This window comes from Arvicanthis niloticus, chromosome 24 (assembly GCF_011762505.2).
Source record: "Arvicanthis niloticus isolate mArvNil1 chromosome 24, mArvNil1.pat.X, whole genome shotgun sequence".
Lineage (NCBI taxonomy): Eukaryota > Metazoa > Chordata > Mammalia > Rodentia > Muridae > Arvicanthis > Arvicanthis niloticus.
The window spans coordinates 155,404-227,492 of NC_133432.1; the positions used below are offsets into that span (position 1 = coordinate 155,404).

At 40.5% G+C, this 72,089-nt stretch overlaps 2 long non-coding RNA genes and 1 pseudogene across 3 annotated transcripts; 1 reads left to right on the forward strand and 2 right to left on the reverse strand.

Moving 5' to 3' along the window:
* Positions 1-1,968: 1,968 nt before the first annotated feature.
* LOC143437514 (uncharacterized) lies at positions 1,969-22,084 on the reverse strand. The gene is made up of 3 exons (XR_013106945.1): positions 22,028-22,084; positions 9,132-11,115; positions 1,969-4,108 (listed from the first exon to the last, which is right to left on the reverse strand). It is a non-coding gene; the product is annotated as an uncharacterized LOC143437514 (long non-coding RNA).
* Positions 22,085-23,518: 1,434 nt separating this feature from the next.
* LOC143437515 (uncharacterized) lies at positions 23,519-37,347 on the forward strand. Its single transcript, XR_013106946.1, has 3 exons — positions 23,519-23,910; positions 24,930-25,039; positions 37,223-37,347. It is a non-coding gene; the product is annotated as an uncharacterized LOC143437515 (long non-coding RNA).
* Positions 37,348-38,568: 1,221 nt separating this feature from the next.
* On the reverse strand, positions 38,569-53,826 carry LOC143437513 (uncharacterized; annotated as a pseudogene). Its single transcript, XR_013106944.1, has 5 exons — positions 53,489-53,826; positions 51,031-51,144; positions 46,871-46,997; positions 46,610-46,670; positions 38,569-45,478 (listed from the first exon to the last, which is right to left on the reverse strand). The product of XR_013106944.1 is annotated as an uncharacterized LOC143437513 (transcript).
* Between the last annotated feature and the right edge of the window lie 18,263 nt (positions 53,827-72,089).

Below are 72,089 nucleotides of genomic sequence, written 5' to 3' on the forward strand. Positions count from 1 at the left end.
AGATTATTGGTCCTAAATATTAAATAACCTCAATGTATATTTTTTAACTTGTCTCTAAAGTCCAGCAAAAGTTCCAATCTCTTAGAATATAGGAGATATTTCAATACTAATGTATCACCACATGGAAGAAAATATGTGTGGAAGGATCAAGTATAACTCAATTTCTTTCAGCTCTAACTCTGCAGCCTTGTATAATGATACAGTGAGTACTGTAGCTGTCAAGAAGGGTCACACTGTAGGTCTGCAAGTGTGGATCTGCAGGTACTTGTCTTTCTCTCATAAAGGGTAAGCTCTCTCTTATCAGTGATAAATGCCAAGACACAAAACTAATATTCAGAGAGTTGGCCAATACAAAGTCGTGTCTGGCCCTAAAGAAGAAGCTGGACTTCGGAGAAGAAGCAAACAAGTGCAGGGATTCTGTACATATTGTGGCATTTGCCTCAAATGTTAGGGAAGTTCTAGTATCATGAGCCATTTCCTTCATTATGAATTATTATATACCTTTTGGGTATCATGATCAAGGCCACTTTAGAAGACAATTTGTCATGGGTTACAGTTCCAGTGGGACAATAGTCCCTATGGCACTGACACATGGCTGAGAATATAATTAATGTGCTGAGGGAATCATGTCTTCAATGGCAAACACAAATCAGAGAGAGGCACTGGATGTAAACCATGCCAATGACCTCTTCAAGCATGCATTAAGTGTTATCCTTCCTTCAACAAGGCTGAGCAACATCACAAAACATTGCTATCAATTAGTGACTAAGAGCAGGGAGATAAAAAACATTTGAACATTAGAAGAATTGATCATAAAGCCTCAATTTAGAGAAGTTATATTTAAGATTAAATGCTGTACATATTAGGTCTTACTTGTTTGTAATCTTATTCCACCTTCTTAGCATCATCATTGAAAAGTACAGGCATAGTAATATCAAAATTATTAATAAGATACTTTTAAAAGTATAAACTTGTCCTTCAGACCACTTGTCAAAACCAAGAATACTATATTTGAGTTCAGTGCTGTTTTTCTCATGAAGGTGTAAATCAAAAGCTATAAATTTTAAATTAAGAAAACAATTACAAAAATTTGACATAATCAAATATTTTTCTCACTCAAAATCTATTCATGAGGACTAATTTGCTTGAATATATTCTACAAGATATTTGTTCTCAAAAGAGATTCATCTTCATTTCCAAAAATCCCAAACTCTTTCCTTAGGTTTCTATTCCCAGTGCAGTAAATCTGAACTTGTCTTCTCACTGTGTCAGTCACTAGAGTTCAGCCAATGTTCTGTATGGGACTCATGTAGGAATTTGTGAATGGTTGGGTGCTAAGGTGAATTCTTCAGTTGTATATTTCTCTGTAATCATTATTTTCTGTACACATAGTACTTTCTTAATTAAAATACATATAAGGATTTCCTTTGTAACATCCAAGAGGATGCATTAAAGGGAATGATGCACTACCTGTTTGTGAACAACAAAGTTTAAGGCTTGATATTCTTAGAGCTGAAACTGTGGCCCAAACTGACAAGTTTTATTTACTTCTACACTGTTGGACCCTGGTACTGGAGGGTGTCCCGGCGGTCTCCTGGCTGGTGGCAGGGTGTGAGCGGGGAGGGGAGATTGCCTGCCCCTGCCACTGCTTCTGGCGTCCATCGTTGCTGGCCAATCTTCTCCAGGTTTTGCCCCTGTTACTCCACGCTGAACTGGTCCAGGCTCGGGCCAGGCCGATAAGGAGCCGACTAGCTGACAGAAGGGCAGCTGGGCATTCCACGCAGGCTCCAGGGCGAGCCGGCGGATTGTCAAGCGGTACAGCTCTTTGTTTAGCCAGGAATGTCAGCTAGGTAGTGGAAGAGCCCAGCGGGCTCTGAAGCATTACAGCTCTTAAGCCGGGAAGCGCCGGCCAGGTAGCAGAGAAGGGCTGTGGCGGGTCAACAATGGAAGGAAGTTCTCAGACACCTGGATGGTTCTTGTGTGTGTTTTACTTCTCAATTAAGCTCAATATATATAGTTTGGGGTGGGTGAAGGTTTTAGCAGCAGGTAACCTCATTGGCTTAGTCTGAGGTTTTGGGGATGCCTCATATGCATGTGAGGAGAGCCTGGAGCACCATTCCTACGTGACCCGATAGTCGTAGACCTCTCAACCTCTCTGCGGGAGGGGCTGTGAAGCCGTAAAGGGCAGAAGCTGAGAGAGCCAGGGGGCCAGGAACAGAGCCAAACGGTCTACCGTCCCTCCAAGTGTCTCCGGGGTTTGAAGCTTGTTCAACCAGACACCTGGTTGTCTCTCAGCTCAGTGCCCTACAATTCCCTCTCTTTTCTTTTATAAAGGAGAGGTGTCATTGGAATAAATGTCTCCTATGTCAGAAACAGTTTGATATTGAACTAAGACCTGATTGGTGGTTACCTTTGCAATGTTACTCATCTGTTGTTTTAGAAACTGAATGAGGCAGGGTGCCAAGAGAAGCAAGGCTCCAATGGCTAGTATGGGGCCAAGGAGGGGAAGAATCCAAGCCATCAAGGGGTTTGAATACCAAGGGGTAGGGGTGTTGGGAGTATAGCGAGCCTGGAGGTTCCCCCGGAGCTCTTTGAGCATCTGTACATCTTGTTCTACCAGCCCAGATTCATTGACATAGAAGCAACATTCCTCCCCCAACAAAACAGAAGTCCCCCCCCCCCATTCAGCAGTCAACAAGTCCAGGGCCCTCCGGTTTTGGAGAGCAACTCCTGCTAAAGAGGTTATCTGGCGTTGAAGAGATTCAAGGCTGTCTGTTGTAGAGGCCATTGCCTGGTCAAGCTTGTCCTGGAAGTCGCTGGCCAGATGCTGTGTTTGGACAAGGGCTGCTTCAGCAGTTCCAGTAGCACCAAGTGAGACAGCAAGGCCTAGTCCAATGACAGAGGGATGAAGATCTCTCTCTTTTTTCGGTTTTCTCTCATCTGTAAGGCAAGCTCTTCAGGTTCGTAGAGATAAACCTGAGTAACAACAATCACGGGGGCACAGGAGCCTTGAAAATGAGGGTTGATACAGGCACCTGTAGTGCCCTTGCACCAGAGCAGGGCAGGAGGGTTGACACATACTGATTTGGTATTGGTGATGTCATGAGCACATGTAAGATGGGATTTCGAGGAGGGTCCTATAAGGCAAAGAGGCGGGGGTAGGTCAAAGAGAGGAATGTCCTGTGTTTTCCACATGGGCAGGGGTCGTAAAATGAAAGGTTAATGGGAACGGCTGTTAATAATGGTCAGGAGAGAGAGGCACAGAAAAAGCATTGGGAGGAATTGGGATGGGTTGTCAGGGGAAGGAGGTCTGCTGCATATTGGATGTATTGTAGCCAGGAAAGGGTAGCTTGTAGTTCCTCCTGAGACTGGTTTTCCTGTTGGATAATATTTGCATGAGTAAAGGCTGATTTGGGGGCAGGGACAAGTTCACAGGAGACATGTAAGTCAGCTACCGGGTGTCTGGCATAGCCATTGGGGTAAAGTTTACCCACGACTCTGATTCGCCAACATTCATTCCATGGATCGGTGATGGAAAGCTGAAAATGAGTTTTAAGGTTGGTGAGCATGGTGCCACCGCGACTGGTGGACTCCATCCTGCAGCTCCAATATCTGCAACCTCCATATGTGGAGACCTCCTGAAGACATTCACCTGTGTTTCGGTAAGGAAAGCAGAGAAAAGGGCTGGGGATAGTGGAGATATAGGGGGATCTCAATCTTGATTCGACATCCTTCATGTGGGAAGTCCTGGGTTCCTATAACTTTATTGTGTCCATTATAGGTTTCCCTAGCATAGAATCTCCAATGGTAGGTGTTGGGAAGGCTAGGGGAAGGCTGGGCGGTAGCAGAGTTAGCATGAAGGATGGTGAAAACTGCCAAGAGAATGGAAGAGAGGTGGGCTTGTGGAGGGCACATGTCCTGGGCAGCTGTTATCAGGTCATGGATGTCCTTCCAGGAGATCCTGCTCCTCCTCTGGGCATGGTGACTCCTTTGCCTTCTCCTCTTCATCCTCGGTCCTTGATCTGTCAGTGAGAAGCAAGCCATCTTCTTGGTTGGTGGGTTGGTGTCGGACATTTCTGGCAGGGACCCAGATAGGCTTGGGCTGGTCCTGTAGAAAAACACAAGCAAAACCCCTCCCGGTCGTGAGGAGGGGGTCTGGTCCCTTCCAAATTCCATCCAAAGGATCTCACCATCGTACTAGGATAGGGGGAGCTAATTTTGGTGTGTGCCAATGGAGGGAAATAGGAGGGTGTTTGGAGGTTTTGTAGATGTTGAATATGTTTAGGGTAGTCAGGGCCATCATTAATTGTACATTAGGGGGATAAGTAGAGGTTTGTTGTTTTTGGAGTTGGGCCTTCAGGGTCTGGTGTGTCCTTTCTATTATTCCTTGACCCTGAGGGTTGTGGGGAATTCCCGTATGATGGGTAATTTCCCAGCGTGTGCAGAAGGTTTTAAATTGAGAGCTAATGAAGGCAGGGCCGTTATCAGTTTTTATCTGTTGAGGAATATCCATGATGGCAAAGGTAGAGAGCATATGGTAGATCAGCCTTTTTGAGTTTTCACCTGTCTGGGCTGTAGCCCATACGAAATGTGAGTAAGTATCTATGGTGACAAAAACATATTTTTGTCTACCGAATTGGGGAACATGGGTAACATCTATTTGCCATAAGGCATTAGATTTTAGGCCTCGGGGATTGGTGCCTTTGCAAAGCTGGGGTGGTAATGAGGGATGCACAAGAGGCACATGTTTTTATTATCCTTTGAAGCTGAGCAAGGGGGATGTGGGGGAAGCGAGCATGAAGCCCCTTTAGATTTGTGTGTGTGCCTGAGTGAAATTGGTCAGCTCGCTCAGTGGAGGCTATGAATGTTCCGGTTGAGGCAGTTTGCTCAGTGAGTGTATTCCCCTCAGATATAGGACCTGGTAGGGGACTGTGGGATTGGATGTGTTGGATATAGATGGGGGAGGCTCTCTCCTGTAGGAGGGCCGAAACCTTTATGAGTAGAGGGGAGAGTGGGTTGTCATCTAATTTGATAAATGATCTTGACAACCAAGGAAGCAAATTGACAGCATATACGCTGTCTGAAAAGAGGTTAAGGGAGCCTTTGACTTCTTTTAAAGCTAGGTAAATGGCATATAGTTCTTTATATTGGGGGGAGTGGTGGGGGAGCTCTTTGAATTGGAGGATAGGGGGTTCATCTTCAGGGAAGTAGTATATTACTGCTGCAGCTCCCCTCTTTCCCCCATCAGTAAAAATTGAGGGGGCTCCTGCTATGGGCTCTCTGGAGAATAGTTTGGGGGGTAGCCATCACAACAGAGGGAGGGCAGAGGCCCATTTTTCATCAGGATAATGGTTGTGAATTTGTCCTGGGAAGCCTATTAAGCTGATAGCGAAGTGGGTATGATTTTTGATCAGCCACTGAACATCGGAGAGGGAGAAGGGCGTGACAAGAACGTCAGGTTCTTTTCCTAGGATCTGTAGGGCCCTATCTCTGCCATTTTAAATCATATTGGCAAGTGCATTCACTTCATTTAGAATTCAGGGTGCACCACCCATTGGAGTATGGAGCCATTCTAGCACCCCCTGTGGTTGGTAAAGGGCTTCTACAAGGGTTGGGGAAGGATTAAAGATAAGGAGATGTACAGGTATTGTTGGGTCATACCTAGCAAGAGCCATATCACTTAGGGCTGAATTGACGGATTTTAGGGCTTGGACTGCTTCTGGGGACAGTGTTCTTGGGGAGGAGGGATTTTTATCTCCTTTCAGGAGGTTAAAGAGAGGTTGAATGGTGCTTGTAGGGAGGTGAAGCCAGGGTCGAAGCCAATTGAGGTTGCCCAAAAAGCTCTGCAGCAAGGCAAGAATTAATTTTTGAGGAAAGGAGAGGGTGGGCTTGAGGGGACGTATCGAAGTAAGGGAGAGCTCTGTTCCTAGAAATGCAATGGGGGGAATAAGTTGGATTTTGTGAGGGGCTATTTTGAATCCTAGGGCAGATAGGGAAGGTATTAGCTGGTCCTTAAGTTGGGAGGGGGAGGTAGAAGCATCTCCCCAGACCAAGATGTCATCCATGTAATGATAGATGTTGAGTCCTTTGTCTAAATAGGGTTTTAGTGCAGTGGCTACAGCCTCCTGACAAATGGTAGGATTGTTAGCCATTCCTTGGGGGAGAATGGTCCATTCATATTGTGAGGCTGGGCCAGAGTTGTTAATGGGGGGCACTGAGAATGCAAAGCGTTCACAGTCCCGGGGGTGGAGAGGGACGGGAAAAAAGCAATCTTTTATGTCTATTGCTAGTAGAGGAACTTTGGCAGGAATGGCTGAGATGTGGGGTAGCCCTCTTTGCGGGGAGCCCCAGATTAGAATGGTTTTGTTAATTGCCCTCAAATCTTGTAATAGTCTCCACCCCCTGAGCGCTTTTTTATAGCAAATACAGGGGTGTTCCATGGACTGTGGGAGGGGCGGATGTGTTGTAGAGACAGCTGCTCCTCTACAAGTTCTCTGAGGGCCCTAAGTTTCTCCCTTGATAGAGGCCACTGTGGGACCCAGACAGCTTCATCAGAAAGCCAGTCAAGGCAGGGAGTACTAAATTTAACAGTGGCCCCTAGAATTGGAGGTGATTTGGAGGGGGGTTATTTGGGTCTCCTTGGGTATTATTTTCTTCATAAGTAATATCCTCTATCTTAATGTGGTCTCTTTCTGGCTTCGTGGTGAGGACCACATCTAAGGCTTGTAAGATATCTCTTCCCAAGAGATTGGTGGCTACTTGAGCTACCAGGGGGCGTATAAGGCCGGTAGCCCCATCTGGGTCTTCCCATTTATAGGTCTCTTTGGTGATGAATGCGTGAGAGGTACCCCCTATGCCTAAGAGCTTGGGCCCAGGGGTCAACTGCCAGTTCTGTGGGACCTCTTGCTGTCTCAGAATTGTCCGGTCCGCTCCGGTGTCAATAAGACACTTGAATGGTTTATCATCTATTTTAATGGTTAACTTTGGGTGGGAGTCTTCTGAGATGCTGGACACCCATAAGGCTTCTACAGGAGTAGTTTTCCCTCTTACTTTCGGGGCTGAGGGTTGCCCCATTTGAAGTTTAAAGTCTCTAGTCAGTTACCATCTTTATCATATCGAGCAGTACAGAACCTCCTCCAGTGGAAACCCTTTCTGCAGCGGGGACAGGGAACCTTAGGAGGATTGGAATCTGTTATAGAAGGGGAGTTTAGTGGGCATTTGTCCTCCCAATGTCCTGCCTTTCCACATTTGAAGCAGATTCCTTCTGTTTTTACTGCTGCCACAAATGCCTGAGCTATGGATGTGACCTGGTGCGATGCAGTTCCTATTTCTCTGGTTGCCACAATCCACCTATCGTGATGTTCTTCCCGGAGACCCTGGCAAGCTACCCTAGACTCAGAAGTCATGCCTTCCCAAACAATGGTTTTAAGAAGAAGGTCTCTAGCTGTGGGGTTGGAGATTTTTCTTTCTAAGCTCATTTTAGTTCTGAGAATAAAATCAGATAGAAATTCTCCAGGCTTCTGATGAAGGGAGAGCAGGGAGTGGGCGGGGTCTTGCGACCCTGAAGGTGGAGTGAGCCTATTCCAGGCTTGAATGGCATAGAGGCAGACCTGGTCATAGTAGCCTGCTGGCTGACTTGCCTGTTGTGCCCCAGTAGAGAAATCTTCCTGGCCAAAGAGTTCTTTAAAACCCCATGGAGTGTCATCTTCCCTTCCCTGGTTTTGCCTGACTTGCTGAAGACACTCATCATGATAGTAGGCCTCCCATTCTAGAAACATTGGACCAGGAAGAGCAGAACGGCAAATATCTCTCCAGTCTTGGGGGGTGTTTAAGTTGGCAATATGGCTCTGCAGGAAGGATTTTGTCCACAGTGCATGAATGCCATCTTCCTTCACTGCTTGCCTGAGTTCTTTTAGGTCTGAGGCCTGGAGTGGATACCAGTTAAGTGTCTTAGCTCAGGTGGGGTTGATATTAACTGGAAATGCTCGAGTAGTTTGAGTTTTGAGTTCTGCATCAGATTCCTGAGTAGCATGGGAGGCGGGGTTAGTTTTTATGTGAGAGTCCCTGAGATTGCAAAGTTGTTGAGTGGTTGATGGTTGTTTGCAAGGGACTATGGAATTTGGCAGGGCTTTATCTGCAGATTCTGGAGGTCTCTCACTTTTGTGGCTAGGAGAAGGGGGAGGGGATTTATCTCTCTTTGTTTGGGAAGTAAGTGGGGAGGCAGGGGAAAGCTCCTTTGGTATTTTAATGGAGCCTTGCCTTTGGATGGGGGAGGGAGGAGTAGAAGGAGCAGATGGATTTTTTGGTATTTCCTCCAAGGCATAAGGGGGAAGGGGTGGGTAGATTGATTTTATTTCTCTTATTAATTGGGTAAGGGCTGTGAGGTCTGAAAAGGAGTGATTTTGGGGGCCTTGATCTTTGGGTTCATTTGACTGAGGGGCCCCAGGAGCTGTGTTGTTGTTCTCAGTCTGTCCAATTCTACATGGTCCTATACATTGCCGAATTGCGGCTAAGATCGGCAAAAACTCACGAGGGGGTTTTTTATCTCTGTTTTTGATAAGGGAAGCTACTTTGCTCCATGAGTCTGGACTGTAAATATTATCCTCTGCCATGCATGGTGCTATCTGAAGGACTTCCTCCCAAAACAAGGAGGCTTGCCTTTTGCCTATTCTTATCCCATGGGTCTTTAGTAGGGAGTATATTTGCCTGGCCTGAGGTGAACATTTACGTGAGGTGGAGTTTCCCATGATAGAAAAAGAGAAGAAACGCCTTGTCCAATGGGAACGTTCCCTTGGCCTATTGGCTTTGGGGGATTCCACAATGGTCCAAGAGCGCCAAGCCTTCCCGCAGATTTAAGAACGGGCAGCCACCCTTATGGCTTTTAAATAGCTGCTGTGTTACCAGTTTTCTTTTTGTTTTAAAGAGAATCTAGATAGAGTCTTTGCCAACGCCCGTTGCGGGCTGTTGGGATTTAAGCAGAGGCCAGGGAAGCCTTGAACCAACACCAGAGAGTGACTCTGGCCAGGAGGTAGCAAAAGCTCCCTTGGCTTACTTAAATCCATGCGATGGCTTCCGACTGAAACACAGGAGGAAAAAAACAGATTGCTTGTTTCAAGAGTTGGGTGGCTTACCTTTCCCATGGTATCAGTGCCTGCTTGGCTGTGTGGCTTCCAAGGCTCCACGTTTGAGGCACCAGATGTTGGACCCTGGTACTGGAGGGTGTCCCGGCAGTCTCCCGGCTGGTGGCAGGGTGTGAGCGGGGAGGGGAGATTGCCTGCCCCTGCCACTGCTTCTGGCGTCCATCGTTGCTGGCCAATCTTCTCCAGGTTTTGCCCCTGTTACTCCACGCTGAACTGGTCCAGGCTCGGGCCAGGCCGATAAGGAGCCGACTAGCTGACAGAAGGGCAGCTGGGCATTCCACGCAGGCTCCAGGGCGAGCCGGCGGATTGTCAAGCGGTACAGCTCTTTGTTTAGCCAGGAATGTCAGCTAGGTAGTGGAAGAGCCCAGCGGGCTCTGAAGCATTACAGCTCTTAAGCCGGGAAGCGCCGGCCAGGTAGCAGAGAAGGGCTGTGGCGGGTCAACAATGGAAGGAAGTTCTCGGACACCTGGATGGTTCTTGTGTGTGTTTTACTTCTCAATTAAGCTCAATATATACAGTTTGGGGTGGGTGGAGGTTTTAGCAGCAGGTAACCTCATTGGCTTAGTCTGAGGTTTTGGGGATGCCTCATATGCATGTGAGGAGAGCCCGGGGCACCATTCCTACGTGACCCGATGGTCATAGACCTCTCAACCTCTCTGAGGGAGGGGCTGTGAAGTGGTAAAGGGTGGAAGCTGAGAGAGCCAGGGGGCCAGGAACAGAGCCAAATGGTCTACCGTCCCTCAAAGGGTCTCCGGGGTTTGAAGCTCGTTCAACCAGACGCCTGGTTGTCTCTCAGCTCAGTGCCCTACACTACACATGAAGAGTGTTTTAAAGAAATAACTGTATTATAAGTCCTGAATGATGGCCCATACCTACAATTTCAGTACTTTACAGGCTGAGAGTATTTACCAAGAGTTAGAAGCCAGAATGGGTCACTTAGTTATTGTCGGATATCATGACTACAATGGGAAATATTATCTCAGAAAATAAAAAAGAAAGTATATCTAACTACTTTGAATTTTGTTTTTTCTGAATAAAGTTGTTGTAGAATCTAGACCATATAGGTTGTATAAATCTCTGAATACATGACAATGATATGAGATTAAATCTATTCTCCAGGGAAAATATTGCCTAGCCAGGATTGTGAGATGGTAGAAAAAAACACAGGTTTTAGAGCTTAACAGGACAATGTTAACCTCTTGCTCTTAGTAAAGAGAAACATGTAAGACAGTACAAATATCTTTCCTCACTCTCAGTTCAGATTAGCTTTATGCTGTGGACACATTGCCATGAGAATGCAATAAACACTGCTTCAGTCGGCAATGGCCAAAGACCACCTTCAAATGGAGAAGGGTTGTTGCTGACCCTATCTCCCACATAAACAAACTCCTGTAAACCCTCTATTCCACTCTCCCCATTTCTATGAGAATGTTACCCCTACTCACCCACACCTATCTCCCTGCCCTGGCATTCCCCTACACTGGGGCAACAAGCCTTTACAGGAACAAGGGCTTCTTCTCCCACTGGTGCCCAACAACAAGGCCATACTCTGTTCCATATGTGGCTGGAGCCATGGGTCCCTCCATGTATATTCTTTGGTTGGTGGTTTAGTCCCTGGGAGCTCTAGGGGGTCTGCTTAATCGATACTGTTGTTCTTCCTATGGTGTTGCAAATCCCCTTATCTCTTTCAGTCCTTTCTCTGACTCCTTCATCAGTGCCCCTTGTGCTTAGTCCAATGGCTGGCTGTGAGCATCTGCCTCTGTATTTGTCAGGCTCTGTAGACCAAACTGGCCTTGAACTCAGAAATCTGCCTGCCTCTACCTCCCAAGTGCTGAGATTAAAGGTGTGTGCCACCACTGCCTGGCTAACATTTCTTTTCAAACATGATATATTTTGTTCATGTTTTTCCTCTCTGTCAATTTCTTCTGGATCTTCTCTACATTCCCAACTACTCACCTTTATGTTCTTTCTTTCTCTTTAAACACACATGTAAATAAAACCAAGAAACACACACACAGAGAGAGAGAGAGAGAGAGAGAGAGAGAGAGAGAGAGAGAGAGAAGTTAAACAAACAAAACACCAATAAGACAAGGATGCCCAACCAAATCAAAATGAGACCAAAAAGTCTACAAAATACCTTTGAGTTAGATTTGTGTTGGGGATTTGTGAATAGGGATTGCCCTGAAGAGGACTTAATATAATCACCTGATTTTACTTCTTTGTTTCTCATTTTCTAGAATTCCAATCCAGAATTTGCTCTACTTCTCTACAGGACCTATCCAAGTAGTTACCTCATATTGTCAAGTGCTTTGGCCATTTCCAGAACTTATTTTGAGTTAACTGTAGCATGTGACTCTGTTGGGTTTTTTGTCCTTGAAACATCATAACCTTTTGTAGACTGTGTTTGTTTTCCTGTTTCTACTTCTATTAATTGTTCATCCTTATAAGTCTGCTTAGCTGGTTCTTCATCATACTGAAGGCATCTATATGGGGTGTTTCAAATTTAAGGTATCGTCTTTTTTTCTCTGTTATTCTTCTATTTTCTTTTTTGAATATTAATTTCTATTAACATCAACATGTCTTTAAGAATAATGTACTGGAGCTGATCCTGTGCCACAGTGCTCCATATGCAAATGCTGCCAGGAGAGAGCTGGTCAACCAGGAGTGCCAACACACCTGTGAGCACAAGTAAGATCACCACTTCTGCTCAAATTCCTGGCCCAAGAGGGACCTGCCCAGAGCCATCAGGACACAAAAACCAAGGAAAAATCAGGGACTGGATCCTTTCGGTTTCCACCTGCACCCCAGAGCTGACCCTGTGACATAGCTTTTCATACCCATATTGCTCATAGAAAGAAGTGGTCTCCCAGGAGTACTGACACACAGGCTTGCAGGAGGGACAAGCCACAGTCAGAGACAGCAAGACCAGGTAACACTAGAGATAACCAGATGGTGAAAGGAAAGAGCAAGAACATAAGCAACAGAAACCAAGGCTACTTGGCATCATCAGAACCCAGTTCTCCCACCACAGCAAGTCCTTGATACCCCAACACACTGGAAGAGCAAGACTCTGATTTACAATCACATCTCATTATGATGATAAAAGACCTTAAGAAGGACTTAAGTAACTCTGTTAAAGAAATACAGGAGAAAAAAAGAAATACAGGAGAACACAGGTAAACAGTTAGAAGCTCTTAAAGAGGAAACACAAAAATTCCATAAAGAATTACAGGAAAACAATAAAAAAAAGGTGAAAGAATTGAACAAAACCACCCAGGATCTAAAAATAGAAAGAGAAACAATACAGAAATCACAAAGAAAGACAAACCTGGAGATAGAAAACCTAGGAAAGAGATCAGGAGTCATAGCCACAAGCATCACCAACGGAATACAAGAGACAGAAGAGAGAATCTCAGGTGCAGAAAATACCATAGAAAACATTGACACAACAATCAAAGAAAATACAAAATGCAAAAAGCTCCTAACCCAAAACATCCAGGAAATCCAGGACACAGTGAAAAGCCCAAACCTAAGAATAATAGGTATAGAAGACAGTGAAGATTCCCAACTTAAAGGGCCAGTAAATATCCTCAACAAAATTATAGAAGAAAACTTCCCTGCCCCAAAGAAAGAGATGTCCACAAACTAGAAGCCTACACAATTCAAAATAGATTGGAACAGAAAAAAAATTCTCCTGTCATATAATAGCCAAAACACCAAATTCATAAAACAAAGAAAAAATATTAAAAGCAGTAAGGAAAAAAGGTCAAGTGACATATAAAGGCAGACCTATCAGAATTACACCAGACTTCTCCCCAGAGACTATAAAAGCTAGAATATCCTGGGCAGATATCATACAGACCCTAAGAGAACACAAATGCCAGCCCAGGCTACTATACCCAGCAAAACTCTCAATTACCATAGATGGAGAAACCAAGATATTCCATGACAGAGCCAAATTTACACAATATCTTTCCAAAGTCTAGCCCTACAAAGGATAAGAGAGGAAAACACCAACACTCAGAGGGAAACTACACCCCAGAAAAAGCAAGAAAGTAATCTTCCAACAAATCCAAAGATAGATAGCCACACAAATAATGCCACTGCTAATAACAAACGTAACAGGAAGCAACAATCTTCTCTACTTAATATCTCTTAACATCAATGGACTCAGTTCCCCAATAAAAAAACATAGACTAATGGACTGGATATGCAAAAAGCATATTGCTGCATATCCAGCATTTTGCTGCATACAGGAAACCCACCTCAGTGACAAAGACAGACACTACCTTAGAGTAAAAGGCTGGAAAACAATTTTTCAAGCAAATGGTCCTAAGAAACAAGCTGAAGTTGTTATTCTAATATTAAATAAAATCGACTTGCAACTTAAAGCTATCAAAAAGGATAAGGAAGGACATTTCATACTTGTCAAAGGAAAAGTCCACCAACATGAACTGTGAACTCTGAACATCTATGAACCCTATGCAAGAGCACCCACTTTCACAAAACAAACCTTACTAAAGCTCAAAGCACACATTGAATCTCACACAATAATAGTGGGAGTCTTTCAAAACCCCACTCTCAGCAATGGACAGATCATGGAAACAGAAACTAAAGTGAAACTAACAGAAGTTCTGAACCAAATGGACTTATACTGTTATCTACAGAACATTTCATCCAAAAGAATGTACCTTTTTCTCAGTACCTCATGGTACCATCTCCAAAATAGACCATATAATTGGTCACAAAACAGACCTCAACAGATACAAAAGATTGAAATAATCCCATACATCCTATCAGATCACCATGGATTAAGGCTGGCTTTCAATAATGAAAAAAACAATAGAAAGCCCACATTCACGTGGAATCTGAACAATAATCTAATCGATGATAATGTAGTCAAGGAAGAAATAAAGAAAGAAATTAAAGACTTTTTAGAATTTAATGAAAATGAAGACACATCATACCAAAACTTATGGGACATAATGAAAGCAGTGATAAGAGGAAAACTCTTAGCTCTTAGTGCCTACACAAAGAAACTGGAGAGAGCATACACTTAACAACTTGACAGCACACCTGAAAGCTCTAGAACAAAAAGAAGCAAACACACCCAAGGGGAGTAGATGGCAGAAAATAATCAAACTAAGGGCTGAAATCAACCAAGTAGAAACAAAAAGAACTATACAAAGAATCAATAAAACCAGGAGCTGGTTCTTTGAGAAAATCAACAAGAGAGATAAACCCTTAGCCAGAGTAATCAGAGGGCAGAGAGACAGTATTCAAATTAATACAATCAGAACTGAAAAAGGTAACATAACAACAGAAAATGAGGAAATAACAAAATCATCAGGTCTTACTAAAAAAGCCTATAGTCAACGAAATTGGAAAATCTGGATGCAATGGACAATTTTCTAGAAAGATACCAGGTACCAAATTGAAATCAGGAGCAGATAAACCATCTAAACAATCCCATAACCACTAAAAAAATAGCATCAGTCATTAAAACTCTTCCCAGTAAAAAAATGTTTGGAACCAGATGGTTTTAATGCAGAGTTCTATCAGAACTTCAAAGAAGGCTTATTACCATTTGTCTGTAAAGTGTTTCACAAAATAGAAACAGAAAGAACACTACCTAATTCATTCTATGAAGCCACAATTACACTTATACCTAAATCACACAAAGACCCAACTAAGAAAGAGAACTACAGACCAATCTCTCTTATGAATATCAATGCAAAAAATACTCAATAAAATTCTTGCAAACTGAATCCAAGAACACATCAAAAAATTATCCATCATGATCAAGTAGACTTTATCCCAGGAATGCAGGGATGCTTCACTATATGAAAATCCATCAATTTCACTATTTGCAGATGATGTGGTTGTATACTTAAGTGACTCCAAAACTTCCAACAGACAGCTCCTAAACCTGCTAAACAACTTTACCAAAGTGGCTGGATATAAAACTAACTCAAACAAATCAGTAGCCTTCCTCAATGCAAAAGATAAACAGGATGAGAAAGAAAATAGGGAAATGACATCCTTCACAATAGTCACAAATAATATAAAATACCTTTGTCTGAATCTAACCAAACAAGTAAAAATCTGTATGACAAGAACCTAAAGTCCCTGAAGAAAGAAATAGAAGCAGATATGAAAAGATGGAAAGATCTCCCATAGAAGGATTAATCTAGTAAAAATGGCCACCTTGTTGAGAGCAATCTACAAATTTAATGCATCCCCACCAAAATTTCCACTCAATTCTTTAGAGAGATAGAGCAATTCTCATATTCATTTGGAATAACAAAAAATCCCAGTATAGTGAAAACTATTCTCAACAATAAAAGAACTTCTGGGGGAATCACCATCCCTGACTTATAGATGTACTACAAAGCAATGGTGATAAAAAAAACTGCATGGTATTCATTTAGAAACAGGCAGGAGGATCAGTGGAATAGAATTGAAGGCCCAGAACTGAACTCCCAAAACTATGGTCACTTGATCTTTGACAAAGCAGCTAAAATCATCCAGTGGAAAAATGACAGCAGTGTCAACAAATGGTGCTGGTTCAACTGGAAGACAGCATGTAGAAGTATGCAAATTGATCCATACTTATCACCTTATATAAAGTTCAAGTCCAAGTGGATCAATGACATCCATATAAAACCAGATACACTGAATCTAATAGAAGAGAAAATTTTAAAAAACCTCAAATATATGGGCACAGGAGAAAAATTCCAGAACAGAACACCAATGCCTTATGATCAAGATCTGACAAATGGGACATCATAAAACTGCAAAGCTTTTGTAAAGCAAAGGAAAATGTCAAGAGGACAAAGAGACAACCGACAGATTGGGAAAAAAAATTTATTAATCCTACATTTGATAGAGAGCTAATATCCAAGTTATATAAATAGCTGAATAAATTAGACTCTAGACAATGAAATAACCCTACTAAAAATGGGGTATAGAGCTAAACAAAGAATCCTCAACTGAGGAAACTCGAATGGCTGAGAAACACATAAAGAAGTGTTCAACATCTTTAGTTAACTGGGAAATTCAAATCAAAACAACCCTGAGATTTCACCTCATATCAATCAGAATAGCTAAGATCAAAAACTCAGGTGATAGTAGATGCTGGCAAGGATGTGGAGAAAGAGGAACACTCTACCATTGTTGGTGGGATTGCAAACTGATGCAACCACTCTGGAAATCAGTCTGGCAGTTCCTCAGAAAACTGGACATAGCATTACCTGAGGACCCAGTTATACCACTCCTGGGCATATACCCAGAAGATGTTCCAACATATAATAATTTCATATTCTCTACTATGTTCACAGCAGCCTTATTTATAATTGCCAGAAGCTAGAAAGAACCCAGATGTCCTTCAACAGAGGAATGGATACAGAAAATGTGGTACATTTACACATGGAGTACTACTCTGTTATTAAATATAATAAGTTCATAAATTTTAGGCAAATTGATGGAACTGGAAAATAAAATTCTGAGTGAGGTAACCCAATCACAGAAGAACACACATGGTATGCACTCACTGATAAGTAGATAGTAGCCCAGAAGCTCACAATACCGAAGATAAAATACATAGATCACATGCAGCTCAAGAAGAAGAAGGAAGATGAAAGTGTGGGTGCTTTGGTCCTTCTTAGAAAAAATATCAAAATACTCAACCATAGCTACCAGGGTCTAAACCTCCAGCCTGAGAACACAAAGGGATGGACTCATGGCTCCACCTGTATAGGTAGTTGAGGAATCCCTGTCAGGCATTAGTGGAAGAATAGGGCCTTGGTCCCTGAAAGTTTTGGATTCTCCAGGGTTGGGGAATTCAAGAGCAAGGAGGCAGGAATGGGTGGATGGGTGCGGGCACACCCTCATAGTAGTAGTAGGAAGGGGTATGGATTAAGGTGTTTGGGGGGGGAAATGGGAGAGGGCATAACATTGAAAGGTAAATAAATAAAATATCAAATTAACAAAAACAGATAATGGGTTTGGCAATTTTAGTTGAGCGGTCAAGACTTTTTGTCAACAATTTATTATGGGGATTTTGTATAATTCTCAAAGATAAGGTATTGTTGAAGAGGCCTATTGAACTTTAAAAAGATTGGTGAGACATACTGTTGCTGAGACAAAGAATGAGGCTGACCTGTGAGCTTGCTAAGTGCCCTGACAAGGGTGACTGGGGAGCTGTATTGGACATATGTTTCTGATCCACATTTAGTTGACTATATCCCAGATGGGACAAGCTGCATTGCCTCAAGTTTTTAGACCTTGTGGGATAGAGAATAAAAAAGAGAAATTATAATGTCTCTTGTATTTTTCTTAAATGTGATCAGCTATTAGGACTCAATCATGTACTGTTCTAGAAATCAATCCAATATTGGAAATAACAGTCTACGTTTGGAAGGCTGGATCTGGACATTTGTCAGAGACATATTTGGAAGTTAGTTGCAGTTCACTATGATGTTATGATAACAAGAGATAAAGTTGGGACAGGATCTGGATTTCAAACAAGGGTTAGTGCATGTTTTAAGGCTCTTTTACTTGTCAAGCTATTGGTTTTGTCTGTTCTACAGTATTTACTGTAAGTTGCATTGACTGTATGATTTCTAGTTGTATTAGTGTGTTGAAACCTGACATGTCTGTTACAGGGGTCTATCAAACACTTTTGGTCTTACTGCCCTGAGTTTTAGAAAACCGTATTTCTCCAAGAAAAAGCTTGAAAGTGCTGGAAGAAGTGACTTAGGCTTTAAGCAGAAGCAAGAGTGTAGCAGGCTTGATTATTGCTGGTATAACAGCTTTAATGCCATTAATTGCTAGCACCACTGCTTCAACAATAGCATTGACACAAGGAATTAAGACAGCCATTTCTGTTAACCATCTAGCAAAAAATGTTACTAATGTATTGAGTATACAAAAGAATTTATATAGGAATCTGGAACAATGGTTAATGCTCTATAACTTATTCAAATTACCTGAAGGAGCTTCAGCATTCAAGAGTTAGGAGCCATTCCAAGTGTCATGACTAATATCATTGGAGTAGTGTTATTTCTAAAAATTGCAATGATTGTCATTATAATTAGAAAAAAGTTTAAAGACACCTGTAGGATATTTGGCATAATCCTAACACCTCTCTGGTTGTGTTAACTTTGCATAGTGATATTATGAATTTAAAGAATGCTGCTTTGTTGAGCTTTGATGCTGCAGATAATGCTCATGAAATTATCCATGGCCTGAGGTCAGTATTTCCATTTTGGTCCAACCTCAGGAATGGCATATATAGCTTGGTCAGGCTAGGCCTTCCTGTCCTGTGAATACTTTTATTCTTGCCCATCATGTTAAAGCTTGTTTCTAACTATATCAACAGGCTGGCAGCCAAAGTACGTGACTTGAAACTGATAATGGACCCCCAGACAGAGTTATTAATTTAACAGGCTTGCAAGCCAAGGATGGGTAAGATTCTGCACAGAGCCTTATCAACCTAAGACAGAACTGCTTTGCTTATGATAATGCCTATTCCACAATGGGTAAAGAAGGCTTTCTTGTCAGAATGACCTAAGACAGGCTCAGTCTGGTTTATGTAATAAAAAGGGGGCAATGTGTACAGTTTTGTGGACTGCCTGGCAAGAATCTGACATAGTCCAAGGATAAGGAAATGGACTGCAGGCAAGAATCTGACATTGGGCTGGAACAAAGAAGTAATTTCAGGCAGGAATCTAAATCTGGGGCTTGAACAAAGAAGTAATTATAGGCAGAAATCTAAATCTTTAGCTAGAATGAAAAATAGGCTTCAGTCATGAACATGACTTTGGGCTAGGACAGGAAAGTTGGCTCAGATTCATTGATAATGCTGAAAAGTCTTTAGAAATGATGATCACAGGAGTGATCACAGGACTCTGTTTATTGTCGTGCATGTTCTTTGATTATCTGAGTTTATTGTTTTCCTTGTTCCTGGACTATTTGCATCTATTGTATTGCTAGTTTCTCAACCTAGAACTGACATTAATACTTGCATGTAATTTAAACAGTATAACAGCAAAAAAGGAGGAGGAGGGATGAGATAAGGGGTTAATGGGTGGGAGACTGGGAAAGTGGGATGGTATCTGAAATGTAAATAAATATTGAATAAAAACAAAAAAAAATAAATAGCCCAATATATTTAAATTTAAGTAAATAAAATTAATGTTATTTTGAGGTTTCATCCCATTTCAAACAGAATAGCTATTGTTAAGAAAACAAAAAAATGTAAAAAAAAAAAAAAGAAAACAAAAAAATGTTTGTGAGAATAAATTCTGGGAAAGATATGGGGAAAGCAGAATCTTTCTTAACCCTCTTGAGATTGCAAACGGGTGCAGACACTCTGTAAATCTTTGTGGAATACCCATCACATGGCCCTGATACAATACTCCTTGGCATGTGACCAAAGGACTTGATATCCTACTCCACAAGTATTTTTCTGGTCATGTCTAGTACCTTAACATTCATAATGCTAAGAAATGAGAACAACTTAACTGTCCTTCAACCAATGAATAACTAACAAAAACATGTTACACATGTATAGTCGAATTCTACTTATCTGTGGAAAAAATCATGAGACTATCAGATAAATATGTGGAAATAAATATTATTATGAGTGAGGTAACTGAGTCCCAGAAAAATAGTTATGAAATATGAAATTTTCTTTTCTATTTATACTTTCTGGCTTTGAATCTGAAAATATGAGTTTATAACCTAGAGTAACTGCACAAACCATGAATGTAAAGAGGAACTAACTGGGGAAAGAACTTTATATATTGGAATAGTACACAGATGCTACAGAGGGAGAAATAGTATAAACTGAGGGGGGGCCTTAATTGGGAAGTTGTTCTCAGAGGGTAGTATGGAGTGACAGGAAGGATGGGTGGATAAATAATGCCAAGTATTTTTGACAATACATAGGGAATCATATTTTCTTATTTATCTAAAATCATGTATGATACACATGTATGTATGTATATTATATATTAACATGAATTTATGTTATGTCATTTTGAACGATAATGATCCCCTCAAGGGTCATGGCCTACTTAGAAAAATCTCAGTACCATGCACAAGGAACCTCCTCTTGAGTTATTAATCAGGGTAATCCAAGAGACCTCCAAAACAGGCCCTGAAAACTAGACCCTTGTAGTAAAGTAACATTAACTAAAAACCCAGAAATTGGGGGACTTAAGCTAGAACTAACATGGAAACCTCTTTACTAAGAAGTGAATTTTATAAAATGAGAAGATGCTACACAAACTGCCAAGGGAGAGGTGCAATCACTCAACATGTGGAGAAATGAAGTCTTTGAGCCACAAATATGACTTTACTGGTGATACATCCACAATGGTGCAATAAGGGGGACTTTTATCTTTGGGAAACTAAGTGCTGTTCAGTTGGACTTAAGGCCTTCTCAACAAGAGGGAAGCCATACTTGGTACTGTACACTTGGGATTGGAGAGGGCATAAATCAAAGAGGAGAACCCACAACTGGCAGTATCCTAAACTATCATAATTTGTAGCTGTTTTCTAAATATATATTTTCATATACACAAGTTTACATAGTTCTCAAACTTCATCAATGAAGATCATTTTTTTGCAATATATGGAGACTATCACAAAGTTCTGCAAAAAACAAAATGTATAGAATAATGAACTATATGACATTCAAACCCAACGTATACATCTGCAATTAATCTCTTCAACATAGGCTCAGAAAAATCACAAAAGTGGAGGCAGAAAATCTCTAGAGTCACATAATTACTGTTGATAGAATATATCCCTTAATCCTGGCAGTGAAAACATACAAATGAAATTTCAATGGTATAGTTACTGAAACAAACCAGCATAATGATACCTGTTGGGCCACAAATGAAGAGAGGGGGAAATATACTTGCTCTTATGTGGGGAGCTGACAGAAGGTGGCTATCATCCTTGCAGCCATCTTGAGACATATACCCTGACAAAAGACTTGATTACAATAGCCTACAACAGCTGAGCACTCTCTGATAACATCTTGCTTTAGATACCCAGGATTTTCCCTTGGATGTGTGAGACTTAAAGGTGTGATTTAGAGCCGAGATTTAAGGGCGTGACTTAAGTTGTGACTTAGAGATAGGAACTAAGGGCATGACTTAAGGGTGAGACTTAGAAGTGAAACATATAAAAGGTGAGAGGCAGGCAGAAAAAATTATTAGACACTAGGATTAGGTATTAGGCACTTGGCACTTGGAGAAAGAACTTGGAACTTGGAGGCACTAGGGACTACAAACTAGGGACTAGGAACTCAAGACTTGGGACTTGGACTAGGAAGAGAGACTGAAGAATAAACGGGATTGAATCACACTCTGTCTGGTCTTCATTCCTCGAGTCTGTCCTCAATTTCTCTCTTGCTGAATCCTGACCCACTGATCATAGCAGCTTGGGGCAGTGTTGTCTCTAATAATTTAGTCCCCAAGGCTTTTGGCAGTGTGGGTTCCAACCTGATAGAGCAGTCCCCGACATTTTTGGCACCTAACTTGGGGCAGCTCAGGCCTCAGCAGTCTTACTGCTCAGTGAGGAAAACAGAGCATGTCAATGGATGCTGAACAAGAAAGAATCATTTGCCACAGGAAGTGAAATTTCACATTGACTGTCCTATTCCAAGTGTTCTCAACTCAGTGTATATTCACAATAAAGCAGAATTAATGTATGTGTGTTCATAAAGGAAATCAATGAATATTAGGAGATAGGAAATATGAAAAGGAGAGGGAGGAGTTGGAAGGAGTGAGGGGAGGGGAGAGTAATCTAGTGCAGCTAAAGCACTATGAGTTTTTTTTTAAATCAACTACTTTTAAAAAAGAGTTGCATACCTAATCTTTGAGAGACTTGAGACCACAGGGAGGAGGGAGTCTTGTTGGAGGTGGAGTGCCCTCTTGGAGGCAAAGATGAGGCGAGGAATGAGATGAAGAACTTTGGAGGGGTCCAAGTGGAGAGTCAACAATGGGAATGTAAATAAATAAAATAATAAAAATTGAAACAAGAGGATATATAGATATTATAGAAAATTAGAAAAATTGTGTTAGGATCTAATATTAAAGGAAAATTAAACATTTTATACCCGTAATCGTGAAACTGAAATAAGATTTTTAAAATACACATAATATTTTTATGTTTTAATGTTTATTTGAGATATTGTACATATTCTTAAAGATGTAATATAAAGTTCTGGTCCTTATGAAAACTATTACAAACTGTGAGGGATGATAAAAAGTGCCAAGTTGTGAACTATTAGGGATCATTAAGAAACACAAATCAATACTCAGACACATAGTTATGTTAGATAATAGTTTTGTTAATTACAATAAAATGCTTAATAAAATGCAATAAAATAATCCAAGGTTATTCAAGTAGTAAATAGCGAAGAATAAACAATGTTTGGCAATTTAGATATACTATAGATAGTTGGTATGTAAAAACAGAGATCCACAGAATATGGCATTTAAAATTCTATTATTATTAAAAGATCTTTTGACTATGATATGGTTATGTGTCTGACAGTACTCCCATTTGACTACGAAGATGATGATGATGATCATCATCAATAACCTCGATATAGAATTGGTTCAATTGTGAGAAACTAGCCACAGGGGAAAAATACCTAAGTTTCAACTACAGACAAATCTATCCAGAAAGGACAAACAGACACAGGGTAGTTTCCTACCAAGCTTTGCCAAGACAGGACAGGAGCCTAGCATGGCTCTTCTCTGAGAGGCTCAACAAACAGCTGACAGAGACAGACAGAGATACTTACACCCAACTATAGGGGACCCCTATGGTTCCATTAGGAGATGGATGGAAGAAGCAGAAGAAGAGAGTACATCCACATGAAGACCAGCAGTCTCAATTAACCTGGACCACTGGGATCTGCCAAACACTGAGCCAACAACCAGGCACCATACAAGAGGTAGTCCAAGATCCCTGGCACATATATAGCAAAGCTCTTCCTGGTTTGGTTTCAGTGGGAGAAGATGTGCCTAGTCCTGTTAGAGACTTGAGGCCCCAGGGAGGGGGAAGGCAGAGCATTCTCTTGGAGAAAGGGGGAGATGGAATGGTAGGATAAACTGTGAGACTGGGGCCCAGGAGGGAGAACAATGGCTGGGTTGTAAACAAGTTAAATAATAATAATAATAATAATAATAATAATAATAATAATAATAATAATTTCATGGAAAATAATTGCATATGTCAACATTTTGGATCCAATACCTGTAATTTTACTGCACATTTGAAACCATTCTGAACATTAAATTATGTTTAAAATAATTTAAAATTAAATCCCATTTGTATGTCATACTACTTACAATTGAGTTTCTGGTTTGTGTCATAAACTCAGTCTCACAAATGTTGTACCAGGATCTTCCAATGAGTTCATAATTGCTTAATACAACCTTTGACTCTAGGTTATGATGTTTTATTCTTCCTATCAGTAGGTAGTTTCACAACGAACTGTGGGATGTTAATAATTTCTTTTGCCTGCATTATAAATTTCACCTCTCATCATTTGATATAAACTCCAGAGGTGGCCAAGCCTGGAGTATAACCCACAAAGAGTTCATTACAATGTCATCAGACTACTTTTGGTTTGAAGGAATGCCTTTTCCTTCCATGAGGTATAATGCAGAAACCATTGGCAAGATTCGTTATAGTTTTGTTTTGAGAGAAGACACAGTCAAACTCTCTTATCCTAAATCAGGTAAGGCTCCTCAGAGACAATGATGCTGAACTCTATGAAGAAGGCTTTGATCCTGAGTCAGACCATTTCAATTCAGAGGAAGCTCACTAACCTGACATGTGTAGTCAGAGGTGATAAACTAAGGCACCAGATCAATGACAGATCTTAAAGCAGACTCTGTCATTGGTTTGTCTTTGGGGAGAGTAGAGAGTGAAAGATGGAAAATTCAGAGAATAAATAGAAATATCAAGAGATAAAGGCACGGATATGAGAATACTGGAGGAGAGGACAGTGTCAGGTAGTGTAAAAAAATCTGAAAATTTTAAAAAAATCACATAGTTATTATGAATGTTTGGGAGAGAAGTGTTTGCTGAGTGACAGAAATAGAAAATATTGGATAAGTATAAGGTTTCTGACATTTAAAGCACATGAGAAAACAATCTTACTTGAAAACATCACAATAAGGTTGTGGCCATTCACCTACATGGATGTATTTTATCTGAACTGTATAAGATCTAGGCTGGAAAATTGTGGCCTAAAGACGAGTTCTAAAATAATGTCACAAAGAGCATTACCACACAATACAAATTACCATTTATTAAAGGTGATTGTTGATTTTCATTTCTTTTTTTTCTTGAAATTCTACTGACATACATCATTTCCTTTTCCTCTTACTTGCTCTAAGTCCAATCATATACTCCTTCTTTCTGTCTTTCAAATTGCCTTTTACAGTGATGATTCTATCACACTATAAGATAAAGTTCTTTACAACTGTTGATTCAGTCTTTTTTACAGCATTTATCACCTTAGTCATTTTGCTAGTTCATTTTGGTATATCAAATAAAATTATAAAAGAAAATTCTGAGTACAGATTTCTTGCACTTATGGATATATTTTGTCCAAATAAAAATATGCATGTTTTTAGAAACTTCACTGATATTTGGTTGGCATTACTTGTAAATTGTGCTAACTAAAAATTGAAGAATGATTGTATTGACCTTCATTTGTATATTTATTCTTAGTATTATCTATGTCTTCAGAGATCCCAGAGATGTTCTTGTGTCTGGTTATCATTTTTGGGGTAAGACAAACCTTGTGAAGAATCCAGAGTCACTGGAAACTTATTTTGAATGGTTCCTTAAAGGAAATGGTGAGTGTCCTGTAAAATATTGGAGCTGAGTGAGGTTCAGACAGATGTTTCTAAAGACAAAGTGAACTATATAGCATAGGCTGCCCTTGAAATCTCTGTATAGCTAGTGATGACATTGAAGGTCTTTGTCTCCTGGACTTACTTCCTGAGTTCTAGGACTACACACATCTATTTCCATGCTCTGTTCATCTGATTCTGGGGCTCAATCCCTCAATTTTCTCTGACTTTAGTTTAATGTTGGCTACTAGTTTGCTCTATATTGCTTTTAATATGTTTGTATATGGGCAGAGATTTTAAACTTTATTTTTATTTTAACTTTTATGGAATTTATTAGTTATATATAATAAATAATTTTTGTGATATACATGTATGCAGGTATTTTGGTCTCAATAATGACAGCCTAACCTCTCTTGTCTTGTTCCTAATCTTCCTAACCATTTTCTCTTCCCAAATATATCTCCTTTCTACCTTCATGCCGATTTTCTTCATGTGTGACCCAATGAGTTTCATTGGGATTGCTTACCTGAGCACAGTGCATGAGTCATTTGCAGGAATATGGATATATACTAGTAGCTAACCTTCTGGAAAATGACTTCTTTCTCCAAAACCAATCACTAACATCCTGCAGATATTAGAAGGAAGACTCTCATCTTATGTAACGATGAACAAGCAAAATGTGTGTGCACTAAAACCTAGCCTATGTGCCACCCAGGCTTCCTGAAATGGTGAGCCAACATGCCAAAGGCATTTGGCACTCAGCCAGGCACCATCTTGAGTTCTGTTCCCCACATCTCCCCCTTTTTATATTGATTTGATGAGAAATCTCATCGACCTCAGACAAGAAAGAGGATAGGGTACTCGTTACCAATTTCTAACGGGGGGTGGGGGGGGTTAGAGGCCTGATCCCCATCAAGATGACAAATATGGGATATTGTAATGATTTTCTGACCTGTCGTTGTGCAGTAGGTCTACTAATCATACCCGTCCTGATGCCTTTTCATGGGGGAAGGATTTTGGCATCAACCTCCATGCAATCAGGCATATCTCTCAGGGAATTTACCTTGATATAATTCAAAGACATCCCTTGTAGTGTCACCTGACACCCTGTGATTACTGGTACACAGAGCCCTCCTCAAAACTGTTGGGCAATGGTCCTTCTCATCAAACCATATATCCATATCAATCTTTTCTAATCATATTTAGCCATACTTGTGGCGACTGTCCCAGCTCCACTGCTGCAAATGCCTGTACCATCAGGGCTTGATCATGGGCATGTCTAACTCTCATGTGACACAGACACCAGAATGCTAGGCAACTGATAAGTAGAAGACACAGAGCCAAGGCTCCCAAGTCTGCCCATTCCCTCAGATGAAAAACTGTCCATAGAATCCAATCAGCCATGCCACATGCAAAGGACATATCCACTCGAGTAGAATTGATGGTAACAATAGACTGTCACAACTTTCGAAGAAGATCATCCATCGCCCTGGACCAATTTCCTGTAAGATACTGAGAAAGATTTTTTTTTGACAATTATGCTGCATAGCTAACATTCTCAAACTTGACCATGGTCACCACAACCCAGAATACCAAAGATTTTGGGATACTGATAAAATTCCTCAACAAAAATCCTGTCCTTCAATTAGGAGCATCATCATGAAGAACAATCAGCAGACACACCACTCCCATCATCTTCTTTATCTAAAGGTTCTTGTACTCTTCTGGTCAGACACTCAGGGACCCAAATCAGTTGTTGATCATCCTGAGGAAATACACACAGAGCCTCTCACCCACACCAATATTGGGTCTCATCCATACCATTTTCTAGTTATAATGTCCTTCCACATTACGTGACCTTTATAAGGTACCTTTTATGCAACATGGTGATCAGCTGCTGCGTGCCCTTGCTTATCCAAATTCAAAAAATTAAAAGTAAATAAAGCAATGGTCAGTCTCTCTCGGGGGGGGGGGAGCACCCATGGGCTATCCTCCCTTTTTGTTTATCTAGACATTCTTTTAAAGTATGATGGGCTCGTTCTATGATGTCTTGTCCTTGAGGATTGTAGGGTAATCCATGTGTTATATGGATCCACATCATTTGACAAGAACTGGAAAAAGAATTAGAAGTATATGTGGGACCATTATCTGTTTTTAAGCATCACGGCTGGCTCCATGCAGCCCAAGCTTCAAAGCAGTGAGCTATGACATGGTGCGTCTTTTCTCCAGTATAGACAGAGGCATAAATAATGCCTGATGTAGTATCAATGGAAACATGAATATCACAGTATCCTTCTCATGTAGGAGAATAGAAAAGAAACAATCTTTTATATCTAACACAATTACAGGCCAATTCTTGGGTAAAGTAGAAGGTAACAGAAGGCCTCTTTGTACTGGACCCATGATCACCATTTGTTTATTAATTTCTCTTAGATCATGAAGCAATCTCCATTTTCCTGATTTTTTCTTAATAACAAAAATTGGAGTATTCCAGGGGGATGTAGACAGTTGTAAATGTCCCAATTCTAATTGCTCCTGGACTAAAGAATGCACTGTTTGTAATTTTTCTGAGGGAAGAGGCCACTGGGAAACCCACACCAGTTCCTCAGACTTCCATGATATGGGAATTGTTTCCACAGTGGCCCCTATAAAAAAGCCCATTCTCGCTTTATCATTCTTTGGAACAGCAGACACAGGTAGAATCTTGTCCTGCAATTTTTTTCTCAAGTCCTTTCCCAGGGGTATACCCCATATCAGACATCATCTTATGTGTTTGTGGACTGTAATCTTTTTCATTTGTGAGAATATAGCCCATTTCCTTCATAAGGTCTCTGCCCCAAAGGGAGATAGGAACCTCCAGAACATAAGGCTGAAAGGTCCCTTCATGACCTTCACTATCCCTCCACTTTAGAAGACAAGAGCTAATTTCTGGTTCCTGGGCATATCCTAATCCTCTAAGTAATTGTACTGATTTTTGTCTATACAATTTTGGCCTTTTGGCCAATCTTTCATGTTGATAATGCTGTGATCAGCACCCATATCCAATAGCCCAGAAATATTTTTCCTTCTACTACTAAAGACAATAACGGTCTAATATCAAGGTCCAAGGAGCAAAATACAACTGAGGTCCCTGTAGACTCAAAACCTCTATCTCCTCACTGAGTATCTTTTGTAGAAAACTGACCATGACAACTGGGAAGGCACAAAAGCTGAGCTAATCAATCTCCTGGGGAAATTGTAGAGATACCTTGGGGAGAGGACACCATAACTTTAACTATCCCAGTATAATCAGAGTCAATAACCCCAGGATGAACCATAAGTCCTTGCATAGTAACCGAGCTTCTCCCTAATAGCAGCCCCACTGTATCAACAAGTAAAGGTTCTTTAAAACCAGTCTCTATTAGCTGTGGACCCATTTAAGGTGTTAATATGAGTCTGGTGGTGGAACAGAGGTTGAGTCCTGCACTCCCCCTTGTAGCCCTCCGAGGTGGTCCCACTGCATTGGTGGTCTCAGACTGGGCCACTCTGCTACTGCCCCATATATTTGAGGGCCCTGAGGGTGGGGGCCCTGCATCCTGTTTTTTTGGACGCACTTCTCTTCGTCTAGAATTTAAAGGCTTTCCATTTTTGTTCCTCACTGATCTGCACTCATTAGCCCAATGATTTCCCTTTTTACACTTCAGGCATTGTTCCGAGCCCCTCCGTGTCCCCTTGGCCCACGGAAGACACACGTGAGGCGGTGTTTGGGTGGTTACTACAACGAGGTTTTATTCTTGTATAAGCAGAAGCGGAAAGACGGAAAGCCCGGAAAAGGCACTGCTTATATACACCCTAGAGTGACGTGTTCACTTCTGATTGGCTGTTCATTCATTACCTATAATACGCCCCAGGATGGGCAGTGATGTTGGCGCACTTTTTGCCTTTTGCACCTGTGCAGTCAGTTGTTTGCTAGTGGGAGGACAGGATGCCTGCGCCATCTTGTAATGGCAAATGTTGTCATGCTCACGCGGCTCCCAACAGGGCATAAACCTGGAGTTTGGCTTCTTTGATCCTGATTACCCTGCAGCTGTAGGCATTGACACTTCAGGTGTCCTGGTTGCCCACACTTAAAACATGCATTATTATTTACTGCACCTGTACCACGAGTCATTTGTATCACCGAAGTGGCTAGTCCTGCATTAGATAAAGGTCCTCCTATTTCCCTACAAATTTTCATCCACACTTCAAGGCCTTTGTTCTTATATAAATTTATGGCTTGTCTATATTCTTTTGTACACTGTTCAAAAATCAATTGTTTTAAAAGTGGCATAGCTGTATAGTGATCTCCAAAAATCTTTCCTCCTGCTTTCACCATTCTAGCCACAAAGTCTGCAAAAGGTTCTGTTAACCCCTGAGTGATCTTAGTGAGATTGTCTGAAACCTCTCCCCTATTTGGAAGCGACTTCCATGCCCGTGTTCCCATTTTATTGATCTGTTTGTTCATAGACTTGTAAAGAATATATAGTTTGACGGTTGGCCCATCTACCCTGTTCTAAAAGCATATCCTGTTCCCATTGTTGTTGTCTGGCTGCCTGATTTTGAGCCACATATTCAGTTGAATATTCTATGAAATAGGCTTTCCAATCTAAATATTGGCCAGGTGTTAAACAGGCCCGCACAAGATTCTGCCAATCACTGGGGGTCATGGCATATCTATGCAGAGATTCCAGCTGAGCCACAACATAGGCTGCACTGGTTCCATATGCCTGCACCCCTTCGGCCAGCCTTTAAATAATCTTCCAGTCTAGGGGCTCATGGTAACAATTCCCTTGGGCATCTTGAAATACTGGAAAACAGTATACTCCTGAATTACTTTTGGCTCTCAATTCTCTCCATGCCTCTGGATTGAAACTTTGTCTAGATGACAACGGGGCATATGGAGGCGGCCGAGGTAGTTCCAGAGCACTAGGCTGGACTTTTAGTTTTGATTTACTCAAGCTCTCGGCCAGGCTTTCTAATTCATCCTCTGAACTTTCCTCACTCTCCAAATCATACCCCACTTCTGATTTTTGGGATAGCTGCTCTAAAGCCTCACTACCCTTTGCTTTTAACAATCCTTGGAGTGCCTGACTGAGTGAAATTGAGGAAGTGAAATTCCCCATGGTGCTTAGTGCAACTTGTCCTGATCCTCGTGAACTTTATTGTCTCTTCTGAGAACCTTTTCTGCTTAATTTGTCCCCAAACTGGGAACTTTATAGTAATTTGTCCCAATTACCTGAGAACTTACCAGCCAGCTGCCCTGACTGTGATGGGTTCTGAAGTCTCACCATACAGGCCACCACTTGTCGCCTCCTGAACCGACTAGCAGACAGAAGACAACAGACATGGGATCTCCTTCCCAACACGGTTTATTCAGGAACCTTGAAGTACCGTAAAAGCCCCCCCCCCCCCCGAGCTCTAGCTCCCAGCCCTTAAATCTCTGTGTCCTCCCCAATCAGAACCTGTCACAAAGTCATTCTCGATTGGTGCTGAGCACATATGTCACATGGCCCGATCTTAGGTAACGATGAACAAGAAAAATGCATGCGCAGTAGAACCTAGCCTACATGCCACCCAGGCTTCCTGAAATGGTGAGCCAACATGACAAAGGCGTTTGGCACTCAGCCAGGTGCCATCTTGAGTTCTGTTCCCCACAACAAATTTGAATAATAATTCCTAATTTTCAGATGTCACTGGTTGGAGAGATGTCCCATTGCTTACGAGCACTGACTGCTCTTTCAGAGGTTCTGAATTCAATCCCCAGCAACCACATGGTGACTCACTACCATCTGTTATGGCATCTGATATCCTCTTCTGGTGTGTCTGAAGACAGTTAGAGTGTACTCACATAAAAATAAAATAAATACATCTAAAAAAGTCACTGAGGAAAGATATTATGTACTAAAGTGATTAATGCTTCACCTGTTCTTTTAAAAAGATGATTTTATGTATATTGGTGTTCTACATGCTTGTATGTGTATATGAAGTTTGAGATGCCCTGAAACTGGAGATAGAGACATTTCTGAGTTGCCATGTGGGTGCTGATAATTGAACCTGGGTTGTTTGAGCCACTGCTCTTAACCACTGAGCCAACTCTCCCCCACCCTCGGCTGTTAATTCTTAAGTCACCTTGCTCTTATTTGGTTATAGAGATGTCTAAGATGTCTAAAACTTGCCAATATAGTTTAATTTGAACAACTTCAAAGTAATCTTTTGGAAGAACACTTTTGTGTTTTGTCTTCTGGAAGTTAGGCCTGTACAAGAAGAAGATCTGTGGAAATATTAGAAAGATGGAAACCAGGGTGTTCTGCTCATTAAGTTGGTTGGAAACAGAATGTTCAAACTTAAATAAGACAAATGTTCTCACCTTGGCAATTTGGTTTCAAAGAGAGATGATGTTACAGAGTATACAGGTTAAATACAACATGACTTCACCAAACACTCTGCAGAGTGAAATAATGCAGACATCAGTAGTGCACCTCAGCAATCCCAGTGCTCAAGGCTGAGGTCAGATGACTGCAACCTGAAGGCTAGTGTGGAACTCACAGAGAGATCTTGCATTGGGGGAAAAAGAGAAAAAACAAGGCAGGCATAGTAGTGAATGCCTTTAATTTTAACACTCAGGAGGCAGATGTGGTGGACAAACAGATCTCTGTGTGTTCCAGGACAATCTGGTCTACACAGTGAGATCAGGACAGCCAGAACTACATAGTGAGATCCTGTCTGCTAAACAAAAACCAAGAAACCCAACAGAACAAAGAAAACACATGGACATCTGTTGTACTAGAAAGCATATGCTTGGCCAAGTGTGGTAGCATATGTCTGTAATTGCACTATGCAAGATGTGGATGTGGGAAGATTAGGAGGTCAAAGATAGTCTTGGTTTCATAATAAGTACAAGGCCAGCCAGGACTATATTCACTTCTGTCTCAAAAACCCAAAGTTTATCTGGAGAGAGTGCAGCAGTTAAGAACACTTACTGCTCCTCCTAAGAACCTAATGTCAATCCAGAGCGCCCACCCATGTCTAGTAGCTCAAAGCTGCATTTAACTCGAGGGGATCTTGAGCTCTTTTCTGTCCTCTCTGAGCACACTATTATGTGATATAGACATACATACATACATACATACATATAGACACACAATTTGTAAAAACATAATTGTAAACAAGTTAAAAACAAAATAATTTCATATACTAAATTACTATATCAAATGACTAATTATGTCCAAAGTCTAATTTGCTCATTCATTCATGATTTATTGCAGTACTTGTGACTGAACCCAAAATTATATACATGCTAGACAAACAGAATACACTGAGCTAGGTCTGTCACTTACTTAAATATTATGACATATCACAGTATCCTAGATTTTCATCATTCTGGTGACATAGCTCCCCAAACTCATGACTCTAGGTTTCTGTACTGGCATCAGGTGACACCCAAGGAATCACTAACTTTTCATTATACCATTGAGTCTCTTTTCTTTGTTGGGTTGGATGTCTTGATCCCTAAGTCCAATATATGCTTCTTTCTTACTTTCACACATCTTAATAAAATACATCCTCTGTGGATTCATACAAAAAGGTTTATAATAGAAGTAGAAATTTTAAGTTGGTTAAAACAAAACAAAACAACAAACCAGGGTCATGGAAACAGTCTTTAAAAGTCCACACTCCTTTAATCCCAGCACTTGGGAGGCAGAGGCAGATGGATTTCTGAGTTCAAGGTCAGCCTGGTCTACAGAGTGAGTTCCAAGACAGCCAGGGCTACACAGAGAAACCCTGTCTCGAAAAACCAAAAAAAAAAAAAAGTCCACACTCATCTTCTTAGTGGCCTTACTTTACTTTTAAGTACCTCCTCCCTTAAAAACATATGTTATGTGTATACTTTCTATGAGGGTAAGACTCTGCAAACACATGAAAGTTTGAAGACAAAGTTTAGGAGTCATTTCTCTCTTTCTGAGAACAAGTCATAAAGCCTTGGTGGTCCCTTTAGCTGTTGACCTATCTTGCTGTCTCCAAGAATACTGAGTTTCAAAAATTATCTTTTTGCTGCTATTCACATATGACTGGTAGTTTGGCTGAGTAAAGAATTCTCTAAACAATTGTTTTATCTTTTATTTATCTTTTTGTTTTTTATCTATCTTTTTTTCTGAGACAAGGTCTCTCTATGTAGTCTTGGCTGGCTTGTTACACAATGTTCAGACCAGGCTGGCCTCGAACCTGCCTGTGCCATCACGCTCCTTTACCACTGCTTCAGGAAGAGATAAAAGCAAATCTGTGTCAATTCATCATTCTACATTCATGTTTTTATGAAGTAATCTATAGGGCTAAATGTGTGTTAACTTCCTATGAATAAAAAGACTTTCAGTGAGTCCTTTCTTATAAAAGCATATTCTAGAATACCAGGCCTATTAAGATTTATTTACCCAAAGGAAGTTTGTTTATATGGCTCAACTAGTAGGTCACCAGTATGAGAAAAATATTCACCTGCATTTTTTCTGGTTATGACTTTAAAAATTATATATAAGAAAACTGATGAGACCAAAGATGTTTCTGGTACTACAAAGAGAAGAAAAATTCAGGCTAGCCTAAATAAAAACAGAAATAATTTCCAAGACCAAATTTATTCCAGAGAGAAAAAGGAAACAGTTCAACTTCTTGGGTATCCACTCTGGAAATCCCTGCAATCAATATTCCCAGGCTATTGGGTGCTAAATAATCTATCATCATCAGCTGAGCTACACATGCAGACCTCTAGGACTAGAAGGCTCCACTTTTAAATTTCTGGACTTTACAATTTAGATACTGACACACTTCTACCTTAATGGTATTTTGCAGATCATGAATAGACCAAGATTGTAGGACAGGTTAATTCAATGCAGAAATCACACAGATGCTTTTAAGTCAATGACAAAAAAGTAGCAGTTATCCCCCCAAATGGTTTTACCAAGGTCTACATAGAGAGAAAATCAGCACAGAGATAATCAGTTAAACAGAAGCAACTCAACCTTGCTGTAAGCATTCATCTGAAAGTAGCCCAAATTGCAAGAGCAAGACAACATTCTACTAGCCAGGCTAAGAAGGCCAGGAAAGACAGTAGGTACCTGTACTGAACCCCCATGGCAGTCTGTGGCCAAGTGAGATGTCAGGTATGAGGTATTGGTCTGCCGGCTGGGCTGGATTTTCCACTCTCCTCTGCACTCTGATGATGTAGTCTGCTTAGGCATTAGGAAGTATGACAGCAAGATATGAAAGGCAAGGTAAAGCAACAGAAAGCAACAACAAAATCCAGTACATTAGTGTTCTTGCAGGGTTTCAGTATGGAAGTTGACATTAACAACTGCTGCAAAGCACTTAGAAACAGTACTGTGATGACATTCATTTCCACTAATGAACCAACATACCAGTTGAAAGAAAACCTGTACTGACCAAGAGTAGAGAGGGAACCAACCAAAAGCTGGGAGTCACCTTTCAGCTTCCACATTAATGTGATTTCAACAGCCACTAAGCAGATCAAATTCCAAAAGTTAAAAGATCTTGAGCAAACAGTCATAATTTAATCGATTAAATAACTGAGCAGATAAAAGTCTTCCCATGAGGAACCAAGACAGTGTCACTTCCTTAAATAGGTAGGTAGCTTACTACTCTCAAGTTTAATGTCCATGAGACTTGCTTTTTCTTCTTTCAACATCCCTCTCATTCCTCCATTTTTTTGAGACCAGGGTCTGTCTTATTCTGGTAACCCTGATTGGTATGAAATTCATAACAATTCTTCAAGTTTTGAGATTATAGGCATGAAACACCATATCTGACTAACAAGAGATTTACTGAGATGAACAGTGGCTGGAATATGCTTTCATATCTAAATAAATGGGCAAAAGTAGTTTTAATTTTAAAAGATATTTTACTTACTAAAAGTGTTTGTAGATTTGTTTTATATGTATGAGAGTTTTGCCTACATGTATTTATGTGTACCATGTGCCTATGAAGATTAGAAGAAGGTGTTAGATATGCTGGAACAGGAATTACAAATGGTTGTGAGTCACCATGTGGATCCTGAAAACTGAATCTAGGTCTTTTGGAAAAGTAGCCAGTGATGTTCACCACTGAAGCCACCTCTTTAGCCCCAAAAATATCTTTTTATAGGAGACTCACATGCTAGGAACAAGTAAGGACACAAAGACAAACATAAAGCCTCTGATTCCTTGAGCCAATAGTATTTAATTTGGAATTAGAAACAATTTGCTAATTAACTTTCATTTTTAGAAAGCAAAAGGCAGATATTTATTCCGCAAAAATATGTTCCCCCCCAAATTAAAACTCTTCATACTGTTTATATTTTTGCTGCCATTCAGGCTATCCTCATGTCTTCTTTATCTGTTTGTTGTTTAAGGTCTCATAGTAGTCTGCCCTCACTTATGTGTGACTTTTTGTTCTGTAGTCTGTATTAGGTACCTTCTGCCCTGAGCCAGATGACTGAGGAGGTACTGCCATCAGGTCTCACAGCTGTACAATAGTCCTAAAGCTTTAAAAGATGAAAAATGAGCAGTTTGAGATGAAGTAATGAGGGATTAGTAATTTAAGTTTTGATTGCTGCTAATATCAGTAACAGCAGGGGTTGGAATAGAGTATTGCTCCTCTACATGAACACTAGGTAAGGAACTTATCTCAGAAATGCTGGTGACTATAAATGTGTATTCTACAGCTTAAGGCTCCATACTATTTCCCTCTAAGGATTTCATTGATAAGAACTGTGTAAAGTTCATTAGTAAGTGACCTAACAGATATTTCCTATAAAGCTACAATTTACTTGTCATTATTAACAGACTGTGATGTCACATAGATAATGGCAGTACTGTAAAAGATTCTTGTCAAATTTGCTGTTAATTCCTTTGGAGGATAAGGAGGCTCAATGAGGAGGTAGCTGTAGTGATTTGCTTGCTATGTAATTTCTATAAGTGGGGTTTGGGTTTCATACTAACAGGACCACAAGAGAGTTGAAACTATGATAAATATTCCTTCCCTGGGGGATTTTGTAAGTTGCTTAGGTTGATCTTGAACTGGCATACCATCATCCCACCAGTGACCTGTGTGGCTGGGATTAGAGGATGCACTACTTTGATGTTTCCCTTCCAATAATTTCTGTTGATAGATATTCACATGGTAAGTTTTTCAAAATAAGCCGAGTGGTGGTGGCACACGCCTTTAATCCCAGAATTTGGGAGGCAGAGGCAGGCGGATTTCTGAGTTCGAGGCCAGCCTGGTCTACATAATCCTGGTTTAGATACCTTGGGTGTGTGAGATTAAGGGTGTGTGAGATTAAAGGTGTGTGAGATTAAAGGTGTGTGATTTGTGACCTAGAGATCAGACTTAGAGACAAGACCTAAGGGCATGATTATAGGTGTGACCAAAAGGCATGGCTTAGAAGTGAGACATATAAAAGGCAGAGGCAGATGGAGACAATCAGACATTAGGGAGACACAGAAGAGAGAAAGAGACACTTCAGAGAGTACAACTTGGAGTAGGAATTAGGCATTAGGTAGCAGGCACTTGGAAGAGAACTTGGAAGAAGAAACTTGGAACTTGGAGTCACTAGGGACTAGGAACTAGGGACTAGGAACTCAAGACTTGAGACACTTAGAGGAAGAGAGACTGAAGAATAAACAGGATGGAAACACACTCTGTCTAGTCTCCATTCTTCGAGTCTGCCCTCACCCTGTCTCTTGCTGAACCCCGACCCGCGGACTGGAGCAGCAGCTTGGGCTGGGATACAGTGGCCGCCAAACGCAGGGCAGCCCGGGCCTCAACATTTTGCTCAGGCCCCAACACATTTGGAGGCACCATCAGCTATGACCCTGTTTAGGACACGCAGGGATTTTGGTATTACTGCCGCCACCATGACACCTATTGTAGTGTCAGCTACTGCTGCTACTGCAGCAGGCCAATGGGGCTATGGCCCTGGATACACAGAGGCAGATTAATTCTCAATTGACAGCCAGCATTATGCTGGTGAATCAAAGAGTGGATCCAGTCCAGGAGCAAGTAGATGTGCTCATGGAATTAGCTCAGCTGGGCTGTCAGTGGAAGTATACAGGTCTTTGTGTGACATCTGTAAGATATGAAAATGCAAGTCAAGCAGCTCATTTGTCTAAAAATTTGTCTCAGTATTTTACAGGAAATTGGATAGAAGATTTCGATGGCTTGATGCAGAAGCTGAGGCTAGCCATAGTGCACGTGAATTCCACCCGTGTTGACTTGTCTGTTGCTGAGGGCCTGGCTTCCTGGATCCGATCTGCAATGAACCACCTAAAAAAATGGGCGGGAATTGCAGCCCTTAGCTTTTGCCTTGATCTTGTCAGTTGCCTAGCACTATGGTCCATTCTGAAGATGCGTATGCAACAGCGCAATGCTAATGCCATGATTGTTCAAGCATTTACTGCTCTTGAAGGAGGCCAGTCCCCGCAAATCTGGCTAAGCTATTTGAAGAGCTCTGAGTTGTAACATGCAGGAGGATGTAGGGCATAGCACCGCAGAGGGCGCTGTACGCCCTCGGACATATGTCTGACTGCATACAGGTTTTGCCCTTGTTCCTGTCCCCTGGAAAACAGCATCGGTTTGAGTCACCCATGGTAACCGTACTGTAGATGGCAGGTGGTGAAAATGGGGTTGACAATCTCCACTCAAATACAGGGGGTCAGACCTCTATGTCCTTCTGCTTGCATAAAACAAAAAAGGGGGAGCTGTGGGAAGCAGCTCCACTCTCGCCATTACATACATTACATATATGGAGTTGTATGCGCTGAGAGGTGTGGTTACCCAATCACCCCACCTCACATCATTGAGAATGGCCAATAATCAGTGACTTTGTGGCAGCTGCTGATAGGATTAAGGCAATGCTTATAAGGGGATGCAGGGGAAGGAGAAGAGAGAGAAGAAGCGCGCTGTACAGGGATAGCTGAATAAACCACTTGAAGAAGAACACGGTTGCTGTTGCCTTATTTCACGGGTCAGACGTGGGTAGTGACAATTGGATCCTTTGAAACTGGAGGTACAGATAATTATTATCTGCCATGTGGGTATTGGAAACTGAACCTGGGTCTTTGGCAGGAGTGACAAATACTTTTAAGGGTTGAGTCAAGACTTTATTACTTTTAGTTTATGAGAGTATTTTCTTACATGCATATATGTACCATGTGTGTGCCTGGTGCTCATGGAGACTAGAAGAGGATATAAGATTCCAGGAACTGGAGTTACAGACTGTGGTGAGCACATTTTATGGAATAAAAAGAAAATGAAACTGTCTCAAAGACGAAAGTTCATAGCACAAAATCCCTACATGACAACACTGGCGAGGTCTCACACTGGCAATTTAACAGCTCGTTTTAAAGTCTAGAACAGAAAGAAGGGAGTGAGAAATGAAGAACAGAAGTAGACATCAAGATATCATCAAATCGGGAGCTGAAATCCATAAAATAGAAAGAGAAGAAGACAAAAAGTAATGAAACTCAGAGTTGATCCTTTGAGCCTTTTATTAGACAAAATGGAAACACTTATTAAAAGATAGAGAATATCCAAATTAATAAAATCTAAAATGATAATGGTGACAAAATAACAGACAATGAAGAAATCCAGAGAATGGTAAAGACATAGTTTTAAAATGCCTGTACTCCACCAAATTGGAATTCCTACAAGAAATGGATAATCTCCTCAATAGTTTCCACTTACCAAAGTTAAATCAAACTAAGATAAATAAGTTAAAGAGACCTAAACTCCCAGAAAAAGAGAAGTCATTGCACATCTGCCAACAAATATAGCCCAGGGCCATGAGTTTCAGGGTAGAATCCTACCAGGCTTCTAGAGAAGAGTTCACAAAAATATTCCTCAAAGTATTCAACAATAAAGAAGAAACCTTTGCTGATTTTATTTTGTGAACCCATGGTTACCCAAATAGTCAATCAATGTAAAGACTCAGCTACACACACACACACACACAGAGAGAGAGAGAGAGAGAGAGAGAGAGAGAGAGAGAGAGAGAGAGAGAGAGAATTATAGAATTATAGACCAATTCCCCTTAAAACAACAGATGCAAAAATACTTAATAAATAAAATAGAAAACATGTCAAAAGATTATCCTCCATGATCAATGAGGTGGGCTTCATTAAAGAGATCCAGGAATGGCTTAACATAATGTGCTTAACATGTAAGAAAATAAAACAACTCATCATCTCATTCGATGATGAATAATTCTCTGACAATATTTAATCACACTTCATGATAAAGTTCTTGGAGTGATTAAGGATACAAGGGACAAACCTAAACATAATAATGTCACTTTACTGCAAGCCTAGAGTCAACATTAAGTTAAATGAAGAGAAATTCTAATTAATTCCACTAATTCATAAACAAGACCAGGTGATCCATTCTCTCTGCATCTATTCAAAATCCCATCTAAAAGTTTAGCAAGAGCAATAAAACTGAAGAAGATGAAGGTAATATAGATTAGAATTATCTTTATTTGCAGATGATATGATAGTATGCATAAGTGGACCAAAACTTCCCAAAGGCAATTCCCAGAGCTTATAAACCCTTTCAGCAATGTTGTTGGATATATGATTAACTAAAAAATAGAAAAAAAAAAAAAAAAACCAGTGGCCTTTGTATTTACAAATAAGTTTGCAAGTGCAAGCAAAATACAGACATCGTAATGCTAGAAATGATTGTTGACGCTTGCCATTTTTTTACTCATAACTTGAGTAACTCAGTGTCAGTGTATTGGGTAAGATCTTACCAAATTCTTTGTAGTCACAGATTACTTTTGATATTATTGAAGGTGCTCAAAGATTACGGTAATATACAAAGTCTTTAATAGATTGATTACTTACTAAAGAGTTTAGTCTTCTATAAAGATACCAGAAAGTACAAGACTTTAACACATTGACTACGTTTATGGGGTTTCTCACATTATGACTTTTTCTCACCGTTTCTAGGACTACTGCCACATGCAAAGGCTTTATTTACCACATTGCTTATTCATGGCATTTCTCTCCTGGATGTATTCTTTTATGTTCATCGATAATTGTGTTGTGAAAGGTTTTATCTCATTGATTACATTTGTAAGATATGTCTTCAATATGTGTTCTGCTATGTATTTGAAGATGACCGTGATATCTAAATGTTGGGAAGAAGCAAAAGAAACTTGCCCTAAAAACTGCCTTTTTGTTATTAACCTCCACTTAATGATAAACTGAAACTAAGTTCAAGTCCCGGGTCATAGGGCACCTGTGTAGTTAACAATATCTGACCAGCTTTCATCATTCATGTTTTGTTACCTAAAACATAACAACTGTTCCTAACCATGATTTGTTATTCGTGTTTTATTCCTCAAAATATAATACATGTTCCTATCCACAAAAGAACAAATGGCTGTGATAATGTAGACCACACAATCTACATTCTGTATCATTTGACATAGAGTAACAACAGAAAAAAAATGTGATTGGGAGAAAAATGTAACTGTAATTTGGCACAGGACTTTTGGTTTTGACTTTTGGAAGCTATATAAGTTTCTGGCTCGGGGTAAGGGTGAGGCTGGGGTATTGCAGCTGAGCTTCTGAGTATAATTTTGTGGCCCTGATTCATCAGTAGTGACTAGATTGCAATAAATTCTTATCATTTGCCTTGTCATGTGTTTGAGTTGTGTTGGATCTCAGTGGACCCCATAACATAAAAGTTTTAGCACATTATGTAACCACTGTCCAGTATGAATAGTTTCATAATGATGACGACTATGGTGGTGTGCAAAGGCTTCATTATACTAAACACGTTCATAAGGTTTTTCTCTAGCACATATTCTCTCACGATAATAAGGACTAGAGAACTGTTGAAAGACTTGATCATATTAAATACACTCATTGGGTTTCTGTCTTAGAGTTTCCATTGCTATGAAGAGAAATCATGAGCAAGGCAACTCCTATAAAAGCAACAGTGTAATTGGGACTGGCTTACAGTTTCAAAGATTTAGTCCTTTTTCATCATAGCAGGAATCATGGCAGGCATGAAAGAAACCATGATGCTTCTTGATCCAAAGGCAGCCAGGAAGAGACTGTCTGCCAGAAAGCTAGTAGGAGGGTCCATTCTGCACTGGGTGGAACTACAAAGCCCACCCCATAGTGATGGACTTCCTCCAATAAGGAAACATCTCATAACTTCCTCCCACTCCCTGAGTCAATATGATTGTGCATACACATGAGTGTATGGGAAACATATTTAAAAATAGCATAATACAAAATATGTGAGGTTCAAATGAAAAAGTTGCATAATTTATAGCATTCTCAAAATGTTAAAAGTCCAAAGTTCAAAGTTTCTTTTGAGATTCATCCAATCATGTAACTATAATTCCTTATACTTTCCAAAACAAATAGCACATCATATATGTTCAGATTTACAGGACTTACTTCACCATTCCTAATCACCACTGTGAGGACATACTGGGCCAAAAGAAGACTAAAAGCCAACAAGGCAATCTCCAAATTCTGCATCTCCGTGTCTGATGTCAAACGGTTCTTCAGAACTCCAACTCCTTCCTGCTTTCCTCAGTGCAGCACAATTCTTTCTCTTTGGCTGATTTTATTTCCTGAAAGTGGTTTTCCTGAGAAGGTATCCTATAGCATGGAAACCTAAAAATCTTGGGGTCTCCAAAGTAACTTCAAAATTACAGCTTCTTGTTCCAGTATCTGGGATCTACAGATGATCTTCTGTGCTCCTCAAAAGAAAGAAGCAGGGTCTTCTCTCCAGCTCTTCCCTTTATAGTACACTAGGTTCTGCTTGACACTGCTCAACTGTTGCTGCTGTTCTTTCTGCTCATCCCATGGGACTGACATATTCAATATATTGGGTTCTTCTATGACAAACACTCTTCACTGTATTCCTTTCATGCTCACTTCATGGTACCAAGCCTTAGCTGCACTGCATGAAACATTCATGCCTACAAACCAGTGCCACCTGGGTGAGTCTTACACACGACTGAGTCAAGCTGCACCACAAGGGACAACCTTGGCTACCTTTGGAATACAACTTCTTTCTCCTCTCAAAAAACACTTACCAGAAGATGTCACCTCAGTGGTGCTGATTTCTTCTTCATCCCCAGTAATTTTTTAACTACAGCTAACAAGCATCAGGTGTCTCAGTTGTCCCTTCTATTCTTGCTTCTAAATCAACAGCCACATGGACAAAGCTGCTAAGTTCCTCTGCTTGCTGGGGCTGGAACACAGCCCCATCTATTACATCATCACCAGCTTTATACTTTTCAAGGATTTCACTGCCTAACCTCAGGTGTCCTTGAACTTGCTTTGTAGGTTAACCTTGAACTCAGATCTGTATGGCTTTGTCTCCTGAATGTTGGGTACTACACATGTAACAGTTTGCATGTACCTAAGCATTTCTTTATCTAAAATATATTCTGTACCAGGATGACTTGAATCAGAAATCTGCTTGACGTTCATTTCCTGGGATTTAAGGCATGTACCTCCATGCCTGTATTTAAGTATTTTATTTTAGATCTTAAAATGAAAGCCCAGAATAGTAATCACAGTTCATCAATAGTCAATTTCACACATACTGGTGACCCTTGCATCCACATGAAAACAATAACCAGGTGATAATAAAGCTCAACATGATACAATTCTCCTTTGTACCACTGCAAATCCATAAGTTTAAGTGGATGAAATCTTGCCCTAATGTCACCATTCCTTTAATACCATTTAATATCATTAATCACAGGATTTAGTTTCATTCAACTTCCTGGTGAGGCTTTTCTCTTTTGACCTAATATTTTATGTTTTTTTCTTTCTAAGATTACTATGCTTGCTCAAAACAATCACCATGAGACTAAACACAGGTCAAAGGCTTTGTTTGATTTACTGAGCCTTTGTCAATGCAATGAACATCAACCTCTCTACCTTCTCTTCAAGGACACTCTACAGACAAGGGCAAAAGACAGGAACATTCTTCAGCAAAACATCATAAAAACCACATACAAAGTTCAAATTACCCTCACTACATATGTATTTCATATTCCTACTAGGATGGTGCATTAAGTTCCACTTAGTGCATGTACAAAACTAAAGTCTAAAAATTCACATTGTTCCATAAAACAAAACAAAAAAACATGGTCAGGCCTATCGTAGCAATGCTTAAGTCTGGAGTACCAACTTGTGTCTTAGAATCTCCATTGCTAAGATGACACATTGTAACGAAGGCAACTACATTAAAGGCAAATATTTAATTGGGCCTGGCTTACAGTTTCAAATGTTTAGTCCATTACCATCATGGCAGGAAGAATGTCAGCATGCTGGCAGCCATGATGCTGGAAAAGGAGCTGAGAGTTCTGCATCTTCATGAGAAGGCATCAGGAAGAGACTGTCTTCCAGCCAAGTGGTAGGAGAGTCTGTTTTGTACTACTGGCCTGAGCTCCAAAGACCACCACCATAGTAATTCACTTCCTTCAAAAAAGTAACATCTACTTAAGATTGCCACTTTTTAGGGTCAAGACTATTTAAATCACCAATTTATTTGTACTATAAATTCTTTCATGCTTTTAAAAATGATTAGGATAGCCGGGCAGTGTTGGCACATGCCTTTAATCCCAGCACTTTGGAGGCAGAGGCAGGCAGATTTCTGAGTTTGAGGCCAGCCTGGTCTTCAGAGTGATTTCCAGGACAGCCAGGGCTACACAGAGAAACCCTGCTTCAAAACAAAACAAAACAAAACAAAACAAATGATTATGATATGCAGAGGCTTTAACATGTCGATTACTTTCAGATGGTTTCTCTCTCATATGTGTTCATTTCTGTATTCAGAAACCACTGTGTCATGTAAACCGCTTCCCAACTTTAGTACAATCAAAAGGTTTCTGCTCAGGTTGTGTTCTTTTGAGACTACAGAGATATGCACAGGCTTTACCACATTCATTACATTTGTAAGGTTTCTCTAAAGTATGTGTTCCTTTAAGTGTTTGGAGAGTACAGTGACATGCAAAGGCTTTACCACATTCATTACAGTCATAAGGTTTCACTCCTTTTGTGTATTCAGAGATGACTGTGTCCTGGAAAGGCTTTACATCATTCATGACATTCAGTTTCTCTCCAGTATGTGGTCTATTATGATATTGGAGATCACTGATGTGAAAAGGCTTTACCACATTGATTACATTCATAATGTTTCTCTCCAGTATGTGTTCTATTATGATACTGGAGATTACTCTGATGTGGAAAGGCTTTACCACATTAATTACATTGATAATGTTTCTCTCCAGTATGTGTTCTTTTATGATATTGGAGACTACCGAGATATGAAAAGGCTTTACCACACTGACTACATTCATAAGGTTTCTCTCCAGTACGTTTTCTTTTATGTTTTTGGAGATGACGTTGACATGAAAAGGCTTTACCACATTGATTACATTGATAAGGTTTCTCTCCAGTATGTGTCATTTAATAATATTGGAGACTACCATGGCATAAAAAAGCTTTGCCACATTGATTTCATTGATAAGGTCTTTCTACGGTATGTGTTCTTTTATGTCTTTGGAGATTACTGTGACATGAAAAGACTTTACCACATTGATTGCATTCATAAGGTTTCTCTCCAGTATGTATTCTTTTATGTCTTTGGAGATTACTGTGACATGAAAAGGCTTTACTACATTGACTACATTCATAAGGTTTCTCTCCAGTATGTGTTCTTTTATGATATTGGAGACTACGTTGACGTGCAAAGTCTTTACCACATTGACTACATTGATAAGGTTTCTCTCCAGTATGTGTTCTTTTATGTTTTTGGAAACGACATTGACATGAAAAGGCTTTACCACATTGATTACAGTGATAAGGTTTCTCTCCAGTATGTGTCTTTTTATGATATTGGAGACCACTGTGACCTGAAAAGGCTTTACCACATTGATTACATTCATAAGGTTTCTCTCCAGTATGTGTCCTTTTATGCCTTTGGAGATGACTGCGATGTGAAAAGGCTTTACCACATTGATTACATTCATACGGTTTTTCTCCAGTATGTGTCCTTTTATGGATTTGGAGATGAAACTGTTGTGAAAAGGCTTTTCCACATTGATTACATTCATAAGGTTTCTCTCCAGTATGTGTTCTTTTATGTCTTTGGAGATTACTGTGACATGAAAAGGCTTTACCACATTGGTTACATTGATAAGGTTTCTCTCCAGTATGTGTTATTTTATAACATTGGAGACTACAGTGACATGAAAAGGCCTCACCACATTGATTACATTCATAAGGTTTCTCTCCAGTATGTGTCCTTTTATGATATTGGAGACCACTGTGACCTGAAAAGGCTTTACCACACTGATTACATTCATGTGCTTTCTCTCCAGTATGACTTCTTTCATGCCTGCAACAATAATGGGCACATGTAAAAGCTTTACCACATTCATTAGCCTGATCAATCATTTTATCAATATGAATAAATTTTGCAGTTGGTCTAATAATAAAGAACACTCAGATTGTAAGGTTTTATGGCTTTGATGTTCATGGTTGTATTCGCTGAGTATGGGTTGCTTTACCTCTTTGAAAATACCTGTGATGGTAAGATCATTTGGCTCACATTTATAACATCCTTTTTCTATATGAGATTTCTATATGATGTATTTCACATGTCTGAAGATATCAAGGTATAAAAACCCTGATTGCTTTCTTAGTTTTTCCTGTAGTGTGCATCACACCACAGCAGCACTGTGAGCCAGGACAAACAGAAGAATTTCCAAACTTCTAGTACCCATAGATTTTCTGCAGTGTGACTTGGGGATGTTCCAAATAATGTCAGAAAACCAATTAATTGCAAATGTCTATTGTATTCAGAAAGTCTACCAAAGGCAGAATACTACATATCTTCTCATTTTTCTGGAGTAGAAAGAGGTACATTGCTTCTTTCAACATTCCTATGCTCACAGGGTTTTATCCATTCTGACAATTGATATACTCATTAAAAGAAGAAGGACAAGTGAAAAGTTTCCATATTGAATTTACACCATTTGACATTTTGTTCTTTGTAGACATGTGGTATATAGAATAAGGTTTCTCCACGACTTTCTTCACTCTCATTAACTGACCACTCAATAAACCTAGTAATGTCACTAAAGAATATGAGTATCACCAAATTTACCATGGACTATTTGCTTATTGGATGGATTTGGATATATGTTTATCACTATTCAATGTGCAACAGCTAAATATTATGAGACTATTCAGATTGGTAGTTCCACAGCAAAGCTCTAATAAAGCTACAAAACAATTAAAAGTATCTGTTAAGGTATTGTTTTTGTGTCTTCTTAGTTAGAGAAATGCCTTACAAACATAAATCAGATAACTGACATTGAGGAACATGGCTTTGTGAGAATACTATAATCATAGCTATACTTAAAGGACTGATTTTTTTTTAAATACTTGCTTTTCTTTAGAGCTTCCAGAACACATTAAAATTTCCTCACAGGCATATTTGTATTAGCTTGCACATGAAAACTACCTTTCATGCCTTCTAGAACTTTGATGTTGTTCTTCAATATGATGATCTTCCCAACTGTAACCTAAAACATAATACCAGAAAATTAATGATATATTATTGGAAATGAAGTAAAATTCAAGTTACTGTGAATTTTGACAGCACTGAACCTGATTTCTTCAGCTCAATCTTCCTTGTTCTCAATTGAAATAACAGAGGATCATCAATAACTAAGAATCACTAGTTCCATTATTTTGAAAAGCAAAACAAAATTCACAGTCTTACCTATAGCAGTGAGGTTCCGGTAGGTCTCCAGCATCACATCTTTGTAGAGATTTATCTGGGAATGATCCAGCAAATTCCACTCTTCTGCAGTGAAGTTCACATGCACATCATCATAAGTCACTGCATCCTAAAATATCCCATACAAGTGTACAACAGAAAGCATGATCATGACATCACTGTAAATAAATGGATACTTTCTAGACAATGTAATAATGTAATTCTGGTGCTTCCTCCACTTATTTCCTTAAACAGAAGTTATAGTCTAATTATGCTGTCATTTTAGAAGGAAATTGAAATATAAGTTTCACCTGTGTTGCTTCTGATCCCTTTGAATAGGATATAGCCTTGCAACACAAATGGCAACTGAGAGGAATATACAGGGGGAAACAGATCAAATGTACTTAGCAAACATCTGAAAAGTTGTATGAACAATTACTAACTACAAAAATGATGGGCAAGCTGCGTGTATTTGCTCATGTCTTTAATCACAAAGGTACAGGCAGATGTATGTCATTGAGCTGGATGCTGGCATGGTCTATGTGAAGTGTTGGAGGACAGGAAAAGTTACATATTAAGACCCTCACTCCCCTGTAAAAATCAACCAAGGAAACAAAAATGATAGAGAGAACTCACAGTTCTTTACTGAAGTTCCTACAAAGAAATATATGTTCACTGCAGTTCTGTATCCATCTTGCAAAAAAATGAAGTGAACCAGTTTAAACAGCAACATTAATAAATTTTACTAGAAGGGAATGCATATTTAAACAGTTAAAAATGGACAGATGAAAATGTTAGTAATGTATATGTTGATCAGAAATAAGAAACATAGAGCAGGAAAGATAGCTCAGGATTGGAAAGCTCTTGCTGGTCTTCCACAGAATGATAGTCAATTTCTAGTATTTACATGGGGATCAACAACTACCCATTTCTTCAAGATCAAGAGGACGGAGGATATATTCTGACAACAGTAAAGATGAGGCACACATGATATTCATATTCATCCACACAGGCACAATACTTTTATTTATTCAAAGATTTCAAAAAAAACCCAAGAGTAAGACAGAATGACATACACCTGGAATCCAATGAGTGTGAAGCCTTGGGCAGTATTGATATCATGAACATATGCCATTCAGAGAAATATAATATAATATATTTTGCCAAATTTTAAAATTAAAGATGTGGATGAAGAGGTATACAGAAGCATTTGGTTATTTTACAAAAACATGTCAGGTGGCTTCTGTGGTTTCTATATCTACAATCAGGACAGGAAGTGCTTCACAGAGAAATTTTGTCTTGAAAAAAATAAACAAAAGATATAAAGTTAAATATATAAAACCACCAGGCTTGCAAAATAGCTTAGTATTGAATACCAAATATTTATACTGTATCTTATGTGATTTAGGGGCCGAGACCAAATGGGGAATGTATGGGAGCATGAGAAGAAAGCTGAAGGATCAGTTTCAACCACAACACAGTAGACACACAGAACAAAATATGTCCTGTCTAAAAAGAAATACAGGGGGAAAGCTGGAGCAGAGAGTGAGGGAATGGCCAATGAAAACTTGCCCAACTGGAGACCCTCCTTATGAACAAGCTTGAATCCATGACATTAATTCGGGATAGTCTGTTATTCTCCCACATAGGAGCCTTGCATAATTTTCCATTAAGAGGCTCACCCCAGCAGCTGACTTGAAACAGATGCAGAGAACCACAGTCAATTACACTGAATGGTCCTTAGGGACTGTTATGGAAGAGTTGGGGGAAGAATTGATGGCCCTGAAGAGGATAGGAACTCCACAGGAAGACCAACAGACTCAACCAACCTGGACGCTTGGGGACACTCACAGACTGATTCACACACAAAATAACACACACAGTCTAGACTAAGGTTCCTGGAATATATGTAGCAGATGTGTAGCTCAGTCTTCATGTTGGTCCTCCAACAACTGTAGCAGGGCCTGTCTCTAAAGCTGCTCTCTATCTTTGGAATCTGCTCCCTGAACTAGGCTGCTATGTCTGGCTTCAATGGAAAGGATGAACTTAACCCAGCAGAGACTTGATGCAGCACGGTGTGGATATACCCAGGAGCTCACACATTCTCAAAGGAGAAACAGAGGATATTGGAGAGAGGGATTCTGTGCAGGCGGGAGAGCTAGAGTAGGGACTTCACAAAGTTCATAGCCATTTTATTTATAACAGCTTGAAACTGGAAGAATTCCAGATTTTATTCAACCAAAATATGGATATAGAAAATGTGGTTCATTTACAAAAGGAAAAACTATTCAGCTATAAAACACAAGGACATCATGAATTTTGTAGGCTAATGGATACAGCTAGAAACTATTATCCTGAGTGAGGTAACCAGACCTAAAAAGCACATGCATGTGTGTACTCACTTACAACTGAATAATAATCATAAAATAAAGGAAACCCACACTAGACTTCAAAGACCCAAAGAAGCTCTACAAGAAGGAAGGCCCAAATGAGCACGGTTGAATCTCATTCAGAAGACGGAATAAACCAGTCATAAGAGGCAGATGGAAGAAAGAGAACTGGATGGAAGAGCAGATAAGAAAATAGAACCAGAGAGAACCAGCAACAGGTGTGGAGAGAGACAAGAGAGGGCCAGAGGGGGAAAATAAATCAAAATTTGCAGCTGGCTGGGGAGAAGAGTTACATTTAGGAAGTGCCAGAGACCATGAATTGGAGGGTGACAAGGAGTATATGGGGTTGATCTTAGCTGAGATAAATAGCAGTTAGATATGGAGACTGAAGAGGCCACATCTGCAGTCAGGCAGGACCACCAGTGGAGAGTTAAAGACACCAACCAATCCAAAACCTTTCTACCCAAAATTTGCTCCTGTCCACAAGAATGCAATCTACTACATAGATTCTGTCCAGCAGCAAAATAACCCTTTGATACCATGTTGTTGTTCTAACTTGCTACTCTGCTGCTGTGATTGAATCCTCTAAGTAAAAGCATCTCTGGTAATAAATGGTTCTTGTAAGTGGTTCTGTCAGATCAGTCCATCATTTTGGGAGCTTAGATTAGAAACTGAAGGCAAAAAGCATGGATAAACACTGTCTCCTGGCTTGCTCGCTTGCTTGGTCACTGTCTCAAGCTCATCTAGCTCTCTCATCCAACTCAGGGCCACTTGCTTATGGATATTGCATCCCTCAGTAGAAGAGTCTTCCTAATCAATCATCAACACTATCTCTCTCACACAGACATAGAAACCAGCCATTCTTTTGAGGGCACGCCTTCGATTGAGGTTCCCTCAGATGATTTAAGCTCTAAAATGTTGAGAACTGAAAACAACTATGACACACACACAATAATAAATGAGGAAGTTGTAAAAACCCCAAACCAATGAATTAACCATATCAATACAGGAGCTCCTGCCACCCCATGAGAGACTTGGAGTTGTGGCTGAGCAAGGACAAAATAGGGAGGGCACCTGGCTCAGAGCAGGGAAGAAAACATTGGAAGGGGGAGCTCAGAGGCTGTGCTGACCTGGGTGAGGCATCTTTAATCCTGGGTTCTCAGGCCAGTGCTACCAAAGAGGAGGCTAAAACAGCTGGAAGGTGTACAGAAACGCAGATTGTCTCACAGACCTGGAAATGACAACCAACAAAGGACAGGATCTCTGACCCAAGGAGAATATGCTATATTTGTTAGAATCAATGAATAATGACCTTCCATCTCATGACAGCTCCAAGTTCAAAACTATAGAGTCACATATGAACTAGGCAGAGGGTAGTTCAGGAGGTGGGAAATGAGGTCTTTGTTTTTCCACCCTGTAAAACAAGGTAGGCAGAGCCTGAGTTTTTCCTGGATGCCGTCTGAAAGGGCTCTCTGTCATGGACTAGTCAATGAGTCTAAGTCCTGTTGTTAAGAAGGATTTAACCCAAGGTGTGGGGCGAGCAACTAAATCGATTAGGATGGAATCTGTCTCATTTCCTCAGAGAGAGAATAACAAAGTTCCACACACAAAATAGACAGCCACAAGGGGGCAGTAAAGGTCACCCAGCAGATTCCTTCACTTGGACAGAGGAGAAATGAAAACAGGATGGCAGCAGCTGCGAGCCCTGACAGGGTTCCAAGTCTGTTCTAACCTTCCCAGAAATTAAGACCACAGAAAATCCATCCACTATACCAGGCTCTGGAACATCTTCAAAGCACTTCAGGGCTATGACTCTCCAGTGTATCCACTGTAGCAGGGTTCCACGTTCAATTTAGTCATCTCCCTCCACAAATATTCAAGAAAAACCTGAAAACCAAGGCACACAGACACAAATCTGGCAGACAAGCCACTGACATAGAAACAATAGTTCATCTTAACAGCCGGCCTTTCAATCCTTTAGTTGGAAGTCCTTAGGGTCTTGGGGTTCCAGTCAATGCATTAAGATGTTATGTCCAAGTCACAGATACCCCAACAACCAATAAGGAGCCTATTGTAATGCAAACACATGGAGGTCTTTATTATGAACTCTGTAATAACGATTCTCACCAGTCAGCCTCACATGAGATCGAATCTGAGAGACCAAGTTTAGGGGTGCTGGGTATTTATTGCAGTTACAGCAAGATTGGAACATTAACATGCAAGCCAGCAACTTAATATTTTAAAATTTGCATGTCTGGCATAATCTGCAGGACCAATCAAGGTGGCAAAATCATCTGACAACCATGATGACTAGGCTAACTTTTCCTCTGTAAAGTGTATTAGTGTATTTTCTTTTTCTCTGTAAGGTGTATTAGTGTATTTTCTTTTTCTCTGTAAGGTGTATTAGGTGTATTTATACCCTGTAATTGTACCTTGACAATCTGTTGACAAGGGGGGTTTGACATCGGATGTTTGCTCAAGTGGACTTTGTGAGCTCTCTAAAACAGAATTGGACTTTATAAACTCATCTTTGTGCCTGAGGTCCTTATTTTTGAAAGATACTTCTGTTCAAGCACAAGCCATGCATGGCAGTCGAAAAGGTACTTCATCCAAAGATCCACCTCACTATCTGTTACTGCACTACCTGAAACTGTTTTTCTGAGCAGGTACCCTATAGCTCTGGAATCTCAAAATATTTGGGTTTCAAAGGTAACTTCAATTTTACAGCTTCTTGTTCCAGTATCTATGATCTACACATGATCATCTGTGCTCCTCAAAAGAGATTGGGTCACTTCTTCAGTTCTTCCATCTATAGCACTCTAGGTTCTGCTTGACTGTGCTCTACTGCTGCTGCTGTTCTTTCTGCTCATCCCATGGGTCTGACATCTTCAATATGCTGGGCTCTTCCCCTGCGACTAGGATTCACTGTGTTCCTGTCATACACTCCCTTCACCATGCCAAGCCTTAGCTGCTCTGCATGAGACTCATTTATGCCTAAAAACCAATACCACCTGAGTGATTCTCACACATGATCAACTCCAGGTGCACAACAAGGTACAACCTTGGCTATCTCTGGAACACAGTTTCTTTGTCCTCTCAGAAAACACTCACTAGAAGATTTCACCTCAGTGATGCTGGTTTCTTCTTCATCCCCACTAATTTTTTAACTACAGCTAACCAGCATCAATTGTCTCAGTCAGTCCTTCTATTCTTTCCTCCCAGAGCCACATTGACAAAGCTGCTGAGTTCCTCTGCCTTTTGGGGGCTGGAACATAGCCACTTCTATTACATCATCACCAGCTTTATATTTTTCAACAACTTCACTGCCTAAGCTTGGCTATCCTGGATCTTACTCAGTAGATGAACCTTGAACTTAGAGATCTGCATGGCTCTGTCTCCTGAATGCTGGGTAATACATGTGTAACACTTTGTCTGTATCTAAGCTTTTCTTTACCTAAAACATGTTCTGTACCAGGAAGACTTGAATCAGAGATCTGCTTGGTGCTCATCTCCCGGGATTTAATGCATGTACCACTGTGTCTGTACTTAAGAATTTTATTTTAGATCTTAAAATGAAATCCCAGAATAGTAATCACAGTCCATCGATGGTCAGTTTCACATATACTGGTGACCCTTGTGTCCACATGAAAATGATGACCAGGTGACAATTGAAAGATATAAAATTTTTTAAAGGGTATGGAAAGTTTTTATGACCCCTAGAGCTGAGCCAAGAATATAGGTCAGCTGATTCACTAGCTCCAGGTTTCAGGACCTGGCTGACCACAAAGAAAGGAGAACTAAAAATACAGGTCAGCTGGGTCCTTCCGGGAACTGGCTGACCACAAAGTAGATGGTTGAGCAAGATTCAATTCCTTAGAAAAACATGTACAAGACATTTCCCACATGACCGAGTGAACGATGGGCTGGGACTTTCAACTATTTTTTTTTTTTTTTTTGATATCCTTCCTTGGTTTCCCCCTAAACCCCCTGGTTTGTGTTTTTTTCCTTTAAATACCCTTCTCCCCCTGGCCTAGGGTCGACACTCCTTGCTCTGAGTCTCGACCTCAGCTGCCTGATTCCCAAAAGAAAGCCGCTAGCTGTCTTGCCAATTACTGGAGACTAGAGTGAGGGTCTCCCCTCCTGGGGGTCTTTCAATAACAATGCCCAACATGATACAATTCTCCTTCCTACAAGTCTGGGGGCGTGTCCATAGGTTCACCAGCCACAGTACCTGGAACCAGCTCTGGTCATGGCCCTGCCTCAGATTCACAGGCACCGCCACCGGCTCACTGGCAGCCCGAGGCCTCTGCTTCCACCCGGCCGCCACGGTAGCTGGAAGTTCTGGTCACCGCGCCGGTCTGCGGCAGCCCAGAGGCGGGCAATCAGACTGCAGTGTGCCGTCTGTGACACCAGAGGAGCCCGCTAATGCCACCAGGACCTAGGAGCTACTCCTGGATCAGGGCGGTGGCAGTGGAGGTCTCCTGGTGCAGTCTCCTGGGCCCCACAGAAGTCAATCAGCTCTGGTGGGGATTTCCATACGTCATGCTTGTGCGCCGGGCCAGAGTCTTCATGGGAAATGTAGTCTCCCGCCGGCCGCCATCTTGCTTTTTTCACAGCATCCTGGGATATGTAGTTTGAATGCCGGCCGCCATCTTGGATTGAGTTTGCTTCGCATGCGCAGTTCTCAGACCACCATCTTGGCAGGTGTCCTTATGGGAAATGTAGTCTCGGGCCGGCTGCTATCTCTGAGTAGACCTGGAATTCCCTCAACTCACTCTGTAGCCCAGGCTGGCCTTGAACTCAGAAATCTGCCTGCCTCTGCCTCCCAAGTGCTGGGATTAAGCCATGCGCCATCAATCATTGATCATTATTGGCTATTGATTAGTATTGATTATTGATTAGCATTGTTTGTTGATTATCAATTATTGATTATCATGATTATCGATCACTTTTGGTTATAGACTAGTATTGATTATTGACCATTGATTAGTATTGATTTTTGATGAATGTGATTATTGATCATTGTTCCATCACTGTCATCCCCCTGCCTCTGCCTCCTGAGTGCTGGGATAAAAAGCATGCGCCACAACTTCCTGGCTATACCTGTCTTCTTAATGTATACTATAAAAGATAAAAGGGTTTGGACAAATGTGCTACAGAGTCAGAGAAAACACCCGTGTTTCTACAAGAAAGCAACTGGTTTGTGGGGAAAAATCTCGCGGGCAGGGGGAAGGGAGTCCGGCGACAGAGTCTCAGGGTGGTCCAGCATCAGGGCTTCCCGCTCCTCCAGCGGAGGATCCCACATTCACGCAGCTGTCGGTGGGCGGGCCGGCGGCTGCATCGGCAAGGTTCCAGGGTTCCAAAAGCTGGGAATCAGGCGGAGAGACCATGGACACATGGAGTCCAGTTTTCCAAAGCCTTTATTGTTCATGGCATGGTGAATGGGCGCAACTGGTATGTGCTTCCCCCACCAAAAGCCAGGGGAGACCAGTCTTATAGGGAAGGGAGAAAGGGGAAGGAATAACTTAATTAGCTACACCCCTGGCCTTGTGATAATTCATTAATATTTAAATCTCTGGAGGTAGAGACTTGTTAGTCACACCCTCTACCTGTCCTACATGACTGAAGGTAACAGGTTAAATGGAGTTACCTCGTCCAAGGCCCAACATTGGTTCAAATGTTTTGGGCAGATTCAGAATCCGCCAAGATAGTGATGTTACTCAGAGGTCAATTTCTGATCTAACAAGTGAGGAGCATCACCAGGGACTTCACAGGTTGTCACATCTGGCTGACGCTTCCCATGCAGCCCTAGAGAGGACCCAGCACCCCAATTCTCACTGCTCAGCCACCTGCCCTTACCTATTGTGAGCAGTGATCCTGTGCTCACCATGACTTGATTTTAGAGCTTCCCTGAGGTCTCCACACAGCACTTGACTGCAGAGCTCAGAACAGGGCACAGATAATCATTCAATCCTGCACAGCCCACTGAGAACTTGCAGAATGGCACCTGGAAGAACCTGCCTCCTTGTCTGATTGGCAGGTCTGCCTTGAAGCCTTGATAGGCCAGTGAGTCTTACCACTCCTCAAGGTTAAAGTATGCTTCCAGGCCAGAGTCAGACCTTTTTCAGATCTCAGGAGAGGTTTGCACTCCATTAGCATTTGTTTCTGTCTTCAAAGAGGAATCTCACGCCACCCAGCCCTGGGGGAGTACCCAGCATTACGACTCTGGCTGTTCAGCCTCCTGCTCCTCCCCTCTGAGAGCAATGATCATCCTACACTTACCAGGACCTGACTTCAGACCTTGTATGAGCTTTCCTCAAACACTTGTCTTCTTCCTGTAATCAAGTTGAATAGCTTCCATAGCCCATTACTCAAGGTGCAGTGGAGGTATTAATCTGACCCACAAGTGGAAGGATATCCTGATTATTTCTTAGCATTCTATCTATGCTCCTTCCCACAGTTACCTGGCAAAAGCCAGGTACACCTGACCCACTATGAAGGTGGCAGCTTGCCCCTTCCTCTCTCTTTTGATCTCTTGATTTCTTGCTCTCTCTTTCTCTTGCCCACTTGGGCTCTTCCCTTGCTTCCTCTCTTTCCAAATGCTCATGCCTGGCTTCTACTCCTCTACTCTCTGCCTCTCTCTGCATTTCTCTGCCTCTACTACCTTTTTAACTCTCCTCCCCATGTCCTAAATAAACTATATTCTATACTATACTGAGTTGTAGTGGGTTGCTCCTGGGAGAAGAACTGTCTCAGCATGAGGTATGTTTACCCCGGGGGAGGGAATATCTCAGCAGGAGGCATGAGCCTGCTGAGACATCCCTTTCCCCCACACCTCCCCTCACACCTATAAAATATATTCCATCTGTCTTTAAAGAGAGGTAGTGAAAGACCTCCAAAGGCAGATCCCCACTCGAGTCTCAGGACTGCACACACCCAAGGACTCACAAGAGACAGGCTTGAAGTAAACACATGAGGCAGTTTAATATCAGAGCTCTGGGTCAGCACATATCTTACTCAGGAGACAGTGGAGCTGACCCCTAGGCTCAAAGGATTGGGGCTTTTATAGGCAAGGGGTGGGGAAAGTGAGAGATTTTCACGTGGGTACACGATTGTTTGCTTTACATTTTTGAACATCAGCAGGCTGTGCAGGCCGAGTGGGCCCAAAAGGGGGAAGGGTGGAAGAACACCAGATGGCCCATTACTCATTTGGACATATCTCTGTTCTTTTAAGGATGTCCTTGCATGCTTTTTATCTTTCATGGCCAGCCAGTTTCTTGGATGATTCAACAAGCCTTTGTCTTGTAACTCCACATCCTCTGTAACTAATTAACTGGGCCCAAACAAGCTGACAGGCATTTTAAACTATTTAGGTTAGGGAAAAAGAATCACAGGACCCTGCTATTCTTATTAGTTTGGGCCTATTTCAAAATTTTCTTCCAGTAGCTATGGGGAGGAGGATACTTGGCTGTCACCAGATAACTGTGAGGTAGAGTTTTAGACAGAATGCTAATACCATTAACATTAAAGAGGGGTTTTAGAAAACAAGCTTCATGCTGGGCTCAGGGAAACTACAGCCCCCTTTCACCAGATGATAGGTATCAATCAACCCTGGAGAAAATCCAGAATCATAAGGGAAAGACAGTTGAGCACTATTGTTAGCCAGCATATCTTCATCAATGATAAAGTGAAGAAAAAATCATAGTTGGATTAGTACAGGTTCTGTAGATAAACATGTCTCAAATCATAGAGAGAATGAATCTTTGTATACAGAAAGGCTATTTAATAGAATGTCCCAATAAAGGCTGTTAGACAAGGTAAATTAGAAAAACAAGGACTGGTTGTTTTCATGTTGCAGAATATTACAGCTGATATTCAGTGTATACCAGAATTCTGAAGAGATATCTACCTACTAATGCCAGTTTTAAAACACAAATAAAGAAGCAAATCGCCTTTCTTTTGAAAAAAAAAAAAAAGTAGGCCAAGTACAGAAAAACACCACCCTGTTCAATGTCCTTTATATATGTAGGTTGTCAAAAGAATTTATAGCCCAGATTAAAGGGGGATATGAACATCTCAAAAGATCAAGATTAATAAAGGGTTTCTCACTTCAGAAGCTGTAGTTGAGAAATATACTCAAGCAGAAATATACAGCAAGCAGGATTTGAGTTAGGGTTAGGTGATTAAACAGTCATGGTTAGGATTAAGATAAGGGTTTTTAGAATTAGGTTTAGGAGGTTTGGAAATTAAGAGGTGAGGGTTAGGATACTGTTAGGCTCAGGGTTAAGGTTAAGGTGGCTACTGTAGGAAGCCGCTGTTAGCGGTGGTATAATCTGCCATTCCAAGATGGTGCGGGCATCCTATCCTCCCACAAGTAAACAATTAACTGCGCAGCTGCAAAGGCAGAAAGCCCGCCAAAGTCACTGCCAATCCCGAGGCATAATATTGGGTGATGAGTGAACAGCCAATCAGAAGTGAATACATCACGCTGGGGTGTATTTAAGCTAGGCCTCTTCCTGTCCTTGGCCCTTCCGCGTTTTCCATTTCTGCTGTTACAAGGAGTAAAGCCTCGTTTGTAGTAACTACCCAAATACTGTCTCTCGTGTCCTTTTTCGCGGGCGAAGGGGACTCGAGAGGCGTGCGCAACAGGCTACCATTATTCTTAATGGTCCCACTGAATCAATATTATCCCTATTACACAAAGAAAAAATATCAGGCCTACTAGGTGTTCATTTGATATCTTAATGGTTTCTTTTATTATTATTCTGATAGCTTCTTTATTACTTATAGAAAGGCTTCTCAAAACAACCTAAAAGTTTTTCCCAGCCATTTGCCTCCAAAACTAGCATAATAACAAAGGAAGCAAAGACTTTGATATTCACAGAACTCTACAGATAATCAAAGGATAAGTTGCTAAGAGCCAGACTGACTGCTGCCAGCAAAGCACATTTATGCTACCCTATGCTGGGTGTCACCATCAGCTACTTCTGCAGTTAATTTTTCTGTGAGATAAAATGCCCTCAGTACTCTTCTGCTCTAGACATGTCTCATTTACTTTCTTCCCAACCTAAAAATTTTTCTACTAAAGATTTTTTTTTGGTTTTTCAAGACAGGGTTTCTCTGTGTAGTCCTAGCTGTCCAAAAATTCACTTTGTAGAGCAGGCTGGCCTGGAACCCAGAAATCCTCCCACCTCTGCCTCTCAATGCTGGGATTAAAGGCATACCCAGCTTACTAAAGTTTTCTATGTGAGGTTTTCACTTGACAATGAAAATTCTGAAACAGGAATCCCAGACAAGCAATAGACACAAATTTATGGTTTATTAAAAATTGACTTTTTAGTAATTACATGTAGAATATACTCATGAGACATGGTTTGTTATTTACATCATGTACTTAATAGCAAATGAATTACAAGTAAATTAAACTTGTTAACTTGACCCTAGTTCATTTTGTTCCTAATGAAAATAAACTTAAAAATTTATATGAAAAGACAAAAATATTTTTAAACAATATATCTACACAGGTGCAATAAATATATAATGATAATATGGGTCTGAATCTTTCCTTGGAATAGGTAACATGAGGATATATAATTAAATTTTAACATCTACTTTTAAAAATATGATACATGTAAACATACAGTTCTGGGTACAGTGATATCTCTTTGAACACTATCCTATTTCTAGTACACAATGTGGTCTCTATTCCTTAATATTCTAAGTTACTTTTAAAGAGTTTACTACTCCTAGATCAGAAGATGTTCTTAATACTGAATATTGTTCTCACTCATATAAGAATAACATATCTATATTTTTAATTATGATATATACATATTTTAAATTTTATGGAGGCATAAACATGTTAATAATTTAAAAATATTTATATTAGGAAAACCTCTTTAAAAACAGATAAATATACAAAGATAGGAATGTCCAGCACAGGGCTTATCTTATCTTCTAAATTAAACCACATCCATTTTCATATCTTTGGCTCTGTTGAATTAAAACAATCACAGCAGGGCTTTTAAAATATTGCTAAACCTCTGAGAGAGAGAGAGAGAGAGAGAGAGAGAGAGAGAGAGAGAGAGAGAGAGAACATGGTTGGCCAGTATTTGTACAATATGGAAATGGGATAACTATTTAGGTAATATGACTTTGTCTCCTGACATACTAAGTAAAATATTGTTGATGTGACTGATTGTTTCTTCCAGTGCTTAATTCTTGTGAAAATCTCTAGAAAGAATCTGATTTCTGAGCCTAATAGTGAATCAGCGAGTCAGTGTGTTGGACAAGAAACTGTATGGGTCTCCAGACTGGTGCTGTAAAATCAAGGATTAAAAGAATCTCCTGTCACCTGATCTTCATGTGAGTAGGGGTGTCAGGTCTTGGCCTACAGAAGCTAAGATATTTGGTTTTCCATTCCTCACTTAATCTTGAATCTCTCTATCTGAGGTCATCATATAATTGTATTATTTGTGTTACAACTGTGATACTTTACACTTTTTCTATTGACTGTCTTTTCCAATAGCTGTAACAGCCCAGCATCAAAGCATCAACTGAACAAAAGGTTAAAGGAAGGTGGTCATTTTGAATTTGTATCTGAGCTGAGATGGTTGTGAGGCCCAAACTGCTCTAAAAGTTTTCAGTACTTGTCTAGTATATTAGAGTTCTATAGACTACCAAAAAATAGAATAAATTTTTCTTTAGGTAAAGGGTGTTGTTTAGAATGACTTAGAGGCTGTGATGGTCTAGCTAATTCAACAATAACTAGCTATGAAGGCAAAGTGCAAGGATGCAGTAGTTGCTCAGTCCACAAGACCTGATGTCTCAGCTTAGAAGTTTAGAATAAGCTGGAATTCCAAACAAGGTGGCCCTAATGTCAGTGAAGGAATGGACTTGCTATCAAGGTGAGAGCAAGCAGATCAAGAGCAAATGCCTTCTGTTGTAGTAATTATTTAAAATGCGGCCACTGGTTAAGCCAACTGGCTATGCTGTGGCAACTCTGTCTACCTCAGCCGCCATGTTGCATAGCCAGCTAGACACAGCCAGGCAGAAACAACAGCCCTGCCACCCATGAGACACCAGTGTGGGAGGTGGCTCTGTATTCTTCATGCTGTCTCCACAAGGCATGGCATTGCCCAGATCATCCAGCTGATCATGTGTGCTCAGTACAGATGAGACTCTAATGCTTAGAATATCCAAAAGCTTATATATTTCGTAATTATCAATAACAAGATGCCTTTACAATCAAAGTTGTAACACAATACCCAACCTAGATATACCAATTATCTTTGACTGCTACAGACAAGCGAACATCAGCCTCCATGTCCCCCTCTCATTCTCTGTCTCAACCTTTCCTCCTCCTCTCCTTTATTGCTGTCCACTATCCAGACTCAGATTAAAGTCACTTTGGGGGTTTTAGTCAATTCCAGATGTAATAGACTTAACAATCAAGGCAGCAATCTCAACTCTACCCCATGTCAACTTTACACACAATCATATCTTCTTATGTCATGGTTAATTTCCAAATGAAAAAAAGTCATAATAATGTTTAAATGTTACAATTTCAGCAAAAAGGAAAACCATTATGTATTGGACCAGGTCATAATTATGCCTAAAATGATTGAACTACTCCTTGTACAAGCACAGACACATAAAAATGTTATAACGCATTGTGGGAACATTTTTCAGTGCAGCATCTTCAAGTGTGATAATCATTGATATTCTCTTAATTAATTTCCTGAAATTGAGAAAAGAAATCACAACTGTCTGTAGAAATACATTAACAAAATATGACAGAAACACTCACATCACTTATAATCCTCATTTCTGCAATTACTCATGTGGCCTTTGTTTATATTTATAATGACCTTCCCCTACTACCCATGCTGTACTTCCCCCAACCTTGATAATAACCTCAGCAGATCTGGAACTTTTCCTGGAGGAATGATTCATACCTTATTTTTGATAGGTCTGTGACCTTTGTCATCCTGTCTGGGTAAGGCTGCTATAGGTTCCCATTGCTTTTAATTACAAGACATTGCATCATCAAGGGATACCATAAAACACTAGTTCTCAACGTGTGGGTCACAACTCCTGTGGGAATCTAAGAACCTTTTCTCAAGTGCTGCCTAAGACCAACTGCAAATCAAATATTAGTATTACAGTTCATCACAGTTGCAATACTACAATTAGTAAGCAGCAATATAATTCATTTTATGCTTTGGGTGTCTCCATAATATGAGAAACTGTATTCAAGGGTCCCAGCATCAGGAAGGTTGAGAACCACCACAAGAGATTCTGCAGTCTAGACATGAGCCTTTGTAACTCCATTTGGAGAAGCAATTTAACTTCCCCATGGTGATTAATCAGCCTTTCTAACATTGTTATTACTTTCTTATCTTGTTGGGTTAAGGGCCTTAGATGCCTAAATTGACCACTGGGAAGACTGAAGGTTTGCTGTAATTCCTGGAAGGAGAGCTCACCTCTCTATAACTAATACTTGCAGGCCAAACGATCTTAAGATCAGAGGAATAGAAAGCAATTTTACCCTACTGGGCCACTAAGGGTGGTAGCTTTGGTGTGGGTCTTCTTTATTCTTGGGTGGTTGTTAGCCACCAAATGGTGAGGACAAAGAGAGCAGCCATGGCAATCTGGCTTGAGATGGCTGTGAGTATTATGGACAGTGGCCATGGATCAAGAGCACAAGAAACTCACAATCCTAATCCATACCAAATCAATTTCCTTTGATGAGAATAACCAAAACAGAAACCAAAACAAAACTCTAGAACTTGTTAATCAGAGACAATCTCTTAGTTTTAGTCCAACAAGCAGCTGAATACCATGTATAGCTCTAATTTTTCTAGATGTGCTGCCTTTCTCTGATTTCTGAATGTACCATTGTAGCCGCCTGCAGCCACAAGTCAACTGGGTTCACCTGAAAGGGGGCCTGGGAATGAAAGGGGATGGAGGGTGAGAAGAGATGAAGCCAAGACAAAGTTCTCTGATCAAGGCTCAAAGCTTTAATGTTCAGCTCTCAATTTAAAGGGGAAGCCAACCCACAACCCCTCCTGGTTTCAGATGGGTGGGAAAATCCATAATCCGTTCCAGGTCATGGCCAGAGATGTCTCAAGGCAAGCCCAGGGGCAGTTCTGCTTCTGTGTTCCGGGCAGCCCTGGTGGGTAACTCCACCTAGATCCTATCACTTGGTCTTGTTGTGGTAAACAAGGTCTCTCAGGCTTGCTCATGGTGGGGGGAAGGGCACATACCATGCACAGGCAGGAATTGATATAGGTAGATATGCCAACAACAACATCAAACTCCCCAAAACCTGTCTTATCTTATAGATTGTCTGGGAATATATCTTTGATGAAAGTATTCCATGGCCACCATGTGCTCCCTGCCTGGCATAGGCACAGATAGAACCAGATGCTGCTGAACACCTTCCAAATGAGTAACTCCTGACATGCTTGAGGTATCTGATGATAACATTGACCAAAAAAGGATAGCAGCTCTCATTGTGGTTGTTTAGACCCTCCCAAGACCAGCGTTTTGCAGCCAGCACTCAGAAGGCAGAGGCAGGCTTATCTCTGAATTCAAGGCAAACCTGGTTTACAATGTCAGTTCAGGGGAAACTACTTAAAAATCATCAAAACAAACAAACAAGGGGAAAACAAACAAAAGGTCTCAATTCAAGGAATGAAATCTAAAGCAAGTGTTTGGCCACCACTTCTGCAATTTCACCTTTATGCATTTTTAATGAGTAAATGTTCTCAGCAGGATGGGCTTTTGTTAAATATCAGTGAAATTTTTTTTAAAAAAGAAAGAAACTTAGAATGCTGTGACATCTGTATGCTTACCAGTGCCATAGCTCCACTTCTTCCACTTGCCTCCCTTCGGTCTTTTAGAGACATCTACAGAAATGGTATGGATGTACAGCCATAGTTATTTCTGGAGTCAGCCAGCATTACAGGGATGTTCCTTGGGGTAGTTAGTCAGTTAGTTTGGTTGGTCGGTTTGTTTCATCTCCTAAAAATAGATGTTGTAACCATGGAAGAATTTTTGTAATGGCAGGTAGAGTCAGAGAGACTACAGAAAGAACAAAGTATAAAGGAAGAAGCTGGAGAGATATCATAGCAGTTCAAATCACTTGATGTTCTTCCAGAGGATATGAATTTGACTCTCAGTACACCCACCTGGATAGACAAAGCTGTCTTCTGGACTCTGTCCACACCTGACAACCTTGTGATTCACCTACCCAATCAACAGGCAAAACACTCAGAGACTAGAAAACTGGAGCAACAAAAATGTCAGAATCACACAGCCAGTCAGAATTAACTGTAACCAGATACTACAGAAATGTTCTCATTTACATAGAAAGAACTGACTCATGGGAAATGATAAGCAAAGTTGCTCAGCACAACCATAAAATGACTCTTCATAGCTGGGCATAGTGATGAGAAAGCTGACTTCAAAACTTTGGATAAAAAAGTAGGCTCAATGTTAGTTTTGTTCACATAGTAAGTCTGTGACACTCATGTGTGCCAGTTTACACTGAGATCCTCCTTTCCTTTCTTTTTCTTTGGAGGTTTATTTTTTTACTTATACAAATATGCTATAACTGTCTTCATACCCACCAGGAGAGAGTATTAGATCCTATTACAGATGGTGTTGAGCCACCCTAAGGTTGCTGGAAATCAAACACAGTACCTCTGAACAAGAAGTCAATCAGTAGTCTTAACTACTGCTTAATCTCTTCAACACACAAGAGATTCTATCTTAAAAAAATAGAAAGTAGGAAGAGAAAGTGCACTTCTAGCCAAAAGCTACATACTGACTAAAAATCTCTATAAACTTACTTGAAGTTATTTTATAAGTGAGACTGATCTCAGCTATTGAAGAGGTAGACTATCAGAAAAAGAAGGACACTGTAGGACCCATGCTGGATATCTATGTAGGATAACAGTAGTTGTACTTTCTGAGTTAGATACATATAGCTTTCCAAATCTATTTTAATTTTAGTCCTTTTAAACTGTTTTTTATGTATGTGAGTACACTGTTGCTGTCTCAGATACACCAGAAGAGGGCATCAGATCCCATTACAAATGGTTGTGAGCCACCATGTGACTGCTGGGACTCAGGACCTCTGCAAGAGCAGTCACCAAGCCATCTCTTTAGCCCTATTTTATTTAGGATTTATTACACATACAGCATTCTGTCTGCATGCATGCATACAGGCCAGAAGAGGGTACCAGATCTCACTGTAGATGGTTGTGAGCCGCCTTGTGGTTCCTGGGAATTGAACTCAGGACCTCTGGTACAGATGCCAGTACTCTTAACTGCTGAGCTATCTCTACAGCACCATTACTGCTCTTCTAGTCTGCCTGGTGTCTCCAGTTTATTTTTTCATGAATGTTGGCAGGATAAAGTTTAATCTTACATTTTTGCACTCAGAATGGACACACATCTGCAATGACATGGTCATTTTGGTGTCAATTACTGAAAATGGCATTTGGTAATGGAAGGTTTGTTTCTGTTTGTATTTAGCCTGGAACTCTGTATGTAAACAAGGATGTTCTACTCCCTGACATTTACCTGCTTCTGCCCTCCTGCTTGAGCTCTTGAAACAACAGTGGGCCACCAACATGACAGGCACTTTCTTCTTCATGTCCTACAACCACAAACAATTAAGTGCCTACTACGGCATTTTATAAAATATGCTATTAGTTCAGATGATTCACGACCTCTGACATGACCTATAAATTAAGATTCTTTTACCTGGGTATTTCGAGGCTTTCTTCCATTGGACTAGACAGAAGACACCTCAGTTAACTACAGCATTTCTCTGTAGAAGAATTTTGGAATTTGGATTTCTTTTTTTTGTTTTTTGTTTTTTGGGTTTTTTGTTTGTTTGTTTGTTTGTTTTTTTGGTTTTTGGGGTTTTTTTTGTTGTTGTTGTTTTTTTTTTTTTTTTTTTTTTTTTTTTTTTTTTTTTTTTTTTTGGTTTTTCGAGACAGGTTTCTCTGTGTAGCCCTGGCTGTCCTGGAATTCACTCTGTAGACTAGGCTGGCCTCTAACTCAGAAATCTGCCTGCCTCTGCCTCCCAAGTGCTGGGATTAAAGGCATATGCCACCACTGCCTGGCTGGATTTCTTTAAAAAAACACAGAAATATTATAAGAATGTTCTTTCACTTTAATCCCAGGTGTCCAAAGATATGGAGCTACCTCAGATTGTCCACAGCAGCTGACTGTGACGTGACTCTTACTATGCAGGTTCATGTCTTTGCAAACTGCAGGTAACTTCTTCAGTTGTGTGATGTTTGGAAAACTGGGAGCTTTTTTGAGGGTATAGAAATACCAGGGCTTGAGAGGCAGGGGAAGGGTTGGTTTGTTGTTGGTAGTTATTTTCTCACATGGGTTGGTTGTGGTTCTGGGTTGGTTAGTTGTCATGCTCAACGAAGAAACAAGAAGAAAAGTAATTAGATTCTGGGATCTCTTTTTTCCTCTCTCCCTTCTATCCTAGTGTTAGAAACTTGAAAGGGGGGGCAGGTGGAGAAAGGTGGAGGAAAGAACCCAGAAAGTAGCAAAGACCAGCAACCTTTCTCCATTTAGTTTTTGTCTAGATGACCTATCTAGTGATGAGAATGGGGCATTGAAGTCTCTGCTTTCAGTGTGAGTGTCAATCAATATGTGATTGGAGCTGTAGTTGGGACTGGGCATAGATTTTAAGAATTGGAACATTTTCTTAATGAATTTTTTCTACTATGAGTATATAGTATCCTTCCCTGTCTCTTCTCATTTCTTTTGGTTTGAAGTTTATTTTGTCAGACATTAAAATGGCTATGGTTCCTAGGTTTATTTGCTTGGAATATTTTTTCTCTAACTGTTTACCCTAAGGTGATGGCTATCCTTGATTTTAAGGTGCATTTCTTCAGTGCAGCTGACTCCAGATGATGCATCCAATTTAGATATCTCATCTGTTAGTCTGTATCTTTTTTTTGGGGGGGGGGGAATCAAGACCATTGATGTTGAGAGTTATTTATGAACAATGATTGTCGAGTCCTGTTATTTTGATTTTATTGTGTTACATGTAAGCTTCTCTACTTTGACTTAGCTGGTCTAAGGTTATTTATTTCCTGACTTTTCAGGATTGTAGTGAATCTTGTTAGTTTGGAGTTTTCCTTCTAGCACCTTCTATAGAGCTAAATTTGTAGACTGATATTGCTTAAATTTTGTTGTATCATGTACTATCTTATTTCTTCGATCTATAGTGATTGTAAGTTTCACCTGACTTAGTAGTCTGGTCTAGCATTTGTGGTCTCTTAGTCTGCAGCACATCTGTCCAGGCGCTTGTGGCTTTTAGAGTCTCTATGGAGAAATAACATGTAATTCTAATAGGTATGCCTTTATATGTTACTTGGCTTTTTCCCCTTGTAGCTTTAAATACACTCTCTTTGTTCTCTAGGTTTAGTGTCGTGGGTAATATAGCCAAGGGGACTTTCTTTTCTAGTCAGGTCTATTTCATACTCTGTATGCTTCTTTTACTTTGTTAAGTCTCTGGTTTAGGTTAAGGACCTAATTATTTTCTTCTATAATTTTGTTGAGAATGTTTCCTTTGCTTTTGACCTGAGTTTCTTCTTCTCCTTCCTCTATACTTTATTATTGGGTTTTTATTTTTTTGGTTTTTTGAGATAGGGTTTCTCTGTATAGCCCTAGCTGTCCTGCAACTCACTCTGTAGACCAGGCTGGCCTCAAACTCAGAAATCCTGCTGCCTCTGCCTCCCAAGGGCTGGGATTAAAGGCATGCACCACCACCACCAGGCTATTATTCTTATATTTGTTATTTCTGTAGAAATATCATATATTTCTTGCATCTTTTCTTCTAGGATTTTTTTCTTTCTTGTTTGCTTGCTTGCTTTTGCTCCTTTCTATATCCCACTTTTTTTTCTTTTGGATTTAACATTTTTCTCAATCTATGTATCTATTCCTTCTATCATCTCTTCAAAGTCTGAGATTCTCTATCTGTTGTAGTCTGTTGTCAAGGTCTGCCTCTGAGGGACTATTTGCATTCCTATATTTTTCACATCCAACGTTCCACTTTCCACTTTGGACGGAATGAAACTAGAGAGCTCAGACTCAGGGATCTCTCCCTTTCCTTTCTTCTTCTCTATCCTTCTTTCTTAAGTAAAGGAAAATGGAGTGGAAGAGAAAAGGGGGAATATAGTAATATCATAAAATTAGAGGAATAGACAAGTAGAGATAGGTTATCAAATGTATTTTTTCTTTAGAGGGCTGACATTTTATTAAAGATGTTATTTCTAACAACTTTTCTTTTTTTCCCTTTTTTTCTCACTTTTTTTTTGTTTTTGTTTTGTTTTTGGTTTTTTTTTTTTTTTTTTTTTTTTTTGAGACAGGGTTTCTCTGTATAGCCTTGGCTGTCCTGGAACTCACTCTGTAGACCAGGCTGGCCTCGAACTCAGAAATCCGCCTGCCTCTGCCTCCCAAGTGCTGGGATTAAAGGCGTGCGCCACCACTGCCTGGCTTTTTTCCCCTTTTTTTAATTGGTTATACTTTTTACATTTCAAATTTTATCCTCTTATCCCATTCCCCTCACCACCCAGGAACCCCTTATCCCATCCCCCCTCTTTGTGCTTCTATGAAGGTGTGATTTTCCTGATTCTATGATGCTGTTTCCATTAACATAAACTGCCTCCTAAATTTCTAAATCCTTCCATTTGTGTTATTAACTCTCCTTTTTTCCTTTTCTTTCTCTTTCTTTTTGTTTCTTTTTTCTTTTTTTTTTCAAAAATTGGGTATTATATTAACATTTCAGATTTTATCCCCTTACCCCACTTCCTCCCACCACCCAGAAACCTCCTATCCCATCCCCTCTCCTCATGCTTCTATGAGGCTGTGCCCCCACCTACCCCAGCCCCCACTACTCTAACGCGCCCCCCTAGAGCTTTGCGTCTGTGGAGAAATCACGAGACGCAGAGATCAGGTAGTTACTGTAAACGAGGCTTTTTAATGTTTATCACCCACGTGGAGAAACGCGGAGAGACGCGGAAGGGTCGAGCTGAGGAAGGGGTCCCGCTTAAGTACAGTCCAGAGTGACGTATTCACTTTTGATTGGCTGTTCGCTCACCACCCAATATGCCTCGGGATTGGCAGTGACTAAGGAAGCCTATCTGCCTAGCAACTGCGCAGATAACAGCAGCTTCCTACAACTACCACCTCCCCACCATCACATTCACCCCCCACTCTGTGTTCCTTTTTCATGGGACCAAGAATCTTCTCTCCCAACTATGGCCAACAAGGCCATCCTCTCCTACATATACCACTGGAGTCATGGGTCCCTCCCAATGTGCTCCCAGGCCGGTGGTTTAGACTCTGGGGGGCTCTGGTTGTTTGGTATTGTTGCTTTTCTCCTGGGGTCACAAACTCTTTCTTCTCCTTCAGTCTTCTCTCTAATTTCTCCATTGGGAAACCCTTGATCATATCAGTGGTTAGCTGTGAGCATCATCCTCTGAATGTGTCAGTCTATGGCAGACCTCTAAGGAGACAGCTATATCATGTTATCAAATTTATTCTTAAACAAAACATTGTACAGCCATTATCACACATTGATAGAAATCTCTATAATTGATGCAAAATTAAAGTTATACCTTCTTACACTGGTACAGAATTTGCAAATTGATATAGGATTAAGGTTTTCATTAGTATAAATCTGCATATTGATATAAAATTTGAAATTAATATTGTAACTCTTAGTTAGACATTGTGCCTATGCAACTCATTTAAAAATACGAGGCTTTGTTTCAGTCCTTCTAATAGCTGTTATTACACACTGTTTAGAATGATTAGTAACACAAGTTAAGGGCCAGATAGCAAACTCATGGTTATTTTAGATTCTGATTTAATTATGCTAAATTATTTTTAATTTATTCAAATAAAAATGGCTAAGAGTAGTTAAAGGGTTAAAGGTTCGGATATACTTTACATAGATAAGCAGTATTTAAAAACAGAGATTACAGAATGTGACATTGAATAGTATTTCATTATTAAGGATCATTTGACCATGAGACATGTCTGCTCTGACAGTTCCCCTTCACGGTTCAAAGAAGATACTGAGCATCTTTACCTCCAGGAGAGGTTGCTTATCATGGCAATATAGTCACTGGGCAGAAATTGCCTATATCATCTGCAGACAAAATATTGTCCAAAACAAACAGATGTGGGATACTCAACTGGTAAGCTCTGCCAAAACAGGGTAAGCTAGTCCTGGTTCCTGCTTCATTTCAAGGTCTGACAGGTGGTTCTGGGCCAGAAAGCTGAAAACAGAAGCTCCAGTCTTATGAGACATTAGGAGCTTTCCAGGTCATTAGCTGTCTCTACAGACTGTTTAAGTTTTAGAAGCCATGTTTTGTGCTTGTTATATACTCAGAGAGTATTTAATTCATTCTCGGACTTCTGACAGGGTTGTAGTAGATTAGTTATAGTCTCATAAGTGAACTTAAGTTGTTTGGTATTGAGAGATATGATACAGACTTGAAAGGATGGTTTTCAGATGGCAATGCAAAGTAAAATCAGAACATAAATTGTAAAATTTCTAAATTACGACAGATGGCAGAGTGCTTTATCACGTGTTTGACCGTGTGTGTGTGTGTGTGTGTGTGTGTGTGTATGTGTGTGTGTGTATTTGACTGGTCAAAGGGTAGAATCAATGATTTGGGAGGGGAAGGAAAAGGTATGAGGGGAGGTCTCAGAGGAGGGAGGAAGAGGAAGTGGAAGAAAGATGAAGCAGAACCTTATAGCCCAGAGAAGCCACAAGTAGCAAGGGGGTCTCATAACGGAGGAATAAATTAGTATAGTGATAGATCTGCCCAATCTAGGCATATAGCTTATAAATTAAATTGCTGGTTATGTGTTTTTTTATACAGGCTCATTGGGGTAAGAAATTACCATAACATCCCAGAGAGTGCAAGCTTGTGCTGGGTGTGGAACAAACCAACAAGTTGGAGAATGGAGATGAGTATAGGAAGATAGATGGGATCCATTGGATTTGGGAAACAGGGGAGGACAAGAGCTGCAGCAGATGTTCTGTAACAACGTTGGATATGAGACTTGAGATTTTGATTTTCTTGAGCAGAAGGTGAGGTGAACATCTGCAGTTAGCTTACCTGCTTTCCTGTTTAGAGTATGTATTAGTGTTTTCTTTCTTTTGTTTTTGTTTTCTGTTTTTCATTTGTTTTTGTTTGTTTGTTTGGTTGGTTGGTTGGTTGGTTGGTTGGTTTTTGATACAGGTTTTCTTTAATGTATTAGTGTTTGCCAATTGCTTGATTAAGATATTTGGGATCTGAGAAAGGACCACCCATTTTCTTAATTCTTTTGTATGAAAAACAAGAAATTCAACTAAACCTTCTTCAGGGCCCTGTTACCCTCCACCCCCAAGGTTTTTATAGGTACCTATAGTCTCAAACTCATTTTATTGATCAGAATGACCTTAAACTCAGAGATCAGTCTGCCTCTGTCTCCCAAGTGCTGGGATTAGAGGCATGTGCCAGCATGCCAGGGTAGTGCCCTGAATAATTTTAAGAAGGAATGGGTAGCCTCTCCAGGCTAAGGCAGATTTTGATATGCATGCTGTGCAGGTGGTTTAAGGGAATCATGAAGTCAGTCTGGTCTAGCTGCCTTGAAAGGCATGTGTCATAGAATTTTCAAGTTAGAGTCCTTGGCTCCTCTAAAGTGGAAACTTCAGGGTTCCTTGAAACTTCATACACACAAACATACATGCATACAAACATACATACATGCATGCCTACAGATTTATAGACAGGCATATATACATTCACACATAGATTGGTAGAGCAAAGCTCCAGCAAGTAGTCTTCAATCATTTCACACATAGATACATAAATATACAAAATAGGTGGATGGAGCAAGCTCCAACACACACCCAGACAAGCTTTACACATATACATACATAGATATAGGTGATGGGTGGAAGGAATAATGTTTCAGCCCACATTCTCACAAACATTACATACATACATACATACATACATACACACACACACACACACACACACACACACACACATACACACACACATCAATTACTTAATTTAACTTAGTTTACCTGTTTGTAGCATGTGGAATGGGGAGAGGTACGAATGAGGAGTTAAGATGATAAGTCATAGGGAGTCTGTTCCATCCTGCTACTTTGTGGGATTCCAGGGCTGAACACAGATTCTCTGGCCTGCTTTGAAAAGCCTTTCCCTTGTAAGCCTTGCTAGTACTAAAGCACTTTCTTTCTTGAAAAATTTCTTTTGTTTTTCCATTTTGATTTAAGTTCCAAGTAAGGTTTTTCTGTGTAGAAAATCACTTATATGCATCACCTAACAATAAAAAAGCCTATGGTTAATGAGCAGAGGTAGGAAATAGGAGGTGGGAAACAGGCAGAAGAGAGGATTCTGGGAAATAGTGAGAGAATAAAGAGAGATTCAAGAGACACACTGGAGGAGATGAAGAAGGATGACACTAAGGAAGAAGCAGTCAGGGACTTTAGGAGAGGTAACTAACCAGCAGGTAGATGAATTCAGGATCGAATAAAGGGTGATTTGCCAGGGAACACTGAGGAGGCCAGAAGCATGGGAGCTGAGCAGAGGTAAGCAGCCACACAGATGAACTCAGGAAAGAGTAAAAAAAAAACTGGCCTGGGAATATTGAGGAGATGGATGTAAACCAGCAGGTAGCTGAAATCAGGATGAAATAAGGAGGAGTAGACACATGGAGGGCTTGAACACATGAAGCTGAGGAGAGGTAACTAAACA